The 72,089-nt window shown below is 29.9% G+C and overlaps 6 protein-coding genes across 20 annotated transcripts in view; all 6 read left to right on the plus strand.

Annotated features, from left to right (window-relative positions):
- The first annotated feature begins 13,030 nt into the window (after window positions 1–13,030).
- LOC140176614 (uncharacterized) lies at window positions 13,031–14,826 on the plus strand. Its single transcript, XM_072208143.1, has 4 exons — window positions 13,031–14,012; window positions 14,111–14,315; window positions 14,400–14,566; window positions 14,678–14,826. Exons 1-4 carry the CDS (start codon window positions 13,031–13,033, stop codon window positions 14,824–14,826), a joined length of 1,503 nt encoding a protein of 500 aa, XP_072064244.1.
- A 4,187-nt stretch (window positions 14,827–19,013) lies between these two features.
- On the plus strand, window positions 19,014–23,776 carry LOC112726721 (uncharacterized). Of its 2 annotated transcripts, none has more exons than XM_072210156.1 (5): window positions 19,014–20,059; window positions 20,720–20,797; window positions 21,292–21,390; window positions 23,243–23,364; window positions 23,430–23,776. In XM_072210156.1, exons 1-3 carry the CDS (start codon window positions 19,193–19,195, stop codon window positions 21,295–21,297), a joined length of 951 nt encoding a protein of 316 aa, XP_072066257.1. In that variant the 5' UTR covers window positions 19,014–19,192; the 3' UTR covers window positions 21,298–21,390; window positions 23,243–23,364; window positions 23,430–23,776. The 2 variants fall into 2 exon arrangements, with proteins under 2 accessions (XP_072066257.1, XP_072066258.1); XM_072210157.1 differs by having other exon boundaries at window positions 23,451–23,776.
- Window positions 23,777–36,028: 12,252 nt separating this feature from the next.
- Window positions 36,029–38,067, plus strand: LOC112726722 (UPF0481 protein At3g47200). The gene is made up of 2 exons (XM_025776223.3): window positions 36,029–36,200; window positions 36,504–38,067. The coding sequence occupies exon 2, from the start codon at window positions 36,527–36,529 to the stop codon at window positions 37,937–37,939; it is 1,413 nt and encodes a 470-aa protein (XP_025632008.1). The 5' UTR covers window positions 36,029–36,200; window positions 36,504–36,526; the 3' UTR covers window positions 37,940–38,067.
- A 4,638-nt stretch (window positions 38,068–42,705) lies between these two features.
- Window positions 42,706–47,355, plus strand: LOC112726723 (UPF0481 protein At3g47200). Its single transcript, XM_025776224.3, has 3 exons — window positions 42,706–43,050; window positions 44,554–45,476; window positions 46,497–47,355. Exons 2-3 carry the CDS (start codon window positions 44,593–44,595, stop codon window positions 47,161–47,163), a joined length of 1,551 nt encoding a protein of 516 aa, XP_025632009.1. The 5' UTR covers window positions 42,706–43,050; window positions 44,554–44,592; the 3' UTR covers window positions 47,164–47,355.
- Window positions 47,356–58,129: 10,774 nt separating this feature from the next.
- LOC112726724 (hydroquinone glucosyltransferase) lies at window positions 58,130–60,026 on the plus strand. The gene has a single exon (XM_025776225.2). It carries the CDS (start codon window positions 58,450–58,452, stop codon window positions 59,962–59,964), a length of 1,515 nt encoding a protein of 504 aa, XP_025632010.1. The 5' UTR covers window positions 58,130–58,449; the 3' UTR covers window positions 59,965–60,026.
- Window positions 60,027–69,067: 9,041 nt separating this feature from the next.
- The window catches only part of LOC112726726 (UPF0481 protein At3g47200), a 5,925-nt gene continuing 2,903 nt past the window's right edge, over window positions 69,068–72,089 (plus strand). For 6 of the 14 annotated variants that reach the window (XM_025776228.3, XM_072210162.1, XM_072210165.1 and 3 more), the window contains exons 1-2: window positions 69,080–69,263; window positions 70,935–72,089. The exon at window positions 70,935–72,089 is cut by the window's right edge. In XM_025776228.3, coding sequence (XP_025632013.1) covers window positions 70,952–72,089 — 1,138 coding nt within the window. In that variant the 5' untranslated portion in view covers window positions 69,080–69,263; window positions 70,935–70,951. The other 8 variants (XM_072210159.1, XM_025776226.3, XR_011869015.1 and 5 more) reach the window with 8 other exon arrangements.

The following is a 72,089-nucleotide window of genomic DNA, read 5'->3' on the forward strand; positions in this document are numbered from 1 at the left end:
ATGATGGGTTATTGTGTAATGGGGACTTTTTCCATGTGAGGTGTTGTGCTCATATCTTAAATTTGATAGTTCAAGATGGGTTGAAGGTTGCTAGTTCTACTTTTCATAATATCAGAGAGAGTATCAAGTATGTGAGAGCATCGGAGGCACGAGCTATCCAATTTAGAGATGTTCTTAAGTCACTTGAAATTCCTGACATTAGAGTGAACTTAGATGTGCCTATTAGATGGAATTCTACTTTCTTGATGTTGGAGAGTGCTTTGAGATGTGAGCGTGGTTTTGTTAGACTCTCTTTAAAGGATAACAATTTCAAAGATTGTCCGTCGGAAGAAGAGTGGAAAAGAGGAAGAGAAATCTGTAAATTTCTGAATCTATTTTATAAAATTACTACCTTGATGTCTGGTCAATCTTATCCTACTTCAAATTTATATTTTATGAAAATTTGGAGGATTGAGTGTTTGCTGAAAGAATACTCCATTAGTGAGGATGACGTCATAAGAAAAATGGTGCAACCAATGAAAGCCAAATTTGATAAGTATTGGAGCGATTATTCCATAATTCTCTCTCTAGGAGCTATTCTCGATCCTCGAATAAAATTTCATGTTTTGGAATATTGTTTGAATAAAGTGGATCCATGTACTGCTAATGAGAAATTGACCACCATCAAGAAAAAGCTGTATTTGTTGTTTGAAGCATATTCAGAAATTTTGTCACATAATGCCTCTTCTAATGCTTCTGGTGGTCAAATAAGAATTCTAACTTCTAGAGAAGATGATTCACTTTTATTTGATGTGCCTGATGTAAGTATTATTTCTGTTGTGCATTATGTTAATATAATTTTCTTTTATATGTTTCTGTCAATATGTTACTTTCTTAATTGTTTTATTATTTTTTTTGAATATTGTAGGAATTGAGAAATATAAATTTTTAAACTAATACTTCACAAAGAAAGTCTTCTTTAGATATCTATTTGGAAGAGTCAACTCTTGATATGAACTCTAAAATAGATGTCTTGCAAAATATTGGAGGTCTCAAGCCCATCGCTTTTCTGATTTAGCTTCCATGGCTTGTGATGTGCTTAGTATTCCAATAACTACGGTAGCTTCAGAATCGGCCTTTTCCATTGGTGCACATGTCCTAAATAAGTATAGAAATTCTATTTTGGATAAAAATGTGTAAGATCTTATTTGTGCTCATAATTGGATACATGAATTTAAAGATGATGGTAATTCACTTTTTAAATTTATTTTGTTAACTTCTATAAGCAATAAATAATGAATGACTTGCATATTGTATTTATTTAGTTTTCTACTAACTAACTTTAAATTGTAGATGCTGAATTTGAGTGTCAAAATGAAAGTGACAAAGAACATTATAAAGATAAAGTGGATTCAATTAATATGATGCCTGATATTTTATTAGTATTGTCTAATTGTTTCAAACCATGCAGTTTTTAATTCAATTCTATTCTATTGAAATTCTTTTTCTGCCACTAAGTCACTAACTTTTATTTGATAATTTATTTTTCTTTCCATTGTAGGTGTTGACTAATTTGGTGGATTGGATAAAAGATTTTGGGATTACGTTGTTTGCTACTTTTGTAAAATATTTGCATACCATATAATCTGTTAAATACTTTCTTTTCACTTTTGTGTGATTTTTTGGTAGAATTATGATGTTGCTATGTTGGTTTATAATACTCTGTTAACTATATGAGGGGAATTACAAATACTCCTTTAATTAGAAATATTAGAATTAGAAATATAGAATCACTAATTGAATGTGAATGTAGTTCTGTTTTGAGTTAAAATAACAAATTTAGAGCATAACAGAGCAGTTACTCAAATCAAATGTATTTAGTTGTTTACTAGAACTTTAATTTTATTTGTGCCAAACAAGATTTTTTTTCAAATATATACATCAGTTTTTTTTTCTCAAAATTGGACTTTTTTAGTTTTTTTTTTTCAAAAAAATTTCAAAATAAAAAATCCAACAATTAAACGGGCCAGGCCATTTAACTCGTTGGGCTGGCCATAAACGGTACAAGCTATAAAATTTAGGCCCGCGAACAAAGTAGGCTTAAATGGGCTGGGCTGGCCCATTTAACAGCCCTAACAATACAAACAGGTAATATGCTGTTCTTGTTTATGATGCTAAATTAATGTTATTTTATGAATCTGCTGCAGAAGTGTATATTGGATATTTTTGGGTGTATAAAATCATTATTTGAGTGTATGTAATGATTTTCATTCTGTGATCTCATAATTTGTTTCAGGTATAATTTGGTTTGTGGTTCTTTTGTAGGCGTGAATCACCACGGTCGGTCAACACTTCTTGGATGCGCTTTGATGAAAAACGAAGATATTGAATCATTCAAATAATTATTTCAATGTTGGCTTCGTTGCATGGGAGGAAATGCTCCGAAAGGGATTCTCACTGATCAATGCGCGTCAATAAAAAGGGCTATAGAGGCTTGTATGCCTACAACAATTCACCGTTGGTGTATTTGGCACATCACGAAGAAGATTCCAAGCAAATTAAACGGGTACAAGGGACATGCAGAAATCAAACAAGAAATGAGTCAAGTTGTTTGGAACTCTCATAGCAAAGACTCATTTGATAGAAATTGGAATGATTTTCTGCTGAAGTATGGTCTTGTGGACAATAAGTGGCTTTTAGGTAATGTTGTTTAAAATCTGCAGCAGAGGTGTAAATTGCATGTTTTTGGGTGTAATATAGTCTGATTTGGGTGTATTTTGCAGATCTTTACGAAGACTATCATATATGGGTTTCAATTTATCTGGATCACCACTTTTGGGTAGGGATGAACAGTACACAAAGGAGCGAGAGCATACATTCATTTTTTAACAAGTTCATTACATTGAACAGTTCACTTATCCAATTTGTCAAACAATACGATAATTGCCTCGGAAGCAGGGAGCAAGCAAGAGAGAATCGGATGCTGCAGATTTTCATACGGTCATACCGTGTGCAACAAAATCCTCCATTGAAGCTCAGTTTCAACATGTGTACACTCACCAAAAGTTTAGGGAAGTCCAAGCACAATTCAGAATGAAGGAGAATTGCATCACAAGATTAACTAACTCCCCTCTAGGCTATTCAGTATACGAAGTTGGAGAACAAGTTTCTAGCTCAATATTCAAGAAGTTTGTGATTACTTACGACTCAGTAGCAGCCCAAGTGAAATGCCAATGCTTATTATTCGAGTCAAGAGGGATATTGTGCCATCATGCCCTAAGTGTGTTAAGCTTTAAACGAGTAACCCAAGTGTCACCGAGATATATATTGGAACGATGGAGCAAGAAGGTAAAGAGCCGATACACACACATCAAGAGCAGCCACGATGAGCCACTGTTGGAGCCAAGAAGCAAGAGGTTTGACGAATTGGTGTTTCGTTCGCAAAATATTTGCAAATTTGCATCAGAATTGGAGGAGCTGACTGCCATTTTGCACCGTGCCTACGATAATGTCATGGTTGAGATGGAAGAACTGAAAGCCAAAAGGAAGGGGACATGTTCATTATCTCACGAAGATTCCAACTTGAAATCCGTTAACGAGCTTCAAAGCCCTCCAAGGGTTCGAACAAGAGGACGTCCAAAAAATAGGTTAGGTTCAAAGTTGGACAAACAGATTGCAAATACCTCAAAGAAGAAGAAAACGACAGCTCTAAATAAGGTAAAAGTGATGTTCTTTAAATAGGTGGTGATTGAGTTTAATTTTCTTGTTAATAGTTTTGCTAATATGTGAGTTTATTATTTCCAGTTAAACCTTTTTGATGCTGCATCAGTGGTGCAACCAAATTCCAGCCAATATCACGGATATGTTATAAATTATCAGGGAAGCGGTAGCAGGGGATAGTTTTTTGGGTGTATAGTTATAGAATATTGGTGTAACACTCAGTATTTCTGAATTTTCTTGTGTTTGACATTTTACATTTATATATTTTCAGATGCTGCTGTTTATGTTAGAAATTATTGTTTTGTTTAGTTTTTATGGTTTAAGGTTTAGAGTTTTAGGGTTTAGGGTTTAGGGTTTAGTGTTTATGGTTTTAGGATTTAGGGTTAGGGTTTTAGTATTTATGGGTTTAGGGTTTAGGTTTTAGGGGTTTAGGGTTTAGAGTTTAGGGTTTTAAGGTTTAGGGGTTTAGTGTTTAGGGTTTAGGGTTTATGGTTTAGGGTTTAGGGTTTAGGGTTTTAATGTTTAGGAGTTTAGGGATCCAGCATTAGGGGATAGAATTTTGGGTGTATGTTGAAATTATTTGGGTGTAAAATTCTATTTTTTGGGTGTATAGTAGGTTGGGGGTTTAGTGTTTAGGGTTTAGGATTTAGGGTTTAGGGTTTTAGGGTTTAGGGTTTTAGGATTTTAGGGTTTTAGTGTTTAGGGGTTTAGGGTTTTAGTGTTTAGGGGTTTAGAGATCCAGCATCAGGAAATAGAATTTTGGGTGTATATTGAAATTATTTGGGTGTAAAATTCTATTTTTTGGGTGTATAGCTGGTTTGGTGTTGTTTTCCTTCATTTTTTAGAACCTGTAATTTAGACCTTTTGAATACAGCAGAGACAATTTAATTATGGAAAAAATTTATAATAAAACTGGATTATATTGGCAAAATTTTACAACATGTGTTCAAATTAATACAAGAATACATAACACTTAGATTAATCAGTGTCAATATCATAAGAATCTATCTGACAATATGGACTCAACAATAGTGAGGATGGCTTAGACAATCTTATTGCATCACTTCTCCTAATGGCTTCAGCTCTGTCTTGATTCATTTCATGGAATAGAATCCGGGAAGCAAATTCTACTTTAAAGTGGTCCACCTCCTCCTACAATTTAAAAGAATATTCTTATTAATCAACTATTTAATTTAGTAAAGTAATAGAAAGTTATATAGTTTTAAACATAATTACCTGAGTCCAATTGTCCCACTCATATTTTCCCCTTTTAATGTTTTCAAGCTGAATTATTTCAAGCCATTTCATTAAATAAATAGCACAATCATAGCTGAAAAACAAAAAATAAATTAACAAATTAATATAGGAAAGATTAATTTTCAAAGTGAAAGATTTATACCTTTTTTTTTGCCTGAGATGTTAATGTATGGCGGTTCAATTTCCTAATCCATTTTTCTGAGAGGTACTCCCCAGCATATACCCTCATTCTCGAAATTACATATCCCTTAAAACACAAAACAATCAAAATATAAGAATAAATTTAATAAAGGAATACACCCAAAAAATCACAAACTACACCTTATGTTGAACAGAAATACACCTAAATATTAAAATACAAAATACAAAAACAACTTACAATGAATTTATTTAGCTTCATTCTGGCTTCGGAAGGACACGTCTTGTGATACGGGTCAAGTATATACAATTTTCTCTTTCTTACATCAACCACCCATATCCACCAATGCTCTAAATAGAGAACAGGTACAAAAATTTGAAGCATGTCCACATTGAACAATGTTTTAGTTTAATTGGCACATAAGTAAAGAATTGTCATAAGAAGTTTTAGAAATGAAAACTTACATATGGATGTGATGCTAATTTTTTGAGGTCCAAAAAGGGTATAAACATTGGGTAGTCTTCAACTCTAAATGGCTTTTTGGTTTTAGGCTGTAAGAATTTGCCATCTGAATGATTTACAATGGCCATGTTCTACAACATTTGTGAAACACTAAATGAAATATTTAATACACCCAAAGGAATACAGAAAATACACCCAAATTTCATTGAAGTACACCTTACCACAATATCAGGGGAAGACAGTATATTTCTTCTTGAAATCTTTTAATGTTTTGTTGATTTAGGATCAGGCACATGGCAGTGACAATCTAAAAAAAAAACAAATCAATTTACATGAATCAACATTGCAGTTACATTTCATGATAAAATCATTAATGTTATTCTAATATTACTTCAGCTTCTATATGTGTAGTAGCTTTCAGAGATGCAAAGTGGATTTTTGACAAAATGAATCGATCTTGGGCTTTGAGGGTGCACACTAGGTCATACTCATTAGTGTTTCCATCTCCGTATGTCTTCACACGTGTGACCCAGACGTAGTATTTCTCTTTCATTTCAGCCGACATCTCGTTGCTCTTCACAGGAGTTTCAAACTTTTCAAAAATTTATTTGCCACTCTACTTTTCAATCGGTGGACTTTTACTTTCTGCATAATCCAATGCTGTTTTCACCCCACTGTTTGTAATTTTTTCCACCAGTTCCTCTAATTGTTCGATTAGTTTTGGTGTTTCAGGGCTTTTTGCCCTCTGCCCCTCTTCTGTCGGTGCTTCTTCTTGGCTTGAATCAGTCAAGCCAAAGCTGAATGATGGCATCAGACCTTCTTTAGGTATGTAGGATGCTGTCCGGGCCATCATCATCAGTGCAGCAGTGTCTTCTGGGGCTGGATTACTGTGTGATGACATATAACGTACTATAAGAATAAGAATAGACAAATGATATTGAAAACCAAATTTTACTGTGCTGAGCTTACATTTTAGAAGGAGCTGGTGGAACCGTGGGTGTGCTTTTCATCAGGTTTCGGGGGTTGTGGAGTGCTGCAGGCTTAGATAAAATGAATCATATTTATAAAAAAAAACCAGTTACAGATCTTATGTGAAGATATACACCCAAATAAGGAAAATATACACCCAAATAATAACCAAATACACTCCAATATTATTCCTTACCTTTTTGTTCTTTCTTCACTAATTTTTTCTCTTGGAGACTTTGCAGGAGATGGTTTAATTTCTGGCCAAGGGGTTGTTTGGGACAGAGGGACATAAACTTGAATCAGAACTCTAAACAAGACAAAAATAAAAAGTTAAGAAAGTCCGTGAAAATTCATGATTATAAGGTTGAAATTTACTTGTAAAACTCACATTAAAAGCGCTTCAGTTTGTGACTGTGTCTCCACCCGCACAACTATCATGTTCTGTTCAGCTGGGTCATTGGCTGATTCTTCTACCAGACTCAACCTGAAATACACCCAAATAAAGTCAAAATACACCTGAAGCATTGAAAAGAAACACAGGCTTTGTTTTTTGAGAACTTACATAGTTGTAGTTTTTACTTTTTTTTTCCTGCCTTTTTTTTTCTTGAATAAAACATTAAAGGACTAAAAGAAATATATACAGAATTAGAAGCAGAAAGTAAAAAAAGATAAAAGCAACCGGTATTAGAAAGAGAAATTACATGCTATCCGCCGGTTTGTTTATGCTGATTTGATCTGTTTGTCCTTGAGACAAAGGATCATTCTCACTTCCTAAGTTTACGTCCGGTATTCTAAGCATAGAATAAATATTATTCAGTAAAGATACCATACAGTTAAATAAAGATAACAAGATTTTATCAAATAAAGGTTCTTACGTTTCGGATGAGTCATAGTGACCTTCTGTCGATGGCAGCGGAGCTCCCTTCTTCCTGGGAAACCAAAAACAATTATGAGCAACCAAAACACCTTAAAATGCGTAATATACACCCAAATATAATAAACCCCTGTGCAGCAGCTTTTTCATTAGTTTTCTTCTTTTTTGATTCCCTTAAGAATTCTTCTAATACTTCAGTTCCAAGTTTAGATCTGACAGTACATGTATAAAAGAACATGTTAACAAATATAATTTTGATGATAAACGGTAATATAGCTTTACAAAGTATCTTACCCATCATAGGATTGAGTTTGTTCAGGAGACGAATCCTCAACAACTTGCTTTCTCTTTTTGGATTGCGCCCTGGAAAAAAAAAGTATGAATCAGAAAAACAAAATAAACTTGATGATAAAATACTATCCAAAGCAGTGCTTACTTTTTGGGTGTACTCTGAATTTTTTTCTTTGTTTTTTATTTTTTTTATTGGTGATGATTCTTCACTTCTGAAAGTTAATAAGAAACACTCTGTAAATACATGAAATTTTGAAAATAAACGGAAAAGAAAGCGATGATAATTTCAGAATATTACTCATCATTCGATTCAGTTTCTGAATTGGAATCCTCCAGAATCTGCTTCTTTTTTTTTTGGATTCTATTCTGGAAGGCAAACAATCATTAGTAAAAAACATCCTAAAAGTGACAAAATACACCAAAAAATATTACTTACTTTTTGGCCGTTCTGGTGGGTTGTTTCCTTTTTGGTTCCTTTGAGTCTTCTTCAAACTCAGACTTAGAGGAAGAATCAACTTCAGTTTCGGATGTATCACTCTGAGATGATGATGAACTTGCCTTGTTTTTTTTTTCTTCTTTTTTTCTTTCTTTTCTTTTTCCTTAATTTGTTCCAACTTCTTTTTCATTTCTGCTTTCTTTACGATGCCCTGAAACAATAGAAATGTTAGTTTACAGCATCTACATAAATAAAATACACGCAAATTAGAGAAGGTATTCAGTTCACTTACCATATGTCCATCTATTTCTGCTCTCATCCTTGCAACCAATTGCTCTCTATTCCAGTTGCTAACCTAGGGCAGTCCACGGTTTTCTTCTCCTTTCTTGTCTTTGTTTTTTGCCAGATGGAAATAGATTATCATCAAGGCAAAGAGGCAGCTGTCAATTAATTTTTTCTTTTTCAGACGGTAATTAGTTATGCCTTTGATGATGAAATTCAACACATGGGCTCCCCAGTTGCCCTTGGTTATTTTGTCCGTCTTAAAAATTGGAGCTAGGTGCACAGGAAAGATTTTGTTTATTGTTGTTGGCAACAAGAACGCCATCTGAATATAGAAGATGAAAATTCTCTTGAACATCAGGCGATCTTGTTCATTTTCAACACAATACTCATCATCTCATCGGTCAAATTCTTTAGAGTCTTCCACTGGAATCTTCTAAAAATCTATTTATTCTCTTCATAAAGTTCCTTATAACTCACTTTCTCAGGAAATAGATCTCCTACAAAAAAAATAATTTAGACTGCAAATCACTTGAAATACACCCAAATATCACTCATATACACCTGATAAGTCCATATTTTTCGATATATTTTAGCTTGATTTAGATGGATTTCATCACATAAACTCACACTTAAGCACTCAAATAGCATACTTTTATGTTATCTCCCTAATTTAGACTTAAATGTGAAAACATGTATTTTTGTGCTTAAATTAGTGATTTTGATTCCACTTTCATGTCATTCGATGCCGTGATATATTGTGTGAGTGATTTCAGGTTATTTTGGCAAGATTGGCTAGGCAAAAGTGGAAGAAAGCATGTACAAGGAAGAAAACATGAAGAAAATGAGGAAAAGTACACACAGACAAGTGTGCGTGCGCACAAGTACCCGTGAGTACGCACAGAACCCTGCACGTGGTTTCATTAATGAAACACGTGCTGTGCGATTTTTGAGGGCATTTGGCCCAATTTTGGAAGGCTAGATGATGAATTGAAGTGCTATATGAAGGGAATATCAACACATTAGAAGAGAGCTCACTTAGTTTAGTTTTTCTTAGGTAGGAAGCTTCCATAGGAGTAGGAGTAGGAGTAGAGTAGAAATTGCTCTCCTAGGGTTTTATTTTCATCTTCATTGTAGCATTTTATAGCAAGTTTGATCTTGAATTTTGCTTCTCTAATTGTAAGTACTTTTTAATTCCTCTTTAATTACATCAATTTTACTTTTATTTTTCTTTGGTTCAAGTACTTTGTTTATAATTGTAATTTTGAGTTCTTGAAGTTTTGATTGATGCATTTAATGTTTTATGCTTGCTTTAAGTTTGTTTGGATGTTTATTGTTGATTTTGTGCATAGTTGGTTATAGCTTTCCATTTTCCTTTGTAATTTCTTATGTTTTGGTTTTATGTACACAAGGTGTTTGTGAAAATGCCAACCTTAGAATTTGAGTAGATTTTCACACCTTGGCTTGGGATTTGAGTTCCTAGGATACTAGAGTCATAATTTCCGACATTTAGTGGTAATTCTTGGGTAGTTAGTTGACTCTTGTTTCCATTGACGCTAGCTTTTTATCAACTAGTTTGATAAGTTAGCTAGGACTTATGGATTAAGGTCAATTATGCTTGCTTGACCTACTCCTCGATGTTAGGGGTTAACTAAGCAAGATTGACTCATCATAATTACCATAGTTATGGTTATGGCGATGATAGGATTCCTTGGATCCTCATTCCCAAGTCAAGGCTCTTTTATGCATATCTTAGCATTTTCTCTAGTTTTGATCTTGTTTCCTTCTTAATTGCATTGATTTCAATTTTGATCATTTCTTAGTTCTTTCATTTCTTAAGTTCTTTTAATTTTTCGTTATTTGATTTTAAAACCCCTTTTTGCCCTCACAACCGAAAGAGTAACACTTTCAATTGCGTCCTAGGGAGAACGACCCGAGGTTTAATTACTCTCGGTTATTTGAATTTGAATTTAACATTTGATTAAGAGAATTCATTGTTGGTTTGGACTATACTACTAACGAATTGATTCTTGATTCTTAACCGACAATAATCTCTCTTATCAACACCTATATTTGTTTCTTGATTACATGATTGCATAATAAGATATTACGAAGAATGGAAGTATAGAAGTTTTCTGTAATCAGTTACCTGATGCATTGAGGCCAAGGGCATCCCCTATTGTGCTGGGTTTAACTCTAAAGGAATCATAGCTTGTTTTGAGTGTGTTTTTGTCCAAATTAAAGGAGTTAGCCAACTCCTTTAATAGTTTGTGATGCACCCTCATTGGCCGGATGTGCATGAGTGCACCAAAACCTAATTTCCGAACAATCGCTTTCTTTGCCTCGCTCATATTTTCAAAATTTTCACTCAATAATCTGGTGGCACACTTCAAGTTTTTGGTTTGCTTTTAAAAAAAGCAAAATTAGAGTCCTTAAAATAACATATATTTGTATTAGGAAAAATTGACTTGTTCTAAGACATATATTTGTGCTGACATTGTATTTTTTTTCCACGTTGGTTCTTGGTTGCCATTTTTACTGCAATGAAAAAGAGATGTTGTCAATAGATAAAAAATACACCCAAATATCAGAAATATACACTCAAATATTAGTCAGATACACCCAAATATCAGCCACATACACCCAAATTCAGTCCTATAAACATTTTGTTTTTTCAAATAAACAAAATTAAATGAGTTCAAAATCATATTCAATTGAACCAAACATGCATAAAATGACACTACAAGGTCAAGCACAGTTAGAACAGTACCAGTTAGACTTCAAAACTCCTAATATATATATCAGTCCCATACACCTCTACATTTTTTGGATTATATGACATTATATGAGTTCAGAAAGATATTTAAGTTCAAAATGCCACTATAAGCAACAGTTGCATTCCAAGTCCGACATATACACCCAAAAATCTGCCATATACACCCAAAAATTATTTAGAAGAGGAAGAGTCTTTCATGTAAGTATGCACAAACCTACTTAAAAAACATGTAAACATGCACAAAACATGTACCAAAACTATAGTTGTAAAAACCGGACCGGACTGGCCGGTTCGAATGGAAAACTGGTGAATCAGACCCCTAACCGGTCCGATTGAGTGATATGACCGGATAAGGAAGAGAACTATTGAGAACCGGGTTGAACCGGTCAGTTTTGATGAAAACTGAAAAACCGGCAGTTTCTGGTTAACCGACTGGTTCGGAAGCGCTTTTTTTTTTTAAATTCATTTTCCAAAACAACGTCGTTTTGGTTTATAAAAAAAAAGGAAATTCTCGTCGTATACGCACGGTACCCCCAAACCCCACTCCCAGCTTCCACTTTCCACTTTTCCCCCCAACCCTAATCCCCTAACGGCTAACCCTCTCCGCCACCACCTCACCTCACTCTGTCACAGTGTCACTCACCCAGCCACCGCCACCAGCCGCCAGCCGCCCGCCATCGTCTTCTTCGTCTCACCGCCGGTCTGAACTCCGAAGTCTGAAGGAACTAAGGAAGTAGGAACAGCCGAACAGGACAGACCCGCATCTGTCTCTCATCGCCAGCGCCGTCGCCCTTGCCGTTGCCGCGCCGTCGCCCTTGCCGTTGCCGCGCCGTCGCCGTCACCATTGCCGCGCTCTTCTGCTCTGTCAAACAGGTTAGCTCCAGTTCTCCTCTGTAGTCTGTTCTGCACTTCTTGCTGTTACAGTGTTATGACTTATGAATAATGTTGTTCACTTGTTCTGCACTTCTCCTCTGTTCTCCAGCAACCTTAAACTGCACTTCTCCTATGTTATTCTATTCTGTGTTGAAAACTTAAAATTTCTAGGATTAATATGCTTGTTGAAAGCTTGAATCTATGAAATATGAATTATGTTGTTTTGTTAATTTGTTCTGTGTTGAATATGCTTGTTGAAAACGTAAAAACTTGTTGTTTTGTTGATTTGTTCTGGGATGAATATGCTTGTTGACTAATGCTTGAAACCGAGGTGTTGAATATGCTTGTTGAATATGAATAATGTTAATCTAATGTTGTTCTGTTATGAATATGCTTGTGTTGTGAATATTTAAGATTGCTGTGAATAATGTAACTATTTAAGATTGCTGTGAATTTAACTATTTAAGCCTTTAAGGTTGCTGTCTTGTTGAATAGGGAATAGGAATTAGGGAATTTAGGATTGCTATTGTTTTATACTTTTGTTGTTTTGCTACTCCATATTCTTTTAGAATGGCTTCTGTGAATATACCATCAGAAATACCATCTTCGCAAGAACAAGGATCAACTTCTGATGCATCAATCGGAACCCAAAAAAACAATAATAGAGCAAAAACCGATCCTGCATGGGGTCATTGTAAACAAGTTGTGGAGTCTGGAAAAATAATTCTGCTATGCATATATTGTGAGAAGCTTATTAGGGGTGGAGGAATTCATCGGTTTAAGCTTCATTTGGCTGAAAAAGGAGGAGATATTGAGTCTTGTTGAAAGGTGCCAGCTGCAGTGAGACACCAATTCCATCAAAGCATTGAAGAGCTTCGAAGCAAGAAAAGAAAAACTCAAGAACAATATGCAGAAAGTTATAATTCTTGTGATGATGTTGAAAGAGAATTTGACGAGATCGAACGTAATGAGATGCAACAACAACAAAAATCCAGGGTTCCAGCACCTATCTCTAGAAAAGGAAAACAAGTCAAAGGTTTACAATCCTATTTTCCATCGGCAACAACACCCGGAGCTCAACCAACTATCAAAAGCGTTCTTCAAAGCAAAGAAATAGTGGAGAAGTGTGATATTGCTATTGCGAAATGGATGATGGATGCCTCTGTTCCATTTAATGCAGTTAATTCAGCTTATTATCAGCTAATGATTGATGCTATTGCAAGCATGGGTGCAGGGTATAAAGGGCCAAATTATCCAAGAGTCCGTGGGTATTTGTTGAGTAAATTAGTTGAGGATGTGAGGAAAATGATTGATGGTTATCGTGAGATTTGGAAGCAAACTGGATGCACTATTATGGCCGATAGATGGACTGATCGTTGTAGGCGTACTTTAATTAATTTTTTAGTTTATTGTCCTAAAGGAACTGTTTTTCTAAAGTTAGTTGATGCTTCTAATGTCTCAAAAACTGCTGAAACTTTGTTTAAGTTGTTTAGGGTCTTGGATTCTAAATTTTGGAGTCAATGCACTGATATTGTTAAGCTTACTGAGCCACTTGTTCGTGTTTTACGTATTGTGGATAGTGAAGACAGAGCTGCCATGGGTTTTCTTTATTCAGCTTATCATAAGGCTAGAGAAGAAATGGTGAAGAGGTTTCAGAAAAGAAAGAGGGTTGCTGATCCTTATTTGAAGATTTTAGATACTCATTGGGATGCACAACTTAAGAAAAATCTTCATGCCGCTAGTTATTGGTTAAATCCAACTTTTCGATTTAATGCTGAAGAATTTGAAAAGCACAAACAAACGATTTCTGGCTTGTTGGATGTCATTGAGAAATATGCTTATGATGATCCTGTATTGAATTCTAAGCTGACAAGTGAGAAGAGGATCTTTAAGAATGCTGAGCAAGATTTTGGAAGACCCTCTGCAATACGTGAACGAAGCACTGTTATGCCAGGTGAATTTCTTCATAAATTTGGTCTTTCACGATTGTGATGTATTTATTATGTGATATTTATGATTGTGATAAATTATTTATCTATTTTTTATGTTAAGATCAATGGTGGGAATCTTATGGTTGTGGAGCACCAAATTTGCAAAAGTTGGCTATTCGTGTTTTAAGCCAAACTTGTAGCTCTTTAGGTTGTGAGCGTAACTGGAGTATTTTTGAACACATTCACTCAAAGAAGAGGAATCGGTTAGAGCATCAAAAACTTAATGATCTTGTTTATGTTCATTACAACTTAAGGTTACAACAAAGGTACTTTCTTGATTGTTTTAAGTTGAAAGCATTATTTTAAAATCTTAATCATCACATGAGTAACGAAATATATTGATAACATAGGAACCAAATGAGAAACCAAGTTTATGATCCAATTTGTCTTGATGCATTTGAGGATCATTCAGAATGGATACTGGAAGATTCACCACCATTTTTAACTCCTGAAGAAGTTGATGCTTTACGAAATGATCTTGCAAATATGTCTCTTCAATCACCTTTAGATGATTCAGGTATGCTTTTATTTATTTATGAATTATGATCAACTATGATTTTCGTATGCCTTATAACATGTTTTATATTATTTTTTATCTTGATTTGTGAAACATTATCTATAATGCTAGATCAATTGGATTTGGAAGATGATCGGGATGATGATGGAGCTAATAATTCTGTGGAAAATGCAAATCAAAATGAAACCAATCAGGATGTAGCCCCACATTTGTCAGATGAAGAGCAACTTGCCGACTTCGAAATCACTCCTTGGATTTAGTTTATGAATTGTTATCCTTATTGTGTTTAATTAAGATACTAATGTACTAGTACTAACTAATTTCATGTTTATCTTTGTATTAGTTATATTTAGATTTTGAAACTTGGTTGTTTTTAAAATGTTGGTGAAGAACTAAAGATATGTATTTTGAATTTATTAAGTTTATGACTATTTTTAATATTTTATATTTTTTATTTACGTGAAACCGGTTTTACCGGTTCAACCAGCAGTTTATCGGTTGAACCAATAAACCAGTGAACCAGTAACCTGATCGGTTCGGTTCTTATAACTATGACCAAAACAGATAAAAATACACGTTAAAGCATTCACTAGAAGTACGTAAAATAGCGTAAACGAAGAACAGTGTCATCAGAACAGTAATATCAGATCTAAACCAAGAACAGTGAAACAGAGAGAGAAATACTGACGATATAGTGCTTCGATTTCGAAATCAGAAACAGAAATGTGAAAAATCTAGAAGAACAGTAAAACAGTACCTTAAATAATGTTTGTTCGTTCTTTCTGGTGATTTTTTATGGAGATTTGTATGTTTTCTTTTCTATTTCTTCTACTTTCCGCGAGGAGTTAGAAGGTTTCTTCAGAATCATAGTTGGTTTTGAATGTGGCTTGAATCTCGACGGTTTGAGTTTTGATTGAGGAAGAAGAGGACATAATGAGCATGGTTTGGAAAAACGTAACGGTTGATTAAGGCACGTGCGTTTATGCTCGATTGTAGAGGAGTGTAGTGCGCATGCTTTTTATTGGGTTTGGACAACTTGTATAACTTGTAAGTCAAAAAAGCTTGTATGTATAACAAGCCTGTAATTTTTTATGGAAAAACATTTGAAGTTTTCTTTTTTTTTTCTTTTATGGAAAATATTTGAAGGTCACGAATAAATTCATGAAGGAAATATTTATGGAATAGAATCATATTATTTTATAACTTGTTATAATCAGTCTGCTAACAAATGAAAAATATAGGTAATAATAAAATGGTAAATAATTACTTCTATGTTTATAAATGGCATGAAATCCGTAACGAATTTATGTTTTACAAACATAAATACAGAATATAGTGAAATGAGATTTCTTTCTTTATTCTACACTTAAACATTCTAGCAATTAAATGAATACGCCGTCTCCATGATATATGGTAACAATGTTTTAGACCTTTTTTTCTTTTTTATTGCCATAGTCGAGTTTTTATCTTAGCAAAAACGAGTTATATTTTGTTACCAAGTGAGAATGGTCACAACCTAATTAAATCCTGATAAAATCTTATAAAATTTAATTGCCTTTAGTTTACCCCTAAACTCATAACCGTAAATTACAAAATTTCCAAGCTTTTATAATAGGGTAAAGTATATTTTTTGTTTCTGAAATTTGATAAAAGTTTTAAAAATTACTCCTAAATTTTATTTTGTTTTAATTTTATCCTAAAAGCTTTCGATTTGTATTAAATATACCCTCGACGGCTAAATTTTCAAAAAAATTAAGACAAATCTAACAATAATGCATGAAAATTATACTTGATTTGCTTGTGTTGAAAGTTGTTCTTATAAAATTGTTGTTGAATTGGTCTTAAATCTTTTGAAAAATTAGCCATCAAGGATATATTTGATGCAAATTGAAAATTTTTGAGACAAAATTGAAACAAAATAAAACTTATGAGTATTTTTAAAACTTTTGTCAAATTTTAATGACAAAAAATATACTATACCCTTTATAATAACATGTAATCACAATTTATTTTTTTTTATTATACTACATATTCAATAAATAAAATATAAATTAATAATATCTATTAACACTCTATTATATATAAAGAGATAAAAAAATTGGTATCCATTTTTTTAAAACAAAAATACATAATAATTTTTTATTTTCAAGAATTATACTATCTTAAACGGTAAAAACACATTAATACATATTATCCATTAATAATAGAATTTTTTTCAGTATCTATAATTTTTTTTCGTCTAAATTACTTAAAAATAAAAATAGAAAAATATAAGATTCACTCTTTTATTTTCTTAATTTTTTGTCTAAAATTCAAACATCAGAAAAAGAACTTTAATAATAATGATGTTTTCTGACCTAGTTATGAAACATGTCAACATTTCGAGTAAAAAAAGAGAGTTCAATCAAGGCGGGGTCTCTACTCTCTACTCTCTAGTCTACCACTCGTCATTAATAAAATCTCACTAGTAATAATTCACATATATTATAAAGTTTTACAAAAATTGTCGTTATAATAATATTCAAAATTCCAGCACTTATTGAAGAGAGATAGAAATTAAATATTGCAATAATATCGGCTACCTGCTGCTTTCTCTAATAATATCACCTTCATATGTATAGTTTATATATATATGCAGCTATATTATTGTTGAATGAAAAATTTCGAAGAAAATTAATTTAAAATAGTCGTATTTTTAATAATTACTAAATAATTAAATAATTGAGAATAAGACAAATAGGTCTCTGACCTTTTGTCCTGCAGACATTTTCATCTCTGATTATTGAATAATACTTTTAAGTCTCTGACCTTTACAAAATTTGGACGGATCAGTCCCTGACGGAGACATTTGGACAGATCAGTCCCTGACGAAGGCATTTGGACGGAGGGACTGATCCGTCTAAGTTTTGTGAAGGTCAGGAACTTAAAAGTATTTTTCAATGGTCAGGGACGAAAATGTCCGCGGAATAAAAAGTCAGGGACCTATTTGTTCTTTTCTCTAAATAATTTTAAATATAACACATATATAATTATAAATATTATATGTAAAATTTAAAATGTTAAATTAAATAAGATAATTTTAAATTATATCTTCTTTAACATAAATTATTTTTAATTTTTTTTTGCAATAAAAAGTTAAGGAAGTAAATAGGATATATTATATTTACTTTAATAAATGATTATTTACCTAATCAAATTAGATTGGTTTAATAATTAGCTCACTAGTCCGCTTAAATAAGTGTCGAGAGTTCGAATTAAATACTTATGTTGACTTGACACTACATAATTAATGCTAAATTATAATTAAAATTTTGGTAGACTAGAATCCTTCTTTAAATTGCGGTAGACTATCATTAAATTTTTTAAATTATAAATAGATTTATTCGTCGTTTGGAGTATTTAATATATTTCAAAAAACAAAAAATAAAAAAAATCATCAAATGACTAATTTGTTAATAATTTTTAGGCTCAAATTCCATCCAAAATTTATAAATTCAATCGAATTAGATACCAGATATTATTGATAGATTTTTTTAAAAATCCAAAAATTCAAAACAAATTTGAAAATGATTTTTTTATTTTTTTAGACTTATTTATTCCTAAAATATTATTAATATTTTTAAATGATAGAAATAAACAATCAAACATATGTAAATAATAATAAAAATAAAACAACCAAATCGAATTATTCAAATTCCAACAACAACCAAATAATAATACAAATTTTAAAATATTAACATTTCAAAAAAAAAGTGCAATACCCTATTATTTATATTTTTTATTTATTATTCATATTTGTAAAACTGTATCTAACCATATTTAATTGTAAATTAGATCGAAATCCGATTCAATAAACCAATAAATTAGATTATATTTACGAATTATGGATCAAATTTAGGTAAATATTATAATATTATAAATCAGATTTGGATTTATACGTCTTTAATTCTATGTATCTGGACATGTATATTTGAATTTATATTTTTTATTTTATATTTCACTTTGGTTGAATATACAATTATTAGTAAATAGTCACCAAAAGAAAAATTATTAGTAAATTGAGAATTAAAAGTAATTTTTATTAAACAATCCATAATTAATGAAAATAGAAAATGATAAAATTCAATTTCAAGATTTTTATTGAACAAGGATATAATTGATAATTTAATAATAAGTGTTTTAAAAAAAAAACAAAGAGTGGCAATTTATTGTCGAACAAAGAAAGAAGACCAATGTCATATATAAATATTTGTTGTTTAATAATGTAAATAAATTATTTAAAACAGCATTGTTTTATGATGAAATTCAAAACAGCATTTATTTTGAAAGAAAGAGAAAATATTTTTTGAATGAGAAAAGTCAAATAATATTAAAAAAAATAAGAAAAAAACAAAAAAAAAGAAAGAAGAAGAAAGTGTCATTAATAAGGTTTGCATGGCAATATGCCAACTCTTCACTCTTCGTTCTTTCTTTCATTCATTCATTCATTCTCTCTGTTCTTGAATCCAATCCAATTCAATTCAATGCATAAACAATGTTTCCATTTTCACTATTATATATACACAACTCCTCATTCATTCATTCACTCACTTTCATCGTTTCATTTCAATTCCAATCCCAATTCCAATGGTGCATCACCCACCCAACTCTCACCCCGAGCTACCACCACCACCGCCGCCGCCGCCGCCGCCATCAGTACCACCGAGGCCCTTTGCCGCCTCCTTCTCTTTAAGGTGGGCGCTCGGAAACCGCAACCGCAACGCCAAAACCCCCAGGCGGTTCCATTTCGGAAGGCTGCCACTCCCTACCACCGGAGGTATCAACCCGGTTCTCCGACTCGGGTTGTCGCCTCTGAACCCGGCTCGACGTAGCCCTCTCCTTATCAACCCTGAACCCCACTCTAACCCGAACCGGTTCGCTTCTTCTCCTCCAAAGGAGAAAATTTTGGTTGAACCGGTTGAGGGTTCGGAGAATACGCCTGAGGATAAGGGCACAAACAACCTCTTGCTCCGGTTTTGTGTGAAAAAGAGGGACCTTTCTGCTCCCAGTGCTGATACTGAACCTGAACCCCAGGCTGAGGCTAAGGCTAAGGCTGAGGCTAAGGCCAAGGCTGAGGTTGGGGAGGGTGAGGTTTTGGAGGAAGGAGAAAGTAACCCTTTGGTGAAGACATGGAATTTAAGGCCGAGGAAGGTTGTGGAGAAGAAAACTGCAGTGAAGGGTAGGAATGGTGGCTCGTTGGGCCATGATGCTGGCAGAACGAGAAGCAGGGTGCGGCATGGTTCATCAAGTCGGGGTAAGAATGGGGGGCTTAAGGAGCTTAAGGAGAATGGTGGTAGGAGGAAGGAGGAGGAAGAGGGGGTGGTGTTGAAGACGGCAATGCTCTCATTGACACTGACAAAAGAGGAGATTGAGGAGGATTTTCTCAAGATCACTGCTGCCAAACCCCCCAAGAAGCCCAACAAGAGACCTAGGGCTGTTCAGAAGCAGCTTGATGTAAAATCATACATTCATTCTCTCAATTTCATTATTCCATTGCCATCCTTTATTTTTTGTATGGTTGTTCTGGATTTCATGTGCTGCTTCGCCTTGTTTTGTTGAGCTTTTACCCTTGTAGCTATTTGGTTATATGGTTATTGGTTTGGATGCTGATATGATTTATAATATGATACTCTTAAATCTTGTGTGATTTATGTAGCCAACCTCACATGCTTAGTTGTTGTATCTGTAATTAGATGCTGTTGTGGTATTCATTTGATGAATTTAAATATTTTTTCCCCCAATGCTTTATATGATCAGACGATTATGTTGTTTGGTTTGTATGATAATGCTGGTGTTGATGTAATCATCGATCAATTTCACCAATTCCCTTTATTTAATTTTTTATTTGATCCATTTTACTGGTTATATTGGATTTCATGTGCTTAAACTTGTTTTTTATTTGAACCATAAACCCTTTGTTTAATTATATAATCATGACGTGATGATGATTTGGTTTTCCTGGTGTTTATATGATGTGTTGTTTTCTTCTGATTTAAAAAACAGTACCCCCCGCGCGGGCGGGCGTGTTATATGATATATGATGGTAGGGGTAGGTTTGTTTGGTTTGTTTTCCTGAGGATGATAATGCAGATCTTAATGTTTGTGATTTTGCAGGCAGTTTTTCCTGGCCTTTGGTTGACAAGTGTGAGTGTGACCTCCGATTTATACCAAGTTCCTGACCCACCTCTTAAGGTTTTCACCTTGATATATCTTTTTACTTCTCTGACTGTTTGCCTAGATGATGAAGAAATGAATATGAACGCGAAAAGGAAGAAGAAAAAGATCCTTGTGCTTTTAACTGATCATCTGGGGCAATACGTATCGAAAGTGAGTTTGTATCTAAAGGGAAAAGATAAAGGTGTATCCTCCTTTCAATCATGTATGGTTTAAGATTCTGATGCACTTTGGCTTGAATTAAAGGTGGATACACCCTTGTTAGTTCATGTTGGTACAAATTCACTTTAGATGAGCTTTATTGAACATAGTGGTTGGTGTTTATTGTAATAAGCACCAAGCTAATCTAAGCCACTTGTCCCAAGAGCGAAAAAGAGAACAAAAAATAATTGTTTGATGTGTTAAAATTTTATTAGCAACAATCAAGTGTTCATTCAAGTTCTCACTAAATGATATTGTTACTCTTTGGAGCAATATGGTGATCATCTTGATAATCTGTTTGTTTTTTACAGGGTTAGGGTGTCACTTGCTAGTTCTGGGATCAGAATGTTCTCTGCAATTCTGACATCTTCGAATATCAAACTGTTCTGTCTTAGTGACATCCGGAGAAGGTATTACCATATAGTGCAGATCATAAGAAGAGGAGAAAATAAATGTTTGTTTCTGTGCCTATTATCTGTTCCTCGAGGCACCTAATAAGAAACAACCAACCTGTTCTAGTAGTCAAGTGGTTATAAGTAGTCAGTCAGCATTGTACATTATTTACGCTTTTCCGTCGGGTTTCTTTGTCAAAGTATTATAATTTATGGACTTCTAGTAGTATCTTTATCTATATCTATATATTATATATTTTCGTTTTTCCGTATAATTCATCTTATCTTTTGACATCGTGGTTTACTTGCATGCATATCACTATTGATGTGCTTGTTCATGGGCTAATTTTATTAGAAATAATAAAGGGAATATAACTTTAAATATTTGACATACTAGAGAGGATCCAGTGAAATTTCAATGTATTAATGGGAGGATGAGGATGGTATTGATTTGTTTAGTTTCCCTTTCTCTGGTATTTGGAATGTGCGCGTAAATCTAATTGCACAATCTTTCTCTATATCTCTTTAAAATATTTTGGCGCTGTCGGATATTGATGTCATTACCATGTTTATGTCTATACAAAATCTAAGGGCTTTAGATTCCACATTGTTTCTCTCTAACTTTTTGCTTGAACGAGCTGGCAGATTAATGCCAGGAAACAAAACACTATAACTCTTGGGACTTTATGTAATTTGTAATTTTACTTATGCCGTGTGCATTCATCTAATCTAACTGTTACATTCAACCCTTAAGAAAACTAAATAGTTATGACCTCTGAAAGAGTTCCTTTAGTGCATAGTTTTCTTTTGATATCAGGGCCTGTTTGTCTGGCACTTTTGAATATGTAAACCACAGAACATTTCATCTTTTGCTGTTAATAGTATATTTGTTTCTTTTATCATATTTGAGACAAGACAAAGAAATTGCTTGTACATTGATGCTATTTAAAGTATCTTCTTTCATTCTTGACTCTTGTGTGATACACATGATTGTTGTCATTGAGTTGCATTCTTAGTTTTCTTGTCTGTTATTTTTACTTGTTTGCAGGATATACTCTCATTGCCCTTGGACTGTTTATGCATTGTCCTTTCCTCAATAAAGATTGTAAACTATAGAATCCAACTTGGTGGTTGAAAAGAATGAATGCTTTGCTCATCATTTGTGATTAAAAATAAGAATCAGAAAATCTTAAGATTTTTCTTAATGGCACCAACTATAAGACCAATGGTATCATGAGACTAACTGTCAGGTGGCTAAAAGGGAAACTAACAAGAAAATAAGATAAATATGACAGAAATGAGGATGCTATGTTGATGAATAAAAGGGGGGAAGGGGGATGGGGGTTCTTGCCTATTGTTTGAAAAGGTGGTAGAGTCCTGCTTTTGATGGTTTGGACATATGAAGAAAAGGCCTGTAGAAGCCCTAGCAAGCAGAGTGAATCAGATGGAGAGTAGTCCATAGTTAGAGGAAGAGGAAGGCCTAGAAAACTATATGAAAACCCTAATTTAAACTTGATTCATCATGAAGTATTGCATTGTTGTCTCTTTAGTAAATTTCTTCCATTGTGCTTCCTTCTCTCCCCTAATCGATGCCTCTGCATAAATGAGTAACCTGCAAAGATTGATTAAATGATGTAAAAAGTTTATTGTTATCCAATTTTTCTGGATGGCATAATAGCTAATAACAAGTTTAATAAGGAGTCCTTGGTTGCTCTTCAAGTATATGATATAATATATACTTGTTTTGTTTTGTTTTGAACTTTTGATATTAGCCATCATGTGTCAATGATGTGTTTTTATGCACAACATTTATAATGTATCATACTATGAAAGGCCGCGAGGATAACATGTACTTGTTTTCTGTTTGTAGCAAATGGAGAAAGTATAATAGGGTTGATATGACAGAATGATGGATCTATTCTTTGCTCACTGGATGCTTCAAATTCTTCATGTGCTGCGTGTTTGCCATTGAACACAGTTCATTATGAAATGGTATGCAATGCATTCTAAGTTCTTATTGGTTTGGTTGAAGTTAAAAACTTACCTTGTATGTTTAGTTTCTGTCTCTGTTCCATCAGATCAAATATATTGTAGATCACAATGGACAAGAATCTTGATGCTGCAGCTTATCAATAACATGCAGATAAGAATGCCACTACGATTCCTGCTCCTCAACCGGTAAAATATTAGGTTGCCAAACTTGTAAACTAAGTAATGCAATCAAGTATATACATTTAATTTTATTCCTTTTTGGTTCTTGTTGGTCCTAAAAATGTTTTGGCCAGGATTTCGTGCGCTTGTATGAGATGGATACATAATCTAAAGATGTTATATGTGTAAATATTGTAACTGTTAAAACTTTGAGGGGTTTAGTAGTATTTTATGGTCATATATTTTATACTTATATTCGGATCTTTGCATATTTGGCCTGTTAGATTTTTAGAAAGATATCCAAGTAATGATACTTCCATATTTGCCTTCTATTCTTTCCATGACCAACTTTCATACTTTTATACCATTTCCATATTTTGATGAAATCTGGCTTATTCAGTGTTTATATTGTTTTCTATATTTGTTATTCGGATCAAATTTGTTTCGAGTTTGTGCCTTTCATGTGAAAGGCCAAAGGAAAATAGCTGATGCTGCATTTCTTGAGAGTGATTCAGTTGTTGGTTTTGCTACTTGTTGACTCTTCAGATGTACTACTTCCCTTTGAAAAACAAACGCCACCTTTATTTATATTTTTGATATATGTTCAGAACACATTGATATTTCAAGTTATCAAAGTTTCAAGGTGACATTTATTTTGAAATACTGGGAGTAATCACAATATAATGAGGTGGTGAATCTCAGAAACATGCCTTTGGCAATTTCAAGTAGAAGCTTTAACCAATGGGAAGGCATGGATTTAGGGAGTTGAACTATCTATTTAATTTATGTTATTATTGATCCTCATATCTTTCCTGTAATATCTGGTCAAATATAAGGCCTTTTTTTTTTTGGTCAAGAATATAAAGCCTTTCAAATCATGTATGAATCAAATAATATAAGGCTTCCAAATCATTATTCGTTCAGGTATATTTAGTTAGTTGTTTCTCTCTCGAGTATTGTTATCTTTGGGAATTAAACTGGGATTTGGGGTCCTTTCTAGTTTCTAAGACCATGTTGTATATGTATCTACCACTATATTAGATTATTAGTACCCTTTCTAAAACTCTAAGTTATATAAACTATTAGTTAATATAAAACGGTTTTCAATTTCATTAGAAAAAACGATTTTCTAGTAGCAATATTCAGGCTGATTCACCTAAATAAAGGAAATAAAAAATTAGTTACAAGAAGAAAGAATTTTTAAAAGTGTTAAAAAAAGTGATGTTTGAAAATAAAGAAAGTGATATATGTGGTGTAATTTTTAGTTAGAACCAAAATGCAAAGCACACCATATCGAGGGTGTAGTGTTCTATTTATAACTAAATTATTAATTAAAGACTATCACGAAGAACGCGACATGATTCTATTTTTTGTGAAGTTGGTTGAATAATCAGTTTACTCGTCTATTTAAATTAGTCTCAGATGTTCTATTTTTTGTGAAGTTGGTTGAATAATCAATTTACTCGTCTATTTAAGTTAGTGTCAGATGTTCGAATTGGATAGAACATTTTCAATGTTAGTTTCAATTTCAGAAAACTTGATTAGATACTTTTTATTTATTGAGAAAAATTTTTGCAACATTCAACCAATAAATTGACTTGGGATCCAGTTCACAGTAAAAAAACTAATTTCAAATCCATTCAAACCTTTTCCCCAAAAACACCGTGTACACATTTAGTCATTCACTCCCTCTGTGATGTTTCCTCTCTAACTTCATTCACATCCTTCAACTCACACAAAATTCTCACCGCTCTTGTACTCAACCCTTACAACCATCACATTCAACCCTCACTCTAACATCCTCATCCACTTGCTTTATATTCCAATATTCTGACACTTACTTAAACAAATTAGTAAAGACTAATGAAGTAATCACTATATCAATTTAAATTAGTTGTTATATAATGAACACTTTTATTTGTAAGATTTTAGATGATTGTTGGATGTACACTTTTCTTTTATTATTATAATGAATATTTATTCTAGTAAATATAATCTTTTTTCTTCATTACAAGGAAGATAAAGTAATATATGTGTATTAGAAATTTTTGAAAGTCAACAATTTTTAGTATTTTTTATTATTATTTAACCAGTATAATTATTAAATTGTGTTTAACAAATAAATTTTATTAATTTATGTGTGTAACTCTGAAAAACGTAAGTACAAATCATATAGATTTATGTGTTCAAAATTTTATTAAATATAAGTCCAAACTATATGCTTTTTATGCCTAAAACGTTCATAAATATAGATACAAATTATTATTGGCCAAATATTGATAAAAAATATAATATTTACTAGTCATGTAACATTGATCTACATATATATCGCAAGCATTTACATTGTTTGAATATAATTAGGATCAATTAGCATTATTTAGCATATCTGAATATTTATTATAAAATATTACGTCTTTATTATTTCGATTCTCTTATCACTTATAAATATTATTTTATATTATATCATTCCAAACAGCTTAAATAAACTCAATAATACACAAATCCTTTCTCCAATTTAGTCTCTTGTTTCTAACATGATATCAGAGCCATGGTATCTTCCTTGAAGAGGATAGGTTGTTTTTCTTGCGGTGAAATCACTGTAGTTTTTGCACTTTTTTTTCTATGCCATTTTTTCTTACCATTTGTCACTCCTTTGATACTTTTTCACCTCATCGACTAGCCTGTTCTCTCTATCTTGTGTTTTTCCGAGTCAAATGTGTTGGAATAAATGAATTTCATTAACCCATATCATCCATATTGAATCACCAAAATATATCATAATGCGGAAGCATACCTTTACTTATAAAAATCAGAAACTAATAGAAGGATTTGGATCTTGTGGTTCTTTTGATCTTCCTCAACCAAAACCTTTTATATTCCTAGGTGGCTGAACTGCAACTCTTTTGATGGGGAAAGAGCAACAAAGGCGGCTTTGGTATATTGGGGACCGAAACCCTGAAGGCCTATTTATATTTGAGCATGGCACCCATTAAACCCTAAAGCTCAAATAAAATAGTATCTAAAGTCTAAAAGATAATATATCTAAAATTCAAAAGATAATTATCTAAGGAACAAAAGATAATATCTGGTTTTATTCTCATTTAATTTCAAATCAAAAGTAATAATGACTTATTCAATTTAGCATTTATAACAATAAATAAGATCACCATTATATAAGTCATTTAATTTGAAATAGCATAATTTGTGATTATAATTAATATATGTATTGCCCACAAACAATAATGAGATCACTATTATATAAGTCATTTAATTTGAAATAGCATAATTTTTTATTATAATTAATATATGTATTGCCCACCTAACAATCTCCCACTTGGGCTATACATATATTCTTTCTTGATATAATTACATCTTATAAACTTTATGCGCGTATTTGAATGCTATTTCTCTCATTACTTTAACAATCTGGTCCGTCTCATATATTAGATATGGAACTACCGTAACTTTTATCACATTAATGTCGTGACTAAATCACGACAATCACCATCCTAATATACTTAACGACATAGATCAAATTTGGATGAGAAATATGAAAATTACATGCCAAGTGATCTCATGCATGTCTATTTCCAGCTCATCCAACTTTAAAACTTTATTGAGATCAAATACAATACAAATATTGCAAAATGAACATTTCACATAACATGAAATAAACCATCAACTTAATTCTGCAAAAAAATAATATCTGTCATAGGACATATAACATAAAATAAACTCCCACTAAACCAAGGCATCACAAATATTGACACCCATCCGAGCAGTGTGCTTATGAAAAACTTTAGGGATCAATTCCTTGGTTAATGAGTCTGCTAGCATATACTCTGTTCCTATTTGTCCTATGAAAATATGTTTTTCTTAACATTTCTCCTTGACAACTAAGAGCTTGATGTCTATATGCTTCGATTTTGACAAGCTCTTATTGTTATTGGAGTATAGTACTACTGACTTATTGTTACAAAATATCTTTAAAGGCCTTTCAATGTCATCTACTATATGAAGCTCAATGACAAAGTTTCGCAACCATATGCCATGAAATCGGAATCAGAGTACCTAATGATCTCCAAATTTTTTGATCTCCGATAAATAAGCATGTAATCATTTGTTCTCTTTAGATAACACATTATGTGTTTAACAGCTATCCAATGATCTTTGTCCGGATTGCTCAAGTATCTACCCAACACTCCCACCATAAATGATATATCAGAATGTGTACAGACTTGAGCATACATTAAATTCCCTAGTGCTGATGCATAAGGTTTATCATGCATTGCTGTCTTTTTAAGATCATTTTGGGGCATTGCTTGAGACTAAACTTGTTTCCTTTAACTACGGGTGTGTCCATTGGTCTACAACTTTCTATGACATATCTACTTAAAATCTTTTCGATATAGTTCTTTTGTGACAATCCAAGAATACCTTGAGAGCGATCTCTTAGTATCTCGATTCATAATACAAAAGAGGCATCACCAAGATCTTTCATTTCGAATTTGTTTGATAGAAATTTCTTAGTTTCATGCAACAAACCTATATCGTTACTGACAAGTAGAATGTCATCAACATATAAGATCAAAAAGAATGTATTTACTCCCACTGAACTTGCAGTATACACACTCATCTATGATATTTACCTCAAAACCATATGAGGTAATGACTTGATGAAACTTGTGATACCATTGATGGGAAGCTTGTTTGAGACCATAGATGGATTTTTTTTCTTTTTCTGTTGGATCTCCTTAATGACACTTCTTGAGGTTGTTGAGCTTGTTGTATGGGTTGGGATTGAGGAAGATTCTCATTGTGCTCTTGTACTATAACTGTATCTTGAACAATAATAGGCACAAGGACCTGATCATTGTCAGTTACAGAATCCTCATCAAAAGTAACATTCCTAATATTTCCTTCCCCCCAACTCAACATCCTCAAGAAATATCGCATTTCCAGTTTCAAAAATAGACCTTGATGCAGGATTGTAAAACTTGTACCCCCGTGAACTCTCAACGTAACCAACAAAGTAGCAACTAATTGTCCTTGAGTCCAATTTTCTTTCATGCGGCCTATAAGGTCGCGCCTCAACTGGACATCCCCAAATATGCAAATACTTTATACTGGACTTTTTTCCAGTCCAAATTTCATATGGGGTTTTGTTAACTGCTTTGCTTGGCACCCTATTAAGGATGTACACTGCGGTCTTTAAAACTTCTCCCCAGAGTGATTCAGGCAAGGAAGAATGACTAATCATGCTTCTCACCATATCTTTAAGAGTTCGGTTCCTTCGCTCTGCAACACCATTCATGCTAGGTTTGCTTGGTATTGCGGAACAATACCACACTCCTCTAGAAAAAGAGTAAAAGATCCGGAACGTTGCTCACCTGAACCGTCATATCTTCCGTAGTATTCACCACCACGATCAGATTTGACAGCTTTAATTTTCTTTCCAAGTTGAAGTTCAACTTCAGCTTTGAAAGACTTGAAAACATCCAAGGCTTGAGACTTTTCATGAATTAAATATAGATACCCGTAACGAGAGTAATCATCTATAAACGTAATAAAGTACCGTTGTCCATTCCAAGAGACAGTAGGGAATGGGCCACATATATCGGTATGTATCAGTTCTAAGACATCTTTAGCTCTCTCGGCACCTAATTTCCTTTTGTTTGTCCTTTTCCCCTTTATGCACTCAATGCAGACTTCAAAGTCCGCCAAATTTAGGGGTCCAAGAATTTCATCCGACACGAGCCTCTGAATTCTCTATTTAGAGATGTGACCTAAGAGTTTGTGCCATAATGATGCCGAATTTTCATTTAGTTTTTGTTTTGTACCCATTTGCAATATTTCATTATTATAGGAATTTAAGTTAAGCCTATATAGATTATCCACCAAATGACCAGAGCAAATATTATTCGAATTATAAAAGAGACTGACTTTATTATTTCCGAACGAACAAAATAACCTGATTTGTCCAAACGAGAAAGAAACCAAATTCCGTCTAAATGACCGTACATAAAATGTCTCTAATAAATCCAAGTAAAATCCACTCGTGAAACATAATCTAAAGGTTCATATAGCTTCGACTGCAACTATATTGCAGTCTGCCACATAGATGTATCTTTTAGCATCACTTGACGGTCGGCTCCACAGGCAACCCTGCATAGTAACACTTACATGAGTAGTAGCAGCAGAATCTACCTACCAAGTATCAACAGGTGCATAACTTAAACTAGCCTCAGAACAAACTAAAGTAAAAATTATACCCTTCTTTACACGCCAGATGGCATATTTGATACAATCCTTCTTCATGTGTCCCACCTTCTTACAGAAGAAACAGGTTGAAACTTGATCCTGTTTCTTAGCCTTTTTCTGCTGAGAAGGCACATCCGCAGTAGTATCACGCTTTCTTTTATACTGAGAAGATGAAACCATGTGAACACTTTCAGTCTTATCTTGTTGTAGCCTCTCTTCTTCTTACACATAGTGAGATATAAGCTCATTTAAGGACCAAGTGTCATTCAGAGTGTTATAACTCACTTTGAATTGCCCAAAGTGTGCAGGAAGGGAAATCAAAATCAAATGCACGAGTAAATTTTCAGACAACTCTAACTTTAGTGCTTTCAATTTTGAAGCAAGATGAGACATTTCCATAATGTACTCCCTTACATTTCCTTTACCTTTATACCTCATGGAGACAAGTTTGCTCAAAAGGCTACTTGCCTCCGCCTTTTCATTCTTAACAAAGAAATTTTCAACATCTTTCAAGAATTGTTTAGCATTTTTATCCTCAGTAATTGAGTCCCGAAACGCTTCAGGAATTGAGCGTTTCATGATCATAATACTTATTCGATTGGATCTCTCCCACTTCTCTATTTTAACCTCATTAAGATTTTCCGGAGTGGAAGTGGGTTTCTCCTCTCGAAGAGCTCTATCTAGATCCATACAACCGAGGACAATCTCCACAGTATCCTTCCAAACTTTAAAGTTTGAACCATTCAGCATAGGAATACTGCTAATTTGTGCAGAAACATTAGTAGCTAAAGCCATAGTTTCTGGATTAGAACAAAAAATATGCCGTAAACATTAGTTAAATAATGGAAAAAATCTATATTGAGATATCTAGAACAACATTAATTTTCAATTTTTGGATAGAAAAATTAACTGTAAGTGATACTCTCATTGCAGTAATCAAATATTGTCAAAATTCCTGTCACACATTAAGCCTTTCTTTGGACCGACTTAATGTGCACATGAAAACTTAAACTTCACAACCTATTTATTACCGCATATATTTTCTATTAATTGGCCAAACAATAACCTTCCTTTGGGCCGATCATTGACGCATAATTAATAGAAAATAAACAAAAGTATATAATGCTCATTATTTGGCCAAACAATAAACTTCCTTTGGGCCTATTATTGTTCGCATAAATAACAACCATTACTTTATTCTTAATTAGTTACCCAAATATTTATTTACCACAAATATGTGTATGTAATTCGCCCAAATATAGGTCTTTCTTTGGCCTGACCAATATTCGTATGAATTATATATCACCATATTCCTAATGTTTTAAATAAATCAATTTTCACAAAAAAGGCTATTTTGGCAGCATAATGTTCAATCAATTTATTCCAAAATCAAATCTTTATAAAATAAGTGGGTATAATAATCTAAATTGTTACTAATTTCTTTATGTAACAATTAAATAATATTTTTTATTATTCAAATATTATTAATATGTACATATAACTTGGCCAAATATAAATCTTCTTTTGGGTAAATTAATATTCGCATAATTGAGATACACATAATAATTCTTATATCCCAAAAGGGATCATTAATCAATTTTATTCCAATTAATGGTACACAAAAACAGATCCAAGACTATTAAAGATTAGCAATACTTTATTAATATTTAAAAAAAATCAATTTATTACTTATTATAAAAAAAATTCAAAAAAATTTTTGCCAAACCAATAAAAAGAAAACCGTCTCATGTAAAATATATACCTGTCTCAATGTATAATCAAATTATATATATATATATATATATATATATATATAAACGATTAGTAGTATACATATATTTATATACATACAAAAGAAACGCAAACGGCGACATATTATATATGTGAAACAATACTGAAGACATATATACTAACGCACACAGTCACAACATCTAATACATATATATGTATATTTCTATATATGTAATATTATAATGTAATATGGAACGCATATATATATATTATCCCAGAGAAAATAAAACTAAATATTTTGATGATTAAATTATGGATGGCTCTGATACTACTTGTTGGAATAAATTAATTTTATTAACTCGGATCATTCATATTTAATCACCAAAATATATCATAATGTGGAAGCGTATCTTTACTTATAAAAATCAGAAACTGATGGAAGGATTTGGATTTTGTGGTTCTTTTGATCTTCCTCAACCAAAGCCTTCTGTATTCCTAGGTGGCTGAACTACAACTCTTTTGACGGAAAAAGAACAACAAAGCGGCTTTGGTATATTGGGGACCGAAACCCTGAAGGCCTCTTTATATTTGAGCATGGCACCCATTAAACCCTAAAGCTCAAATAAAATAGTATCTAAAGTCCAAAAGATAATATATCTAAAATCCAAAAGATAATTATCTAAGGAACAAAAGATAATATCTGATTTTATTCTCATTTAATTCTAAATCAAAAGTAATAATAACTTATTCAATTTAACATTTATAACAATAAATGAGATCACCATTATATAAGTCATCTAATTTGAAATAGTATAATTTGTGATTATAATTAATATATGTATTGCCCACAAACAAATTAGAAAAATTTTTAATTTCCTAACAAAATGATCAAACACCATTGTTGCTTACCTATTCTCATGAAGAAATCGTATAGTTTTCGTTCTCTTTCGGTCAGTTCCGTCTGCGTTCTCTCGTGGCAGTTCTGTCTGCGTTCTCTTGTGGTAATTCCGTATGTGTTTTGTCTGTGTTTCCTTGAGACAATTCTGTCTGCGCTTCTTTCAGACAAGCGGCAGTCTGCACTTTCTTCCCGCAGTTTCATTTGCACCCGTTCTATTCGTTGTTTTTAATGGGGATGTTAGAATATAATTAGGATCAATTAGCATTATTTAGTATATCTGAATATTTATTATAGAATATTACGTATTCTTAACATCTATAAATATCTTTTTATATTATATCATTTTAGACAGTTTAAATACACTCAATAATACACAAATTTTTTTTCCAATTTAGTTTCTTGTTTCTAATATACATTTTTGAACGTGGTATTTGCAGCTACGCTTTCAAGTTAAGAATTTGAGGTTGCATTGATTAAGGATTTGAGGAAAATATGAACGCGTGAGATCTAATATGAAATTTTCTATTTTGGACAAAGTGAGAAGAGAGTATGTGAGCAGCCTTAATGAGGTAGAGACAAGGAAAGTTAATGACATGTGAGAGTGAAGAAAAACAAGGAAATCTAGAACATGTTTGGCTGCTAAGTGCTAATAACTCATGAGTTAATTGTTTATTTTATTTTGTAATTTTTAATTATTATTTATCTTATTTTATATTCATTAATTATTATTAGATTAGTTGAATAATATTAATTAGATATAATAAATATATAATTATAAATATTACATATATAGAATTATAAATATTAAATTATAAATAAAATAATTTAAATTATTGTGATTGTCTCCTTAGCATTATCTTATGATGATTTATGAAGAATGCATAACTCTTATTTTAACTTTGAAATATAAAAATTTGGATAACAAAAATAATAACTGAATATCCATAAAAAAGAAATAATAATAACTGAATAACACAAATTGAAGAATTTGATTCAAGTTTCTCCTATCTATTTCCACACAAATGGACAAATTTAGGGTTGGTAATATTGACCAACAAGTAAGTACCTTCAAAATTGACTTTTCTAGTGTTAGTATAAATAATCTATGTGCTACTTTTTCCTTAACAAGTTGAACTTAATTATAATAATTTATTTGTAATATGATTTTTTTTATGAACCAAATGATGTTGTCTATAATCTTGTAAAATAATTTTATAAGGTAGGTTATGAATATAAGTATATAACATTATTATTCTTTTTGATTTGCTATTCAGCATTGCAATCATAATTACTTTTTCCGTTTCATAACAGTGCACTCTAATAATTTAATACATAAAAAGAAGTGTACACATATATATAAAGTAAAATAATGATTATAGAGTAATAACCTCACGTATAAAATGGTTGATTTTTCTTTGCCAAACAAGTTGCGGATTATTAATTAATTCTTGACATTATATTACAGGCATGTCCTTCTTATGAATGAATTCATAGTTCATACTCTTAAAAATATGTTCACCATTATTCCATCAATCTGCATTGACCATGATTTAAATTTTAAAGTAAACCTAAACTATTTACCTAGCTAGTTTCGAAGAAAGTCAGCACAATGACCCCGTGTGAATGATGCATTACTTTTCACAAATGATTGTGTAAAAAAAAAAAAAAAAAACTAAAAATGCATGTAGGAACACATAGCTATAAAACAAATTGACAGAAGTTAAGTGGGAAAATTTGCAACAATTAATTAAGATTTTTTTTTTTTTGAATTTCAAGATGTAGTAAGACAAGAACTAATTTGTTACGACTCTTAAGTATAATTGAAAGAATTTAATTCTTGGTCTAGACTCAGTTTTTAGCTTGATCATTATGTTGATTTATTTTTTCAAATCCTTATATGTAATTATTATTTGATCTTTTCTAACTAAAATCTATTAAAACTTTATTGAGGCTGAATAATAACTCTTTTATAAGATTAAGAAAATAAATTTTTCTAATATTTATTGTTGATTAATAAATTGTTATATGTATAAGACAAAATTTAAATTCCTTAATAATTAGTTAAGCTAATAAATGAATCAATCAACCAATTATATAAATTGTTACATGTATAAGATAAAATTTAAATCTCTTAATAATTAGTTAAACTAATAAGTGAGCCAATCAATCGACCAACTTAAGTTATAAGATAATTATCAACTTAATATAATTCAGTGCATTGAAAACTACTTAACTAAGTGTGAATAACACAACTCTGACCTGGTAAAATTTGCAACTTGAATAACACTAAACAAAATGACAACTCTGGTAAAATTTAATTGCAACTAGGAGAATACTGAGTTGAGCTATACAAATATTATATATGTTGGAAGAGAGAATGGATATAAAATTAAACAAAGACCGAGGATAGATAATGGCTATTGGCTAATATAAATAATCTGAAATGGAGTACGGATATAGAAATTCTACTGTTATAAATATATTATTATCTTCTTAAGTCAGCTGAGATAGATATCTCATTATTATTTTTCATTTTTGTTGCTATTATGGCATACATACATATTCTTCTTCTTTTATTTTAAGGAGGTTTAACGTCTAAATTAAACATGTCCCGGTTGTAACCTAAATTATCCTTTATTAAATTCTTTAACTTGTATGTACTCATTAATTCAAACCAATAAACACCTTAAATTTACACCAAAGTAGTCACCTCATCATCATGATAATATATATCATGCATGCTTCACCCAGCAGTCCTAATTAAGGAGAATATTATTGGTAACAATCATATATTCATATATAAATTAGTTATTAAATTAGTTATTTATATAATATATATTAAAAAAAATTAAAAAACAATAAAATTTATTATTTTTAATCAATATTTTTAGTCATCAATCTAATATCTTTAGTATAATAATCTAATAATATATTTTTAGTCCATATTTTTAAATATTGCTGATTTTCTAGTATTTTTTTATATATTAAAATGTAAAATATATATTTATGTAAAAAATATATAATCATATACAAATATAATTTTTTCATATCTATAATCTATATAGTATTTTTTATTATCGTCTATAATAAAAATAACTAATTTTATAGTGTTTTTTGTTTGATACCTAATTTTTGTCTAATCATTTTTAGTAACTTTAAAATATTAAAATTTTTTCTAATTTTTACACTTTTAAATTTAAAAATAATTATTTAACCTATTTTAATAATTAGACAATATCTTTTAAGCACCATAACAAACACTGAAAATAATTTTAAGTTTCAGCTGGCTAGGGTGAAACTAATTCAAAAAGAGTTGTTGAATCGTGTATTAATATTCACAAAAAGTGGTTAATACCTACTAAGTGTGGGGGACTCATTATTGTAACAAGGTTCCATGATCCATCATAGATGGTGACAAAAACAACACAGTACATACAAAACATATATATCAATATTTCAGTTTACCTAAAAGTCTTGGTCTTTGGTCTAGAAGTCTTCGTTGATTTTTTACCCTTCATTAAAATACTAATTAATACAATAAGGTGAATGAATTGAAGTAACATCATAAATAATGTCAACCAACAAGTAAAGCCATCATAATTAACTACCAAATCCAACCTACGTATATATATAAATAGAAGCTATTGCTGATGCATCAAATCAATATATGTTTATGTAAGTTTTTGAAACACACTTGAGAGAAGTTGCATTATTTCTAAGTAGCATATATTCTGACAGAAATAATTCCATTCCTTCCAACCATATCAGTGAATATTTTCCATTCAAGGTAATTATATATATTACTATTTATTTCTATTAAGGCTTGCTGCTTGGTTCATTTTTCATTGAAAAAGAAACAAATTTTGTTATATATGCTTATTTTCTTCTGTTGTCTCATTCACATAGATGAAAACTAACTCTATCTATGTATCTTTGTTTTTCAAGTTTATCTGTTTTTGTTATATGTCTAATCTATATAAATTAAAAGAAATTCAGTTTAGTTTTCTGCCTTTTCAAGATTATATATGTTAATAATATATTTGAAGCTAAGTGATTTATTGAATATTCACTTTGTGATGGATTCTATTAGGCAAGAAGAGAAGTTAGGTTGCAATGGCTTCTCCAAACATTAACAACAATAATGCTTTAGAAGGAGAAACAAAACCTAAGATTCAAGAAATATTGATTAACATTCCAGAACATTTTGAACCATTGGTGTTTGATGAATGTTGCATTTACAAGGTTCCTTCTCATCTATTCAAGTTGAATGAGGAAGCTTACACACCAAAGTTCATCTCAATAGGCCCTATTCACTGCAAAGATTCAAAACTGAGACAAGAGAATCAGAAACAAAGGTACTTCCATGCTTTCTATAAGCGCCTAAATAAATCACAGGCTTTAGCTTTGAAGAGGTATAGAACAATCTATCTTGAACAAGAGAAGAAAACTATAAGAGACTCTTATTCAGAGCTTGTTGAGCCTTGCAATGATAATGATTTTATGAACATGATCCTACTTGATTCTGTGTTCATCATGGAACTCTTTCTGAGAAATTCAGAAGAGAAAAAAGATGAACATGATCCCATGTTCAAAACATCATGGATTTGCAAAGCCATACAAAGGGACTTGTTGCTACTTGAGAATCAAATTCCAATGTTTGTGTTGGAGAAACTATACAATAGTGTGTTACTCTTAAGTGATGGTGACAACAAGAAAGACCATGAAGCTAATTTTCTTAAGCTTGCTTTTAAATACTTTGAAGATTTTTATCCACAGAATGAGCCTAGTGATATAGCGGATATGATCAAAAATTACAAAACTTGCAAACACTTTACTGATTTAATCAGATTCACCTACCTACCCAGAAAAATTCAGATAAAGGGTGTGAACCCAAAAGACGATTTTACCCCTTATCCAATAGACTATCATATCCCTAGAACTGCAACAAGATTGAATGAAGCTGGGGTAAGCTTTGAGAAAGTTCAAGGTAGAAGCTACTTAGACATAAAGTTCCACAAGGTCAAAATCCTAAGCTGGTTTTTGTGCTTTGGTTTCTTACCATTGACCAAATATTTCAAAGCACGTTTGCAATTTCCTCAGCTGAAAGTGTATCAAATAACAGAATGTGTTCTGAGGAACCTAATTGCATTTGAGCAGTGTCACTACTCAGATCAACCTTTCATATGCAACTATGTGTCTTTGATAGACTCATTGATTCACACTCATGAGGATGTTGAGTTGCTTGTTGACAAAGAAGCCATTGTTCATGAACTTGGGAGCCACACTGAATTAGCAACACTTGTGAATTGCCTCTGCAGGAATATTGTGGTTTCTTCAAACTATTATGGGAAAACCATCAAGAAACTGAATAGTCATTATAGTAATTGTTGGATGCACTACATGGGGATGCTGAGATCAGTGTACTTCCGAGATCCTTGGAGGTTCAGTTCCAGTATTGTTGGATTTGCTGTCTTTTTGTTTGCTATTTTCAATTTCCTCAAGGTTATTGGTGTGTTTCATCCCTAAAACTCAAAGTGTATGTTCTAAGAAATTTCAGTTTGCTATGAAACTATGCATAATTGTGTGATCAGTTTAATTACTAAATGATTAATGTATGTGATTAAATTTCTCTCTAGTTATTATTTATTAATTAAGTAGAAATTTACTTTACTTAATAGTGCCTAAACTAAAATATTTTCATAGAGAAAAGTAAGTATAATAGGTAAAGTACCAATTAAATATATAAATTTAATTTTGATCCTTGTCGAGTAATTTTATGTATATATTTAATTATATAATATTGTATCATAAAAAATAATTATATTTTATATTAATTATATAAATAATTATTTAAAAATATAATAATTTTACTAGATAACCAATTTGGGTACTAATAAATTTGAATAAATTTTTTAAATTTTAAAAAATTTTTAATTTAAAATAACTATTTCAATCATTTAATTTTAAATTCTTTAGCCTCTTTTTTTTTCTTCCTTTTCTTTCTCTTCTCTCAATGTCATGCACTCATCTGTAATTTCTCTCGAACGCCTCCAAGGACAAGTCCCATTGCTAAAGGTGGCAACATACATCATACCCACGGATATCTAATCTGATCCCATCCGATCGGGTAGGGTTGCCAACCTGATTCGTAGCGGGTAGAGTAGGGTGCAGGTGGAATTTTTATGCAGGTTAAGCCTCAACCCTATCCGACCAACCCGCATCCTATATATGTATATGTTATATACTTATATAAAAATATGTTTCAACTAGATGTTGAATTAAAAACCTCTCACTAAATACAAAAGATCCTTAGCCACTAAAAAAAGATCATTAATTGATAATTTAATACTTTTACTTTTACATAAAAATCAGTTCTATTTTAAATTATCATCAAGTTATATAATAAATGTTGCATCTTTTTTGTAACCCACGAGTAGGATCGGGTACCCGCAGGTTAAGAACAAGTAGGATTAGGGTTGGGATATTCTCAACCCACAGGTAGAGTTAGAATAGTTCCAAGCCCTACTTTACCCTATCCATTGCCACCCCTACCCATCGTGCCGCCGCATCCTTTCCCCAAAAATAATATCCCGAAATCTAGGAAAGAAACATTGAGTAATCCACATAAAAAAAACCATCCATTTACTCAAAAAGAAACATTTGAAAAAATAGTTAAAAAAAAAAAGAACGCACTTCTCGAAAAGAAACATCTCAACCCTATGAAAGAAACATCCAGTAATTCACATTAAAAAAACATCTATTTACTCGAAAATAAACATTCGAAATCCTATAAAAGAAATATTTATTTACTCAGAAAGAAACATCCGAAAAAATAGTAAAAAATTAAAGAAAAAAAGAACCAACACAAGCAGCATTACCTTGTCTATGGAGCCTTTGCAATTGCGATTGCTTCGTGTGACAACCTGAAAACAACAAGAGGCGGGGAGGGATTGATCGCACCGAAAATATGTTGCACGGAGAATTACGCGTTGCGGCGATGAGGAATGAGGACGGTGTCGCAGTCCAGCGCACTCCGCGGCAATCTCAGACAGCGGGAACTCACGCCAAGCGGAGCTCGATGACAACTCCTACCAACTCCTATTGGATTGAACCTCAAAGCTTACTACAATAAAAAAAATCCCTATTTACCCACCCTAAATCTTAACTCAGATTTCACTCTTCACTTTTTCACTTTACCCCCTTTTCACTACCACATCTGCGTCATTCATCTTCTCCACTCTTTTACTACATTCGCATCACTAACCCTCCCTCACACGCCGTCTCCATTGCCGTCGACAACGTTGCTCAGCGCTGCCTCCGCCGCTTCATGCACATCACGACATTGTCGCTCAGACACGTGAGCACGCCGTCATCGCCTAGACCCGCGATCATGCTGTCATCACCCAGACCCGCGAGCACGCCATCATCGTCAACAATGCAAGTCAGCTTCGCCGCCGCTGCATCTGACGCACGTTAATGTCGCCGCGCAGACTCCTCCTCACCAGAAACCCGCGACGTCGTGCCGCCACCTCCATCTTTCCATCGGTCCGCGTCTCCACCTCCACGCCATGCCATCACGTCTACTCCTCGCCCGTCTCTGCCGCCCAGCGCGTCCTCCTTCAACTCCATCACGTCGTCAAGCTGCGTCACTCCAAAGGTTAGTAGATGTTTCTTTTTCGGTTCAGTGGATGTTTTTTTCCTGTTCCGGGGTTCGGAAACTAGATAGAATGCTTCATATGAGAGTGGATATTTTTTTTATTCGAGATTGGATGTTTATTCAAAAGTGGATGTTTCTTTTATTAAGATTGGATGTTTTTTGTCCCTGCATCGACGACATGAACTATGTTCTGCGCGACACAATGTGGTGGCAGCAAGGCGGCGGTCTGTGCGGCGAGAATGGTGGCGCACTGCAGCAGTGACGTGAAATACGTGACGGACCACAGGCACAACTCCGTGAGAAAGTGGAATGTCTCTCAATAAATAAAAATGTTATTAATGGTAATTAATTAGATTTTAATTTTGAAAAATAATTTAAAACTAATAAATATTAAATGAAATTGTTTAAAAATGGTCGATTTAGGTATTGGTCCTTTTTTTTCCTTATAATATATAGTATAGCAAAAATAATATTTGTATACTAAAATCAACCACTAATATATATATATATATATATATATAATTTAATTTTTTTAATATATATTTATATTTCAATATGTATTTTATATTAATGACATTTTAATTTAATTGTTAATTTTAATATACACTTAACATAATCGATAATATATTTATCTATCTAGTGTATGTGAAAATAATGTGAGCTAGCATGTACAAGGTAGAAGGTACAAGAGGGAACGTAAGTGAAGATAGTCAAGTCAGCTAGAAATATTTTCATTAAATTAGATCCAAGTTGTCGTCCCTGACGAAAAAACATGGAATGAAAGATGCAAGTATGCAACTAATTATTAGAATATACTACAGAAAAAATTTTCAAATGTGCATTGAAATTCTTCAGAATATAGTAATAGAATTGGATTGTGTGCATTGAGTTGGGCAGCTGGACTACAATGTCTAAGGATCGATGAACAGTTTCATAATTAAATATGCACCTTTAATTTGTCGTGAAGCACATGCCTTTGATTTTTCCTAAAATTATTCTAAACATCAACTTTTATTTTCAATCACTACTATTAGAGTTTATCATACTAACAACACATAAGTTTGATTTAATTTTGACATAAGATATAGTTATAAAATTAGATTTATGTGTTTGAATAAATTTTTAAATAATATTTAAAAATAATTATTTTTACTGATGCGACAACTAAATATTTGTATAAAATTATTTTATATTAAAAATATATAAAAATTAAATTCAACGTATATTTAGTTTTAGAAAAGATAAAGTACTTGTTTTGTTTGTGTTAATAATTGGGTTAAATATGAATTTTATCTCTAATATTTATCTATTTTTTAAATATTTTATTTTATCTTAATCTGTTATTCAAAATTAATTTGTTTCGTAAAAAAATAATTTTTTTCTATAATCATTCTTTTAAATATCAATGATAATCATAATTATAGTAGTTATAGTAGTTGTTGTTATTTTTTTTTTTGATATTGTAGTTGTTGTTATGTTTGAGAGTAAAAATGGTAAAAGAAATAAAAAAATAATAAATAATAATTTTTAAGAAAAAAACAAAAATAAATGCACCAAAAGGGATTTAAAATAATAATTTAATCATAAAAACAAAATTAAAATTTAACTAAAAAGCTAAATAGAAAAACAATATTTTATCCGTGTTAGAAAATATAAATATAGATCGATCATATTAGATGTATATTAAAATTAGTTATTAAAATTATTTAGTAGGATAAAATATATATTAAAATATAAATATATATTAAAAATAAATTAAATAATATATATATATTAGTGATTAATTTTAATGTTAGTGATTAAATTTTAAGATTAAAAAACATGTTTTAACATAGATAATAGTAATTTATAACAATTTGTTTTAGATTAGAAGCAGTGATAAATTAAACAATGGTTAAGCATCATTTCATGGAAGGTGGAAGATACACGTGATTGGACTTTGAAGGGATTGATTTTCATTTATTGATGAGTACTATAATATATTATTATAGCCAGTAATATATTTATGAGTTCTTCAATTCGCGTTCCACACCCACCACCACCCAACTCATCAAAATCAAATCCATATTTCACCTTCTATCTTCAGGCTTCACCTAAAAATGCATTAACTCATATACTATTATATATGTATCTAGCTGTATGATTGAAGAGAGAAAAATAGAGAGGGACATTCCACTTAATTAATTTGATTTGAGAAGATATCAGAGTGCAAAATAAAGGAGCTAGCGGTGAATGCCACCCAAAAAGCAAAAGCAAAGAAACTAAAAAAAAAAAAAAAAAGGAAACAATGACACTATGTAGAGACTCCCAAATCCCAATATCAATAATAAGAATATTATGTGTATAAAAAATAAACCATCAAATTGGTTATTGTATATATAAAACTGTGATTAAGTGTTTATTTAGCTTTGTATGTACCTACTATTTTAATTAAATAACGTTTACCATAGACTTATAGACTTTAATGAATGATAGATTAATAATTTAATAGTAAATTATTTCTTTATATAGTGTGACGCATATCTGAAGTAAATCACCACTTGCATCATCAACAAAATTGATTAATCGACTATGAACATCTGTCATTTTCACTAAAATAGTTTAAATTATATTAGATCATTGACCGAATATACTTGAAAATAAATTAACAAAAAAAGATTGCAAACAAATACTCTAAAGTTACTAATACTTTTAGAATATATAAAAGTAAAAAAGTTTCAATGAAAATATGTTATTTTGTAAAATCTTGAAAAAAAAGATTGATAGGCTCAGATACCAAACAAACATAAAGCTTGATAATTTAAAGTGACATGAAGCATATTGAAGTATTCACTTGAGTGATTGAGTTTGAGGTCATCATCACTCTCAACCAACATAAGAGAAGAGACATAACACAAGAACCAAGCACAGAAACACTCAGTGTGGTGGTCACTACTACTCAAGAGCTCACCTGAGACTTTGATTTCTTCTCACAAAACAGGTTCTTAGTCTATATCCATTAGTAGTCTCACCATGTTGTCCATTTCTTTTTCTTTGATTTTTAATGATATTGTCTTGTAATTTCTTCTCACTATGGTGATTCAGATCACCATGCATATGTATAATATAATTTAGAACTGATGATTAGTAACTTGCTGCATAATTAGTTCCTTCAAAATGCATTAATTACTTTTCAATTTGTTGTTCTTAATTATATTGAGATCTAATGCAAGATCTCCTCAATGTTTTTTCTTTTCTTTTTTTCCATATATCAAGTAATTTCCTTTCTGATATGTTATGTTCACCACACACATAAAGGCTCTGTTTGGTTAAATGGTCTACTAAAGTTTATTAAAGATCAATTATCAACTGATATATTTTTTCCTCACCTTTTTATTTTTTCTTTGCTTTATTTTCCTTCTTTTTTTCTTCATGTCTTTTATAGTATACCAATAAGTCAGACTCAGGGATACTGCTGAAAATATATAATGCCCTTGAAAGTTTGCTCCTTGTGGGGTAAATGTTTCTGCCATAATTGAATATCTTTAATCTAACTTTTGTCCGTGATGTAACAGCCCATTTTATTTGGTGTGATAGTGTTTGTTTGTATTTGTATATATTAAATAAGTGATTTTAAAAGGTGAACATTATTGGATATATATAACACAAAGTCTTGACTCCATTTATTATAATCCAGATATTTATATATATATATATATATATATATATATATATATATATTCATATCACCCATTTTAGGATAAAAATATTGAAATAAAGATAAGATATTGATTTCATTTTTTGTTTTTACTATTTTTAATTTTTAATGGATTGAAAATTAAGTAAAATTTACTTATCTTTATACAAGAATATAATACTCTATCTACTTTCATATTTGTTTCTTCCTTTAGATAACTTTATATTTCTCAATCGATCATACTAGATGTAGATACAAAATCAACTATTAAATTAATTATTCATATAAAATATATATTATAATATAAAATATAAATTAAAAATAAATTAAACTACATATATATTAATTATTAATTTAATGACTAGTTTATGATGTGCACGTAATATTTTTATCCACTATAAATCTTTGTTCTTCATAAAACAAATTTTATACCTAATTTAATCTTTTTAACTTTTAATTTTTGTTTTTATTTTAAAATATTTATATTGTAAACATAATATTTTTGTGCACATAATATTTAACTTTTTTATTGAAAATATTATTTATATACTAAAATTAATTATTTATTTTTAATGTATATATTTTATACTAATAATTATTTTTGGTGGTTGATTTTAAAGTACACATAATATAATTATATTTTTTTATGATAGAAACTCAAATGCAGTTGACTTCACGTGAAATCGACTTCACCTAAGTCTTCACTTTTTTTTATTCATATAGCTGGCTTCATCTACTGAAATAAAACTAGAACTGTCATTCTTGTTGTTTCTATTTTAAAGTGATATTTTTTCTCCACTGCTATAGGGACCATAGAAAGTGAGAAGTTTGGTTAATTGCATCAAGATGGCAACTACTGCTGCTACTGAAACCGGTTCAACATTCCCATTATCTGAAACAGAATATGAGATGGTGAAACATGTAATCGATGTTAGAGTCCTTCAAGACTTGAAGCTATCAGAGTGCAGCATCTACAATGTCCCTTGCAACCTTAGGAAGGTGAATCAAGAAGCTTACACCCCTGAAATGATTTCCATTGGTCCCATCCACTTCAACAAAGAAAAACTCAAGCCAATGCAAGAGCACAAGCAGAGGTACTTCCACTTCTTCTGGCACCGCGTCTCCAACGAACAAGCCATGAAGAAATACAAAGAGTTTCTCGAAAGCAATGAAGAAACCATCCGCCAGCGCTACGCGCACAAGTTCCCGGAGATCAGCAAGGAGAAGTTCGTGGACATGATGCTTCTAGATGCGGTGTTCATAATGGAGTTGCTTCTGAGGAACAGTTGTTGGAAGCTGGATAGATCGAAACACGAGAGAGAGTACCGTGCAACGAAATCATTCAAGAGCGATCACAGTGATGATTACATTGTGACACAGTCTTGGGTTAACCGGAACATAACAAGGGACTTGATTCTTCTTGAGAATCAGATTCCGTTCTTTGTGGTTAACAAACTGTATGATGATGTTGTTGTCCCTAATGATAGGAACAGAGAAATCATAGAGCACTATAGTTGCTTTGTTGAACTTGCAATTCATTACTTTGCTTTCTATGATACTCAGATGTCTTCTTGTGAAGAGACCAAGAGGTTATTGGAGAGGAATCAATCTAAGAAGAAAAAGGAAAACCTCAATGGATCCTTTCTTGGTTCTAGAAAGAAGGCTAATACTAAGTCCATGGACAGAGACAATGGTTACAGCAACCCCAAGCACTTCACTGATTTGATCAGGTACGTTTTCTTCATAACTAGTTCAGAATAGTTTAACCCTTAAATGGAGAAATGCATTATCTGTCGAGTATAAAAAAACTTTGTCAAAATTATTACATCTCCAAAAAGTAAAATTATAGGTTAGGTATATACTAAAATTAATTACTAAAATTAGTTATTAGTATAAAATATAAGTTAAAAGTTTAAAATACATATATATCAAAAATGAGTTAAATAATATATATATTTATATATAAATATATGATGGATAATTTTGATGGCTAATTTTAGTATAGATAATATTTTTGTTTATTATGGGGCTCACTCTTTAGGAAGTTGAAACATGTATAATTTATATTATAAGCACTATAGTACACACTAAATCTTTAATGAGAAGACATCTTTAAAGATATGTATGTAGGAAAGAATTTTAAGAATTTTATTATACAAAATTAACGATTACGATTATTAAAACATCGGTCTTCTAAGTACATTTAAAAACTTTTCATGTATGTAGTTTTTTTAACAAATTTGCTATGTGTATACCGTAAATAATTAATTACTAAAATAATCGAATATGTTAGTAGAATAATTAAATTTGTAATAGACGAATAACCAAATTTATTTATAGTAGTATAATAAAATTTTCTTATGAGATACTAAATATACTATTTTTATATGCAGCGATTGATTGGTGATTAATTTTTTTTGTACACTTAACATAATTAATTTTAAGGTACATTAAAAAAATAATTGTACTAAGTACACATTAAAATTAATTATCAGTATAAAATATATATTAAAATAATATATATTAAAAATAAATTAAATTAAACATATTTATACACAAATAATGCTGACCGACAAATAACATTTTTATTAAAAAATAATAGATGTATATCTGCTTATATATAAGTAAAATGATTTTATTTTGGACAAAATTTTTCTAATTTTTTATTTATTGGAAAAATAATTTCTCTAAAGTTGAGGGACAATGTATTTTTGTAGCAAGGTGATTGAGCAATAAAAATTTATCATCAGGTACTTCTATCTTCCTCCGGACAACGAAATCGGAGAGAGTGGTTGCCCAGACAGTGTTCTAAGAACAGCAACAAAGCTCCAAGACTCTGGTATAACCTTCGAGAAAGTTCTCAACAGAAGGTTGCTACACATAACCTTCGAGAAGAAACCAATCCTGAGTTCATTCCTCTGCCTTGGTTGCTTACCATACATGAATCACGTGAAGGCACGCTTTCGGATACCGCAGTTGAAGGTTGACCACACAACAGAATGCATCCTTCGGAACCTGATCGCGTTCGAGCAGTGCCACTACCCTGAAGAGCCGTACATATGCAACTACGTGTCACTCATTGATTCGCTGATCCACACGCAGGTGGACGTGGAGTTGCTGGTTGAGAAGGAAGTGATCGTGCACGAGCTTGGGAGCGACAAGGAAGTTGCGACTCTTGTGAATGGTCTGTGCAGGCATGTTGTGGCCAACACGACATGTTACTATGGTGTCATAAATGATCTCAACAAGCATTATCAGAACCCTTGGAACCGTACAATGGCTGCCTTGTGGTTGGTCTATTTTAGAGATCCATGGAGAGCAAGCTCCACCGTCGTTGGGATTGCTGTCCTTGTTTTTGCTGTCTTCAACTTCCTCCGGGTTCTTAATTATTATTTCGTTAAGAGTGATGGTAAGTAATGAACAAAATTTATTAGTTTTTATTTGGTTAATTTTATATTTTAATAATATAAAAATAAGGCCTTGTTCTAAAATGTAGATTAATATCACAAAAAATATTGTTGCCTTTTTAACATTTTTCTTTTGTTAACGAAGACTTAGTTTGGATTATATATTATAGAGAGATAATAATGTGACTATTGTGTTTGGAAAGTATTGAAGTAGAATTCTCTTTAGAATTATTTTTTTTTTCTAACTTTAAAACATAAAAAATACATAAATTTAAACTCTTTTGAAAATTCTAATTTTCATTTTCAAGATAAAAATAAATCAAACTAAAATAGGTCTTATTTATAAATCCAACTTAATAAAATTTGTATTTGAAGTTAAAATATCTAAATCCACCTTAATATAATTTGATTTTTTAAATATATCAATTTCTTTTTTTTTTCATATCCCTCTTGTTTATTGAGGCTAGAGGGCAACATAGTAGTATTATATATACTTCAACCATTTCTTTTTTCATTTAATTTTTTTTTGTTTTAAATTTAAGAATTGGTGAGAATTCTTTCTAGAATTCAATTCCATCTCATTAAAGTTTTCAAACACACTCTATATATATGTTCTATTTTTGTGCAACCATCTTATATGCAGTAAGAAATCAGTCATTAAATAAGTTATTTCTATAAAATATATGTTAAAATACAAAATATATATTAAAAATAAATTAATAACATACTTAGTTAATTTCTTGTGTGCATATACTATTTTTTATTTTTCTGCATATCTCTTTCTATATATTTTTTATTTTTATATTAAAAATTACTAATAAAAAACGAGAGAAGATAAAAAAAAATATACATAAAAAATGCTAGTTATTTTATTATGCGTATGTCCTCAATTGTAATATAAGCATGTTGTCTAGTTGAAAATTTTTTAGATATTTAGAGAGAAATTAGTGCTCTTATTCTAATAATCTATCAATTGTCTTTCACGTTAACATTATATATAGATCTATTATTATTTTTAATTTAAATTTAAAAATATTAATAAAATAAAAACTAACTTCAAACTAACTCACATTACTGAGATGAAACAACAAAACATACAAGTGTGTGATTATTTGATCTTGAAACACACAAGAAATTAATCTCTCTCTCTCTCTCTCACTCTCTATTGATAAAGAGCATACTATTATATTTTACATCTCTATGAGTGTTAGTTACTTATTAGTTATATATATATTGGCAAAAAAAAACTTTTTATGCCATAAAAGAAATTTGAATTTGACGTACAAAATTGAATCGTTTAAAAGTGTTTACAAAATATTATATTTTTAAAGTTGGTGACTACGTCATCTTTATGTGGTGATGCATGATAATTTAAAAATGTTAAATAATTTAATACATTTATTAAAAATTATTTAATATAATATGTATTCATATTTTAATTATTATTTATATAAAAATATTAATATGAGTAATCACGTTAAAATTTATGTGAAATGGAATAAGCTTGCAATGTAAAATAATAGATGTAAGCACACCTCGCTAGCTTGCTCCCAACACATTATATTAATCTTAAATATAGCACATTATTCTTATAAGATAATCGATTTATGCCCTTGACAAATCTTTAGTCAAGTGAAATTCATGTATGATATGTGCCATCAACAGTTGGTAAACAATATAGAGAACACTAGTTTTTTTTTTTTTCCGTAATAATATTACAGAAACATAAATTTTTTTAAATTATTTTAATTTTATCTTAATATTATATATTATGACAAAAATTTTTTATAAAATCAAATTATTTTTACTAAAAAATTGTAGATAGGGGGTGGCAAATGGATCGAAATTCGTTGAATTGATTCGTATAACTTGTAAAAAAAATGGGCTGAACTAAAAATTTGAGACTGTCATAATAAAAAAGTCTGTCAAATCCGAATCGCTTAATTTACAGATTTTTGCAGATTTTGACGGACAAAACAGGCTTGTTCAGTAGACTTTTGGCTTTAAGATAATAATTGAATTTGGATAGTTACTTTTGTATTTGTATTTGGAATGCTTTTTCATTTTACTTTAAGTTATAATTTGGATTATATTTGATTGATTAGAGAGTTGTATAATGTTTAATTATATATTTTAGACAATATTTATTTTATTTTGAACAATATTAGTTTTATTATTTTATTTTAAAAAATTTAGTTAATAATTATGTTTATTAGATATTTAGAATCGTAAAAATTTTACTGTGAATTTAAAAATTATAAGTTTATTGAAATGTTTATAAAAAATATTTAATAATTAAAAAAATGGTAGAATTAGTTCGTCAATCTACTGTTAGGTGGAGCGGGGTAAAAATTTGGAACTGTCTAAATAGGCGGGGTGGGGCAGGCTAGCCCACCTGCCACCCCTAATCATAGGGTACAAAACTCAAAAGTCTCCATTAGCTAAAAAAATCAGGATTTTCGTAGATAAAAAATTAAATAATAATTTTTTTAGTTATTATTTTTATTTAAGAATAGAGTTTGATATTTTTATTAATAATTAATTTTAATATTTATTATCTAAAATTTAAAAAAATTTAATATATATACTTTTATATTTGATTAGATGTTAATCTGTTTGAATAAATAAAAATAATTAATTTTTATATTTGTTATTAAAAAATTATTCTATATATATATATATATATATATATATATTTGATTTTAGTATAAAAATTTATATTGATAGTTATAAAATTAATTCAATTTTTTAAAAATAATTAAATCTTGATTCTAATTATTAATCATAATATTAGTATTCTTCAAATTATATGTAATACATATTTAAGAAAAAGGAATGAAAATATAAATTAAAAAGATAAGTGGTAAAAATTTAAAATTAAATAAAAATTTAAAAATATGTGTATAAAATAACAATATATTTTTTATATGAATAGTATTATGGGATTTTTTAAATTATATTTAATTATAAATTTAATATATTTTTTATAATTTTATAAATTTATTTGAATTATATTATTTTATTAATTTTATATTTTATAGAATAGAAAGGTAGAGAAAAATAGAGAATAGGAGAGAAAAAAGTGAGAAAGATAAAGAAGAAGAAGGAGAAAGAGAATTTGTTAATTTTGGAGAAAAAAATTTATTTTAATTGTAATGAAAAATATCTCGTGGCACATTTTAGTTTAATTTGTCAAATTAATAATATAAAATATATATTATGAGTTATATATATAGTAGGAAGGAGAGAGAGAAATAGATATGGGGAGAGAGGTAGATGAGAAGATGTAGGAAGAGAATTTATTAATTTTGAAAGAAAATATTTCATCTCAATTTTAATAAAAGAATGTTATGTGATATATTTTGGTTGTTAAATTATTAATATAATAATATATTTATATTTTAATTTTAATATTTTAATTATAATAAGAAAATATCATGTTGCACATTTTGATTGTAAAATTTGTAATTAGTCATTGATAATGACAAAGAAAAGAAATAGAGTGGGTGAAAGAATGAAAGAGATAGAGAAAGGAAGAGAGATGAGAAGAGAACTCTTTAATTTTGGAGGAAAATATTTGATTTCAATTGTAATGAGAGATTAACATGTGTCATATTTTGATTATAAAATTAGTAATATATTAGTATTTTTATCCGTAATAACATTACAGGAATATGAATCTTTTAAAATTATGTTATTTTTGTCATGACATTATATATTATAGCACAAAAGATTTATAGAATTAAACTATTTTTAATACAAAAAGATTGTAAGGGAAAAGAGTTCCTCTCGACTAAGAAGAACAGAATCTCCGTAGATAAAAAAATAAATAATAAACTTTTTAGTTATTATTTTTATGTAAAAGAGTTTAATTTTTTACTAATAATTAATTTTAACCTTCGTTATGAAAGAATTTAATGTATATACTTTTACATTTGATTGGGTGTTAAGTCTATTGTATAAATAAAAATAATTATTTTTTATACTTGCTATTTAGAAATAATATTTTTCTCTTTATATATAAAAATATAGTTAGATATATATTAGAATAAAAATTTTATAATTATAAAATTAACTTAAAATATATTTTTTAAAACAAATAAATCTTAATTCTAATTATTATATAAATTATTTTAATAAATATTTAAAAGAAGAGAAGTAAAAATATCGTTTAGAAAGATAAACGGTGAAAATTTAAAATAAATAAAAAAATAAAAAATATGTATATAATAATAATAATAATAATAATAATAATAATAATAATAATAATAATAATAATAATAATAATAATAATAATATATTTTTATGTAAATAATATTGTGTGATTATTTTAAATTATATTTAATTATAAAATTTAATATATTTTTTATAATTTTATGAATTTATTTGAATTATATTATTTTATTTTTTTTAGCACATAAAGGTAGAAAGAAATAAAGAATAAAAGAAAAAAGAGAAAGATAAAAAAGAAGAAAGAGAGAGGAAATTTTTTAATTTTGGAGATAAAGATTTTATTTTAATTGTAATGAAAGAATATCTCATAATATATTTTGGTTTGTCAAATTAATAATATAAAATATAAAATATAAAATATAACTATATAAGTTATATATAGAGTGGAAAGAATTGAAAGAAATAGAGGAGAGAAATAGATAAGAGAATGGAGGAATGGAGTTTATTAATTTTAGAAGAAATATTTTATCTCAATTTTAATGAGAAGAGTATCATGTAATACATTTTGATTGTTAAATTAGTAATATATAGTTATATTTCAATTTTAATTTTAGTTACAATTAGAGAATGTCATGTTATATATTTTAATTATCAATTTTATATAATTAGTCATTGATGATGATATATAAGAAAGAGATAGAGAGTGAGTGAAAAAATGAAAGAGATAAAAAAAAGAGAGAAATAGGACCGAAAAAAATTCTTTAATTTTGGAATGAAATTTTTGATTTTAATTATAATAAAAAATAATATATAATACATTTTAATTATAAAATTAGTAATATATAATAATAAATAATAAATTTATTAATCAAGTATGTCCTTTTTGTAAATAAAAAAAATTAATGAGGTTGTACCGTTAACTATTGACCCAAAAAAAATCATTAGTCATATAAGATTTTCTCATTTTCTAATTGAATGTGATACTCTTTGAATAATAATATTAATGCTGTAGCAGTAGTATAAAATAATATTTTATATTAACTAAATTATTTTAGCTAATCATAATAATACAAAGATAAAGTGACGTGAAGTTCCTATCATGCATGCAAATATGTAAAATAAGCTATCAATGCAAGGTCCCGTGCTTTGCTTTGCTTTTGATTTTTGAAGGGTGATTTTCATTATTGAAGCACTAACATTAACTTTACAGATATATGTTGTGTCACCGGGCCCGAAAAAACCTACAACTTTTTGACGAAGGTAGAAGAACATTTCGAACCAAAAGGAAAGGGTAAAAAAAAAAGTAGATGAATACTTCCACGAATAAGAAATTTTTTTTTTTTTCTTTTCATGTTATCTCTCGGTCTAGCAGGAGGCTAAAGACTAATTTGATATGAATCGGAATTTTATTTAAAAATTTGTTGTTGGTTAATAAATTATTATATATATATATAAGTTAAAATTTAAACTCCTAATTTTTATTTAAATAAATTAATGAATTAATTACTAACTCAAATTGAATAAATAAAAAATTTATATTAAATGATTTGACGATGTATTATCTAGCTAGATACGATGAAACTTGCTACCGGAGATAAATACATGCAGTTCAATGTAGAGTATTTGTTAAAATTATTATTTAAAATTTTAATATATTCATTACGTATTTGTTAAAAAAAAAAAAAAAACTTTCACATAGTAGACATCCTAAATACAATTATACAAGGATTTAAAATAAAGATTTATTTGAGTGTCTTACGATATATTTTTTAATTTGGCAGGATAAAAATTAATCTATCGCAAATTTAAATTTTATTTAAGAATTTGTTGTTGACAAATAAATTATTATATGTATAAAGTGAAATTCAAATTTTTAACATTTGTTTAAATAGATGAATGAATCAACTACTTGATCAACCCTAATTAGTTTAAAATAAAGATAATAATCTTGCAGTGGCATATATATATATTTCCATCACTTGGATGGAGACAGAAAAAAAAAAAAAAAAAAAGTGACATATATCCATTAATAATTTTTTTATCGTCTAGTTCGACAAACTAAAAATTAATACACTGTAAATTTGAATTTTATTTAAGAATTTATTATTAGTTAATAAATTACTGTATATACAAAAATAAAAATTAAATCTCTAATACTTACTATGAACAAGAGTGTATACTAATCATTTGATCAACCTAATTAATTGGATGTACTTAGTACTTACATTAATAATTAAGAGTAGTGAAGAATAGGAACCTGCACTACAAAAGAAACACTGAATATCGTCGCATATTAGTGTCGGTTTTACCGACGATTTAGGTGTCAAATTCATCAAGTCAAATTGTTATGGGCGAATTTTTTTTTCGATGATAAATTTGCTAGTAATAATTGGAGAAAAACAAAAAAAATAGACGCGAACTTTAGCGTGAGATTTACTAGCAAAATTTTTTGCCAATAAACCCAATTAGTGAAATACTGCGTTTTGGTAACCCGATTTACAAATCCGACGGTAAACTTGCCCTAAATTCAAAACACGAACCTTCTCCCCTCATTTTCGAAACACACACACACACTCTCTCTCTCTCTAACCTTTTTCTCTCTCTTTCTCTCTTCTCTCTCTATCTCTGGTAGCCCTTCCGGCCACCTTCTGTCGGTGCCGACTACCTGCATTCTTCTCCAAAGACTTTGTGGACTCGTCGTGATCTTGTTTTATTGTCTAAAATTGAGCTTCTTCCTCTGTCTCTGCTGTCGTTGGTGACGTTGCTGCTGCTGCTGCACCTTCTATCGCCGGAACTACGTCTCTCCTCCCTCCTTCAGGTAGGTTGCCCTCATCCCTCTTCTTATTCCATCGTCGTTTTTACTTTATTTTAAATAAAAAAAACTCTAACCCCTTTTTGAACCCTTACTCTAACTCCGTTTTTACTTTCTTTAGTTGGCTCCATTTTATTAATGCGCGCATGTTTATGTTTTTTCTTTATTATTATTATCATAATAAATTTTATTTTAGTATTCTTATTTATTGACATGAAATTATTTTAAATAAGTTATTTGTGTGCTGTGGTTTATGATTTTTTGGGCAGTTTATCATTTTAATATTAATGTTGCTATTGAGTTGTTTAGACAGGATAATTTCTTATCATTTTTATTAACTATTAATTGCTTATTAGATTATTCTAATTTAGTTTTGTGTTAAGTTATTTTGGTCTGTTTTTAAATATTGTATAGGTATTGTTGAATTGAATATTAAACCATATGTTGAAGATGAGGGTACTGACGAGTTGTAATATGTTCAGGTGAACGATATATAATAATATTGAATATGTTAATTTTTTTAGTTCAATTGACAATTGAAGTTTTAGATATCGAAAGATATATGAATGGTTTCTTATTACTATTGAATTATATGTCATTTATGTTCATGAAAAAAAATTAAATTGATATTATTTTGCTAAAGAAACTAAATAAATTGTTGATAATTTATTTTTATTCATACTGTTTCAGAAAAAGATTAGGCTACTTTAATTTAGAATTCAAAAAATGAAAATTCATCTAATTTAAACAAATAAATTGAATGAATTAATAAATGTGAGCTTATTACTTTTTTTTTTCAAATGACATAAGTTAATGTTGTTGTTATAGTAATTAACATTGAACATCAATTTGTTCCACATTTGTATGTGGTCATCATTGAATCTTAAAATACTATTTGATTAGTGACTCCCTCATTTTCAGAAAAGCAATTGTCTACGAGTAATAATATAATATTACAAAGTTAGTAAATTAGATATAGAACAAAAAAAATAAATTAAAAATATATATTCATGATGCTTTATTTTAACCCTCCTGTATATAGTTCATACTATTACTTAATAGAGAGTGAGTTAATGAGAAAAATAAAACTTTGTTTGGTTGAAGATAAATAAAATAGAAGTTCTGTCTTTTCTTTTTTATATTAGAATACAAGTATGATTTAGTGTTATTATTTAAGTGTTAAGATTACAAAAAAAATGTTATCATCTAAAGAAGCGTTACTATTCAAATTTATTTTTTAAATTTAAAATTTAAGTTATCGTCGGATTTACTAGAGATTAATCCGACAGTAATAAACTTAAAAATTTCACCATATAAAAATTTATATCCGCCACTAAATTTACGAGTAATTAATGACGAACAAAAAAAATTCATTAATAAATAATTATCAGTAAAATTTATACCATCACCGTCAAATTTATTTTGTCCTTAAATTTGATAGTAAATATATTATCATCAGATATTTTAATAAAGATGAATGCTAGGGGGCCAGCAACTTTTGTAATTTGTAACTATCAAATAGCTATCAATGATGATTTTAATGGTGTGAGATTGATGTGAGATTTCATCCAATGACTCACTTTTCTTTTCTGGTTACATGCTGGCCAGAATTTAACAAATATCACCGTATGCGATAATTTTTTTTTTTTTATTTTTTTGTAGTGCTGTGTTTATATGGAATGGGTCCTTGTATTGAATACGCCTGTCAATAGCCGTGGGGCCTTAGCTTATATCTCGTTGAGATTTCAACAGTGAAAGATAGGAGGAGGCACCCTAGCGTTTTTTGTTTTTCTGTGAACTCTTTTTTTTTTTAGTTTTTCTTATGATCTTATATTAATTTTCTTTTGACTACCAAAAAAAAATATTAATTTTCTTTTCAATAATAATCTAAATTTAGATTTTAAATTATAAAAATTTTGATATTATATTATTATGTTATTTTTTTCAAAATTTTAAATTAATAAAAAATACATAAATAATTATATTTTTAATATTTTTATTTATTGCTTTCTCTCCGAAAAGAAAGGGGTCACATTCACTAAGATCATCCAAAAAAAAAAACAGATATAGTTTCTCTAGGGTAAGATGACAGTAGTAATGGACTAATGGGCCTCCCTTCATCGGTCATCGCCATTAAAAGGGAAACGACAAACCTTTTTATTAGATGCTTGTACATAGAAAAATAATGTTGTATTTATGTGATTTGTTTATTTATAAGTGTTATTAACATGAGTTTTTTAATACCAAAAACTAAAAATACAAATATAATTAATATGTGTTTGCATTTTCATATAAAATATTATCATTTATGTATTTTTTTATTAGTTTAAATATTTTAGAAAAATAATTTTAAGGTATATTATTCAAACTTCGATCATCAAAAAATTTAAAAAATATTTAAAAATATAATTATTTATATTTTTTTCATTATTAATTTAAATTTTTTTAAAAATGATTTTATGACTGAGAGACAAAAAGTGTATTTCTAGAAAAAAAATCTGTTCCTAATATACAAAAAGTTTTAACAAAGATTTTAATTAAAAAATTATAAAAAAATTAAATTTAAAATTTCATTATATATCTTGTGTTTTTATTAAAATAAAAAAAAATTATTAACAATAACCTTATCTTATACCCTAAAGATGGTTAAACCCAAACTTTTATACAAATTAAATAAAAATCTTAAACTTGGATGGAACACACTATTGTTTCAAGTTTCAACCTTGAAGGACCAAATGCACATTAAATAAAGCTCGGTTTTAGATAGGCTTATTAATAGTGCAAGTTGTTTCAAGTTTATCATCACCTATAATTATTGGAGAAAATGGTCCCTTCAATTCCAAATCATTAGGTCCCACGATTTGATGAGTACACTGATGATGCTGTATATTCTGGCTTTTTATGTTGTTTTAATTTGATTATTTTTATTCCAGTTTATATATCTGTGGCTGTATGTAAGGTAGGGATGGCATCTTGATTGTAACGTGTTACCCATGCACCTCATGAAAAAAATAAACACACACACGTATATCATTTCTAATGATGAATATTGTTTATAAATTAATTAATTAAAGATTAATAAGATAAGTATATGTTGAAAAGAATTGTGAGATAAATTTATAGAGAAAAAGAAATACTAATATGTTTTTTTAAAAAAATTATTTTTTTAAAAATCTACGTGATAGTTTATTTTATTTTAGAGTAATAATAGTTAACGAACTCTTTTCGGTCAATATTAACTAATTTTTTAAATTATTTTATTTATTTTATATTTTTTGGTTGTCTACAATATCTCGCAATCTTATAGGTCAAAAACTAATGTGTCGCGAATCTGAGCTCTATTTAAAGGTCTGAGGAGTGAGCTGACCACTCGACTAACCTAAACTACTAAACCAACCTAAGTTGGTTATATTTATTTTATATTTTAAATCATAATTTTTTAACCATGCATTTTAAATTATAAATTCTAAAATTTAAAATCGGTTGATGTCGAAACTAATAATTTTCTATAATTTTTTCTTTATTTTATTTGTTGAGGGTTGCCCTTTGCTCTAATTTTAAAGTGGTATTTAGTTAATAACAGTGACTACTCATGTATAAAGATATCTTTATACGAAAATAATAGTTAAATTATTAACAATATTGTATTAGGTAATTAAAAAATAATTAAAAGTTTTAGTTTATTTTTTAAATTATTTTCTTAATTTTTAATGAAAAATTTTGATTTTTTATTTTTTAACATTCTTAAAAAATAATATATATTTAAATTTTTACTCATTTAAATATTAATAAGAACATAATTAGAAGATAAGTTAAAATTCCTAATCACAACTCTAAATAATTTTTAAATATTTTTTTTACATGTATTTCTCTGAAAAATATTAGAGGCCAATACTTTTTTGATAATATTAGGCAATATTTTATTTTTATATTATTAAAATTTAAAATTTAATATAAAAATATTTTTTATTAGATAAGCGTTAAAATAAATAAATAAATAAATTTTATTACTTATGTGTAATTGCTCTAATTTGATTTTATCTTTGCAAAACAACAATGGCTTTAGACAAAGCGGTAGAGCCATATTTTGTGTGTGGTATCTGCAGTCTGCACTTTAATAATTATGTCTTTACATGGAACTATGGAAGAAGGAATGAATCCTTTGTATATAGCAACGGTTCTTCTAACTGTTATGTTATATTGAAAGGTTGTAAAAATATAAGGACAATGCTTCATTATTTAATTTGTTGCAAGTAGCTAGCAATTTCACTTGGAAACAAATTAATTAAAACTTCTCTGATCTTTATTATTATGATTCCCATGATGGAAAAGATGGAAAAGAAACATCCATGCATAGTGATGGTTCCTTCCCCTGGTCTCAGCCATTTGATTCCACTTGTTGAGTTTGCAAAGATGCTTGTTCATGATGATGATGAGTTAAATGTGAAGTTCATAGTTCCAACACTTTCTTCTTCTTCTTCTTCTTCTTCTTCTTCTTCCATGAATTCCATTCTTAACAACTCTGATCTCCCACCAAACATAACCTTCACTGTTCTTCCCCAAGTCAACGTTGAAGACCTTCCTGTGAAGTCTCAAACTTCAACTCAAATACGCTTTGCAGTGAAGCATTCTCTTCCATTCATCCATCAACAACTTACCTCATTCATGAGTTCCACTACTCATCACATAGTTGCTCTTGTCTTCAGCATCTTTGCAACCGATGTTCTTGATCTTGCCAAGGAATTCAATCTCTTAACCTATGTTTTCTTTGCCTCTGGGGCTTCACTTCTATCATTCTGTCTTTATCTTCCATATCTTGATGAAACCGTTTTCTCTACTACTAATAATACTATGTCCTTAACAGAAACTGTGAATTTCCCAGGTTGTGTTGTCCCTTTTCAGATCAAGGATCTCCCTGACCCAGTTCTTTATGAGAGATCAAGTGAAGTCTACAAATCATTCCTCAATGTATGCAGAACACACTCTCTGGTTGATGGTGCCATAGTGAACACCTTCACACATTTGGAATCAGAAGCCATTGCAGCCATACAACAACAACAACAACAACAAAGAGAAGCCAATGATAGAAACACTGATAAAGTTCCTCCTTTTGTTTACCCAATTGGACCAATCATTCAAAGTGAGACAAGTAATGATGTAAACAGGTTAGAGTGTTTAAGATGGTTGGATAATCAGCCACCGAGATCAGTGTTGTATATATCTTTTGGAAGTGGTGGAACACTTTCTCAAGAGCAACTCAATGAGATTGCATTTGGGTTGGAAATGAGTGGACACAAGTTCTTGTGGGTTGTGAGAGCTCCAAATGAATATGGTGGAGGTGCTTATCTTAATGAACAAAAAGAGGATCCATTACACCATTTACCATCAGGTTTTGTAGACAGAACCAAAGGAGAAGGCTTGGTGGTTCCATCATGGGCCCCACAAGTTGAGATCCTTGGTCATGGATCCACAAGTGCTTTCTTGAGTCATTGTGGTTGGAACTCAATTCTAGAGAGTGTTGTCCATGGTGTTCCCATGATTGCATGGCCATTGTTTGCTGAGCAGAGAATGAATGCAGTGTTGCTCAAAGAGGTGCTTAAGGTGGCACTCATGCCAGAGAAGGTTGTTGATAATGATGAAGATGGGATAGTGAAAAGAGAGGAAATTGCAAGAGTTATAAAGAGAATGATGGAGGAGAATGAAGAAGGTTTGGAAATGAGAAAGAGAATCAAACACTTGAGTGATGCTGCTGCTGCTGCACTCACTCAAAATGGTTCATCTACTAAGGCATTCTCTACTCTTAAACAGAAATGGAAAATTGTTTAATGACATTTATGTAGTGTAATATTATTCTATAAATGAATAATGCATGTAACTTGTCAACACAACCAAAGTTTGGAATCCTTATTATTATTATTTTTTTACTACTTATGAAAATATTTTGTCTAATAACAGTGCTTTACAAATTAATTAGTAGTAACAACATGGATGTATGAACTAATTGGATTTATCGTCGAATGATCAATTTATTCATCTGCTTAAATAAGTATGGTTAGAAATTCAAATTTTATTTTATACATATAATAATTTATTGGTCAATAACAAATTTTTAAATAAAATTTAAATTCATAATGAATTGAATTAGTTTTTAATCTGATAGACTAAAAAATACTTTGAAAAATAAAAGGATGTTGCGTTCTTCAAATTAAAGCAAAACAATTTCACTAAAAACTTAGATACTTTGAAGATTTACATTGAAGTCGCCTAACAATTTTGTTACCTAGTTTGCAGAATGGATAATGCTATTACTACTCAAGGCCGAAATTTATATTTTATATTATATAAAAATTTCCAAATGAAAAAGATAGATTTTATATTTTTTAAATTTTGAATTTTATTTTAGAAAATAAAGTATGATTTATGACCATTTATTTCATAGATAGAATCAAGAGAAAATATGAGAGAGACTTGTGGAGCTGACATAAACTCTACTCGCGAGTTAACTCGTAGACTCATACGAGTTCACCTATTATGAAGTTTATATATATATATAGTATACATAATGTATATTTACTCAATTCTAACCCTTTAAAATTAATAATATCAATCTTAAAGCACATAATAAATTAAAATAATAGTATACACTATAATAAATACTTTAAAATACACATTCAAATCCTCTATAATTATTCTTATACAAATACAACATAAAACACACAAAATTAAAAATTCTAAATCTGTAATACTAAATCTTTAATTGAACATTGAATAATATCAAATAATCAAATTAACTCTAATCAAAATAATTAATTACTAATCAGCCATGAATGGATGAACCATCTGGCCATCTAACATAAACGATAAGTAATAGGCTAAAATTAGAAGCAATAAAATTTAAAGAGAAAAAAAAAACTAAATCAAAAAGCAAAGGCTCAAAGAAAGGACAAAAAGTATACAAAAAATAGAGAATACAGAAGAAAAGAAGGGGCAAAGTCCCAGCAACAGCAGATCGAAGACAAGGGTGCAGCAGGCAGCGGTGGTGAGGGTGCAGCAGCAACACAAAACGACGGCAACCAATAGTCATGGATTTCACGACGGTGCAAACCATAACAGAGATAGGACTGTAGGAGAAGTAGTCGAACTCGTGAACGGTGATAGCACGATAATGGAGTTGCAGATAGTGGAGATGTGAAGAAATATAAAGCAGAGGGCAACATAGGTAAAATTCACAAAGATAATTGCGCAAATCAGAGCAGAGGTAGCAGACGCAGGCGAACAACGGCAACTCGACGGGGAACAGCAACTGCGGCAGAACTTAGAGAAAGTGAGACTTGAGAGAAACGACGCAGATGAGTGAGTTGTGAATGAGTTTTCTTTCATTCTTTGGGAGTGTTATCGTAACCCTAATACTTTTTTTTAGTTTCAAAATGACGTTTTTTTGAGTAAAAATAAAGAAAAACACAAACTCGCTAACTTGGTCCTAGATTCACGAGTTTGTCCGAGTTTGACCGAGTCTAGCCGAATTTACTCAAAATATAGTCTATGCCCGAGTCAATTCGACTCCATATCTAAATTCGTAAATTTGTACAAGTTTATGAGTTAACTCTAGAGTTTGACAACAATGAAAAAGAAAGTATTTAATAGTGAAAAATCTCACTTTATCATATAAAATGAAAATATAAACTTTAGAGGATCCAAATTAATAAAAGGTAAAGATAGCTTATCTAACCAAAGCTAATTAGTTGGATAATCTTATTTATGGATTGTTAGGTTAATTATTAGCATAGTGTATAACTGCATATGCTTCCACGGTAGGTTAATAAAATAAAAATTTAATTATTCTATTAGTTTTTATAATTTTACAAAATTATATATATATATATATATATATATATATATATTTAATTGGGTTTTTATATTTTTTTTATTTGAGTTTTTATATTAATTTTTTTTAGTTGGATCTATATAATTAAATCAATTACTGATAAAAAGAAATTAATTAAAAAAATTAGTATAATAACTAAATTAAAAAAATATATAAAAATTTAATTAAAAATTTTACAAAATTATAAAGACTAAGAGAATAATTAAACATAAAACAAAAAGAGTCATATATTGATGTACACAGGGACGGACCGAGGCTCATGAGAAGGGAGTACTTGTCCCCACTAAATAAAAAAAATAATAATAATATTATATGAATCAATATATTTGTTCTAGTGTAATTATATTTTTGTCCTACAAAAATTTATAAAATTTTATTTTAAAATTCATGTTAAAAATAATTTTTTATTAAATTTAATCTTTAATCATATTTATTTTGTTAAATTTAATTTAATATTAAAATTAAAAATAAGTAAATAAACTAACTCAATAAAAAATTAATAAACAGTAATAATATAATTTTTAGAACTAATCAACTAGTTAATTACCAAATAAAATTTTAGTTTTCTAAATATAAGTAAAATTATCAGTATCTTATTTTGTCTTCAAAAATTAGTTAAGATAAAAAAAATAGTATCTATCTATTAATTAATATTTTTTATTTTAATATTATATAAAATTTTTTATTTTTATCTCTTAAATAATCTTACTTGTAACAACTATTTTAAATTAAAAAATATTTTGTCATAAATATTATAACAAATAAGTTTCTTAATTGAATGAGAGGTAATTAATATTTAAAAATTATAATAAGTAGTAGAATAATTATTTAAAAACATAGAAATTAATTTTAATATATTAAAATATGTATATATTTTTATATAATAATTTAATTATATTTATATTTTAAATAATTATTTACGTGATGAATATAAAATATAATTTTTTTAATTATAATATATAATTAAATAAATAATAAAATTTTTAATTTAATAATATATTAAAATTAAATTAAAATATTTTAAGAATAAAAATATTCATTAATTTTTTTTAATTTTTATATATTTATTATATTTTTAGTATAATTAACAATGTTAAAAAAATATTTTAAAATATATATTTTTGCTCCATTCTTAAAATTTTTTGGATCTGTTATGTACACCTACGGACCTAGCTATACGTCCTATATGCATATTGATAATGCATGATGACGTGGGACCGATGGCTAAACAGAAAGGGACAAACTCATGAATGAGTCATGAGCCTTGAGTTCCGAGCCTCTGGGCCTCCACCATTATTAAAAAAGAAGACCTCTGATCAGTGATAATTTTTCTCCCCGAGGACAAAATATTTTCTTCCTCCTCCCATCATTTCTCATTTTCTCACCTTTTATTAAACCACACTTTTAACCAAAATATTTTTATAAAAAGATATTTTTATCATCTTTATTATAATATCCACCTTTATTATATGGATCTCTCCAATTATTAGACATGTTTCTATTTCAGTGCGTATATATTAAATATATAACCTAACATATTTGAATATATATATAAGGTGAGTTTTATAGTATTTTTTTATTATAATATTTAAATTATCTAATTTATTTTTAAAAATAAAAAATAAAATATTTAAAATAAAAAATAAAATATTTAAAATTTATTAAATATTATTTATTTATTTTTTTTAAAATTAATCATTCATATATAATATATATTAAAATATAAAATATATATTAAAAAAATTAAGCATTACATATATTTATATATAAATATATAATAATTAATTTTATAATTAATTTTTATGTATATATATATTTTTTACATATATGAAATAAAATAATAGTTATTTAATTTATAATTATTAATTTTTACGAATTTGATGTTAATCTTTTGACTTCAATTTCAAAAAGAAAAAATTATTATTTCTATCTATAAAAATTGAAAACACTGATATATCTACTAATAGAAGATGAAAATTATCATTTGTACTCCCTAAAAAATAATTTTTACAAATAAAATTATCCAAATCCAAAAAATTTACATAAAATTCTCAAACTACTATTTTCTTCACTACTACAACCTTCGTCTCTTCCCTCTCTCTTTTTTTTCTCTCTCTCTCTCTCCAATCACCATCATTACTACTGTCATTACCATCACCACTCTTCCTCCTCCCTCCACCTCAGCTCTTTGACTCCGATCTCAACCTCAGGCTCCGCTTCTCCCTCACCTTCTACCTCTTCTGAAACTTCAACCCCTCCCCTTCTTTCCTACCAGCATTGAAAGGAGTTGGAAAAATTTTAAGGAAATTATTAACTAACAAAGACTAAGTCATTGCAAACTTCAAGCAATTGGTACAAGAAGAAGATCCATTACCCTTCTTATCCACCTCATCACCATTCGTATTCACATTTTCATTACCACTCACTGAGTTCTGTGAGAAAATACCCAAAAAAGCTTTCAAGGGAACCTTCATTGACAACCATCTCTTCTTCTTCACATCGTAGATCTGAAAGTCACCACCTTGCTTCACTTGGAAAATCAAACAAACACCTTTCGTGTCCTTATTCTTGTGCCTTGACAAGAAGCAATGCTAAAGATTCTTTGCAACTTTCTGAATACCCACTTCTAAAAAGGACAGCGATTCCTTCACAACTTGAATGGAATTGAAGAAGGACTCCACTGGGTCATTTTCAGACACCAATTTTCGATCAACTTTTGAAAAATTCGCAGCCTTTGAACGTGTGTGTGCAGAAAAAATTTAATCCAGTTCTCTGGAACCCGATCTGAATCATCGAATGGTGAAAACAAAGATGCGTAATGCAAAAGTCTCTTCACGCGCTCTATGGATTCTGTTAGGGTGTTGAATTCCGAAGCCAGACAGTTAAGCTTGACGGTGATGGAAGATGGCAAGGATGATGAAGTTAACGGTAGTGACGGTTTATCCATCCCAACGGATCGCTCACGCTGCTCGCAGCGTCTTTAGATCTAGGGTTTCTCTTCGATATAAACAGAGGCTGAGCTTACATTAGATGATTATGCTGGTCATAGTGGTGCTGGTGCTGTTGAGTCCCGACCGACACCGATGGGGGAGTGTGCGGCGAAGGGGTTAGAGTGGCGGTTGAAGAAGAGGGTGAGACGGTGGTATTGAGCGGCGATGTGGTCGATATTGGAATTAGATCGCTAAGAACATTGAGAAAAAGGGGGAAGAGGGAGACGATGATAGTAGTGGTGGAGAGAAGAATAATTTAAGAATTTTATTTAATTTTTTAGAGTTTGGATAATTTTATTTGCAAAAGCCATTTTTTATGAGTATAAATAATAATTTGTATGTTAGATGGGTAGATATATATTTTTAATTTTTATGGATAAAAATAATAGTTTACTAAAAAAAATGTACAAGAGGACAGGAGTGTATGTAAATTGTAATAGCTGTTTTTACTGGATCTGAGAAGAATACTAAGTTTTTGCAGCATAACTGTACGTACAACCATTAATTTCTATAGCTTGAAATCTTGATTCAGAAACAAAACGTGTTTTTTATACTTGTGGTCACCAGCATGTATGTGGAATCAATTAATGAACCAAACCCACCCACCTAGGACACATTCTTAAAAGGCATATTAATTTCAATGCTCTATATGTTCAGACACACTGCTTATAGAAGAAAAATTGAGGTTTTTAAATGTAAAATACTAAAGTTGTACTACTTTGTATAAAATTACGACCAAAATACATTGCTTAAATACAATCATATTACATAAAGACTAAACATTAGTTATTAATTAATTACTTATTAAAATACAGGATATTTTTATATTTATATATTTATAATTAAATTGTATAAATATATACAAATACTTGATCATTAATTTTTTATGCTTATAAATTATTCCTATTTTTTTAATATGACGAGGTTTTAATTAAAGATTTACTTGTATAATAACGTAACAATTACAGTTTAAAGTTGCTTATATTATTTAAAATATAAATATTATGTGTGTACCAAAAATCAATCATTAAATTAATTATTATATATTTATGTATAAATACATGTGTCAGTCGAATGACAGAACAAAAATTTTTACAAGAAACCAAATTAAATGCAAAATTAAACAAATTAAAATATAATATAATTAAAAATTTAACAAAAATAAAATCTATAGTATTATGTAAAGTTAATAATTATATTATATAAAAATTAATATTCAACAATATATTTTAAGATTTTAATACTTTTAGATTTGTTCCTAATATTTTATGAAGTTAAAATCATTAGTTATCAAAAATTTGAAGTAATTTTATTTTCAATATATATAATCATATAATCTACCAAAAATAAATCTTTTATCTTCTTTTAAAACTTTGTTTAAATAATTTTCATAGTTAAAACGTTCATTCAATTGTTGCTGTTGGGAGCCTATCGAAACCTATGAAAGAATGAAATTTTATTGAAAAAAATTACAATTTTATTTTGTTTAGGCCATCTTAATATTTAAATAAACTAACTTATTATTTTTATTTTGGCTTATATTTATTACAAACTTATTACATATTCATATATAATACATTTATACTATTTTCTTTTTAAAAAACTACTTGCTATTACTATATATATATATATATATATATTGAACTATTTACCTATAATTTCTTATGTTTAATATATTAACAGATAGTTAATCAGTGGTATATACATATTATATAATAATAATTTTTTGAAAAAATGGAAGGATAATGTGTAGGGGTATTCATGGATCGGATCGTATCCGTAGATCCGCGGTAAATATCCACATCCGATCCAAAAAATTGCGGATACGATCCGATCCGCAAATTGATCGGATCGGATCGCGGATATCTGTTCTACATCCGCGTATCCGATCCGCGGATCCGCAGATCCGTACAATAATAATTAAAAATAAATAAATATATATGTTTGGTATTATATTTACTTGTTTGTCGCTTTTTCTTTTTCATGTGAGAGAGAGGAGTGTATCTCACAATGATGTGAGAAGAGATGAGTTTTACGCTGGTATGGTTTAAACAATTCGGACCCTCCGATTTGTTTCATTTTTTAAACCAACAATCAGAAATCGGACGGTTCAATTTGTAATTTCGAAAATAAAAAAAATTTTAATGTTGAAATCGGACCGTCCGATTTTTATTTTATTTTTTCTTCAAATAAATCAGACCCTCCGATTTGTAGTTTATTTTTTTCTTCAAACAAATCGGACCGTCCGATTTGAATAAAACACCATATAAAAAAAAACACCAAATCTTCCAATAACAATGTATTACACATATATTTAAACAATATAAAAAAAATTAGCCTTTGTTTGTATGTTTTAGTTAGTAATTATTATTCATATATTGTATTGTTTTATTTTTATTATTTAGAAAGAGTTTGATTAAAAATATTTTAGGAATAAATAAGTTTAAAAGTATAAAAGAAATATTTTTATTGAATTTGTTTACATAGAAATATGATTAAAAAGAGAATGTTTAATTATGCGGATATATCCGATATCCGATCCGATCCGATTCGCACATTTGCGGATCGGATCGGATCGGATCTGGCACCAAAAAGTGCAGATATCATATCCGATCCGATCAGATGAAAATTGTGCGGATCGGATCGAATTTTCGGCCATATCCGATCCGCGAACACCCCTAATCATGTGCTCACTTTAGACCTCTTTATTTTGTCACTGTATGTATTATTTAATTTATTTTTAATATATATTTTATATAAATAACTAATTTAATAATTGGTTTTTGATATATTCTTATCATAATAAATTTAAATCTATAATACACGGACACTGGTGTAAATACAGGACACGATACGATATGAAATACGTAGACACGCGAATTTAAAATTTTTATAAGATACAGAGATACGGTATATATGTAAAATATAAAATATTTTTTAGATAAATTGTAATAATATTTTAATATTTTATTGGTATTAAAATATAAATTAATTTTTTAATTATTTTTAATAACTTGTTTTTATGATATAAAGTATTTAAATTTTTTTTGTTTGAATTCTTAATAATAATATTATTTTTAAACTCATCTCAAAAAAAATATATATTAAAAATAAAATTAAATATATTAACACGTGATGATATTTAAATATGTCCAAACGTATTTATTTTATTTTATTTTTTATTAAAATATGATTAGACGCAGAAAAAATACGTATCAAACAAATATAGTGATGTATTCAAAATATGTAGGATACGCAGACACCAAAAATGAAAAATAGTCCGTTCTTCGTAGATTTAAACGCATTGTTGGTAGTATATGACCTCATGGCTATTGCGTTTCTTTGTGACCTCATTGTCCCCATTTTATTTATTTTTGCACCTGTGGGTCATATTAGTAGGTTCTGGTCATAAATTTTATTGATCAATGCTGTCTATCTGCGGTTTTTTAATTTGATTATGAAAGTAAAAGTAGTGTTGAACTCGAACATGGAGAATACAGGTGCTTTACAGCCATGTGGGGTAAGTGGAACAACTCGGAAGGTCTGAGTTGCGTTGTATATTCCATTTCATGAAAAAATTGATAACAACAAACAATTCGGAGGGTCCGTTTTCTAGTTTCGGAAATTCATATTTGCTCAACCACAAGTCGGACCATGCGATTTCTTAAGCAAAATTTTAAAATCAAACAACTCGCATGGTCCGATTTATGTACTCTGAATTTTTTCAAATTGTTTTAACACAAATCGAACCCTCCGATTTGTGTACTCTGAATTTTTTTCACTTTTTAAACACAAATCGGAGGGTCCGATTTGTGTACTCCCATAATTTTAAAAAACACCAAAAATTACCATGTTAAAATATATCACTTATTTTACTCCCATATCAAAATTTTTTAGCCTCTATCTGCATTATAGCTAACGAATAAGGTCTACATTATTAAGAATTTGATGAGCCCTTTATAATTATAAAATATAATATATATGAACACACTCCATACATATAGATAAATATCTTGTATAGTAGTAGATCAGAGTATTAAGGTGCTATTGTAAGCTAATTATTAGGGCTTAGTTAAATATAACAAAACGGGTGTATATATATATAAATATAGTGGCAACCTCGCTCAACTAAAAAGCACATACAAAATTCTTCCTTTTACTTCAATTATTATTCTCTCCGTGGAGCAAAATTATCATGTAGGCAACTCTTGCTCTTGGAGGACACTCACCCCTCTTCCTATATATAAAGGGTAATATCCTTTCTTTATTTTTGCTTTATGCGATTTTTTTCTTTTTTTGCATTTGATTATTCTGCTTCGTTCTTCTCATCGATCTAAATACTGCCACTTTTTTATTTCATTTCTTAATATATGTTATTTTCTATGTTTCATTTAAAATATATAATAGCACACTACTTGTATAAGACAATAAGACATATTCTTCTTATATGTGGTCCTTGTACAAAGCAGAAATTAAGCTGAGAGAGCTTGAGATAGAAGTAGCAACGTGCGACTGAGAATTTGCTTAGCTTGTTGACCAAACCAAATTAGCTTTCATCAGGTTGTTCATTATTTTCTTAGCTTGGAGTCATAGTTAGCAGTATAATATATGTGTACTTGTTTACTTTTTTTTTTTGTCATGTGAATATATTGAAGTAAAAATTCGGGTATAGTTAATTTCATATAAAATTAATAGTTAAAAATCGTTAAATAATTTAATAGATTTAACTAAATTATTATTTAACAATTTTTAACTATCAATTTTATACAAAATTAACTGTATCTAAGATATATATATATAGAGGATAATATGAGGTTAATTATAACTACGTATTATGTATTATTAATTTATTATATTAGATCTTGCGTGTTGTGGTTTAAGCAGTCCAGTTGGAGCCGTCAGTTAGGGGTGCACATGGGGCCGGGTGAAGCTGGGTTCGCTGTGACCCGAACCCGACCCTAAATAGTGACCGGGTCTATTTATGAGATCCTTACCCGACCCTAAACCCGATGAATCGTGTTACTTTCGGGCCACACTTAAGCCGGGTCTAGACCGGGTGAAGCCCGGGTCTTGATCAACTTTATCACGACATCACAAAAAATTAGATTCTACATCTTTTGAACTTCTAAATTTTGGAAAATAATTATTCCATAACATTACAACATTCACGTAATAATAATTTAGAATCTAACAATAATAATTTAAAGTTTCATAATAATAATTATATCAATTACACATTAAACATTCAAAGTTCAAAAGACAATTAAAACAAAGTTAACAACCAACACAAGATTAACATAATAATATTAATTTATAGTGTCATACCAACCAATAACAACAAAATATTAAGTAACAAACAACTATACGGGTCCAACGGGTCGGGACCGGGTGACCCGAGGCTTGGCCCGAATCCGATTTAATAAATAACCGGGACCATCTATTGAAACCTCGGATCTGACCGGGTCATAACAAAATCGGGCTAAATTAGCCCCGAAGTCATTGGGCCCGGTCCAGGTCTTCGGGCCGGACCGGGTCTTGTGCACCCCTACCGCCAGCCTTCTAAGTTGTGACAGTCAGCTATGTGTTTTGCACTTCTATTTGTTAGCAAAAGTCTTCTCTTACTTCTATTTCCTTCCCTCTCATCTCTAACTATATGCATATATAGAAGAAGAGGTCAATTGTTTTATCATTATTTTAGAAGAGAAATTTATCTTCTATTTTTTTTTAATTTAAAAGAAAACAAAAATGTATGTATACATGAATACAGTGAAATTGTTGAATCACTGAATTAGTGTTAGATTGAATCAAATAATTATATAATTAGTGATAATTCTAACTCCTTTTAAAAAACTCAATTGCAATTAAAATGTTAATTATGAATAGAATATGCTTTTGATGGTAAATTTGGCATGTTGAGGTAGTAGCAGAGCAAAAGAAAATGGCATGTTGTGTAGGGAATGGTACGGAACTGGAGCACAGAATTATTGAGATCACATCAGAAAAGTTTGATCCTTTACAATGTCCTGCTTCTCGTCCATTCATCTACAAGGTTCCTAAGAGTCTCTTCACTGTGAAAAGAGAAGCCTATACTCCTCTCTTGATCTCCATTGGTCCTCTTCACCATGACAGAAAACAATTCAAGGACATGCAAGAACTCAAAACCCGCTACTTCGTTTCCTTTCGCGACCACCTAGTCTTCCTCGAGAAAGATCATCTTCTAGAAGAATACAAAGCCTTCCTCAAATCAGAAGAGAAAAACATAAGATCTTGTTACCAAAAATCACAACTACCCGACTCTTTCAACAACAACGACAGGTTTGTAGAGATGATGTGGTTGGACTCTGTTTTCATCATGGAGCTGTTCTTGAGAGAAGAGGATGACTACCACTGCAAGTGCAAGAGTCACATAAACAAAGAAGATTATTACATAACAACTCGACCGTGTCTCAGCAAAAGCATTCAGAAGGATCTGTTACTTCTCGAGAATCAAATCCCAATGTATGTTCTTGAGAGGCTCTATAAAACGATTGCTGTCGATTTCAAGAAACACGCAACCTTTCTTGATCTCGCGAAAAAGTACTTTCGATCGTGGGACCCTTGTTCCGAACTAACAGAGAATTCCAAAAACCTCGACCGCCACCAGATTCTGCATTTCACTGATCTGATCCGGCGCGCTTACGTTCCCAACCCGAAGGATCTGAAGTATTTGGAAGATGATAATAACCAAAACCCTAATAATAATAATAACAATAAGAAGAAGAAGAAGAAGGATCTTCATCAAGATTGCTGTTTCATAAGAACAGCAAGCAAGTTGAACCAGGCCGGGGTAAGCTTCGAGAAGGTTCGACACAGAAGCCTTCTCGACATCAGGTTCGAGACGAGGCCCTTCTACGGCTACCTACTCTGCTTTGGCTGCTGTCCATTTCCATGGTCTAAGTTCTTCAAGGCTCGAATTCAGTTCCCGGAGTTGAGAATAGACCACAGAACCGAATGTGTTCTTCGGAACCTGATTGTGTTCGAGCAGTGCCACTACCCTGAGGAGCCTTACATATGCAACTATGTTTCCTTGGTGGATT

Source organism: Arachis hypogaea, chromosome 12 (genome assembly GCF_003086295.3).
Source record: "Arachis hypogaea cultivar Tifrunner chromosome 12, arahy.Tifrunner.gnm2.J5K5, whole genome shotgun sequence".
Lineage (NCBI taxonomy): Eukaryota > Viridiplantae > Streptophyta > Magnoliopsida > Fabales > Fabaceae > Arachis > Arachis hypogaea.

Coding starts and splice junctions, on each gene's coding strand:
- LOC112726722 (XM_025776223.3), top strand. CDS start 36,527: ATGGCTTCTCCAAACATTAACAACAATAATGCTTTAGAAGGAGAAACA.
- LOC112726723 (XM_025776224.3), top strand. CDS start 44,593: ATGGCAACTACTGCTGCTACTGAAACCGGTTCAACATTCCCATTATCT. Junction 45,477..46,496: donor CACTTCACTGATTTGATCAG/GTACGTTTTCTT, acceptor ATTTATCATCAG/GTACTTCTATCTTCCTCCGG.
- LOC112726724 (XM_025776225.2), top strand. CDS start 58,450: ATGATTCCCATGATGGAAAAGATGGAAAAGAAACATCCATGCATAGTG.
- LOC112726721 (XM_072210156.1), top strand. CDS start 19,193: ATGGTGCATCACCCACCCAACTCTCACCCCGAGCTACCACCACCACCG. Junction 20,060..20,719: donor CTGTTCAGAAGCAGCTTGAT/GTAAAATCATAC, acceptor GTGATTTTGCAG/GCAGTTTTTCCTGGCCTTTG.
- LOC140176614 (XM_072208143.1), top strand. CDS start 13,031: ATGCAACAACAACAAAAATCCAGGGTTCCAGCACCTATCTCTAGAAAA. Junction 14,013..14,110: donor ACGAAGCACTGTTATGCCAG/GTGAATTTCTTC, acceptor TTTTATGTTAAG/ATCAATGGTGGGAATCTTAT. Junction 14,316..14,399: donor AACTTAAGGTTACAACAAAG/GTACTTTCTTGA, acceptor TTGATAACATAG/GAACCAAATGAGAAACCAAG.